The sequence below is a fragment of the Camellia sinensis genome, chromosome 9, assembly GCF_055761805.1.
Source record: "Camellia sinensis isolate YWXY chromosome 9, ASM5576180v1, whole genome shotgun sequence".
NCBI lineage: Eukaryota > Viridiplantae > Streptophyta > Magnoliopsida > Ericales > Theaceae > Camellia > Camellia sinensis.
The window spans coordinates 34,955,903-35,027,991 of record NC_138969.1 but is presented as its reverse complement, the minus strand read 5'-3'; the positions used below and the strand labels follow the sequence as shown (position 1 = coordinate 35,027,991).

Below are 72,089 nucleotides of genomic sequence, written 5' to 3'. Positions count from 1 at the left end.
TGAAAAGTGATACAATGAATGTGTTAAGAGATGTGTTAAGGTGTATGTTAAGAATATATATATATATATATATATATATATATATATATATATATATATATATGTGTGTGTGTATATATAATAAATAAAATAAATAAATAATTTTATTTAATCAAAAACTTCAAGTCCAAAATTAAATTTTAAACCAAAAAAAAAATCCCAATAAGTAAAAAAAAAAAAAATTCAGTTGACCGCTAGTTAACCGCCCGGACGTCCCATCGGTCAACTGGTCATATCCAATTTTTTTTTCCCCCTTTTCTTGAAGGATCCGAACGTCTGGGGTGGACTTCCGGCGGGATGTCCGAGGGAACTTCCAACCAGATGTCTATGAGGACTTCTCCAGGCACACAATTCTCTCTCTTTCCCACGTCCCTCCTCTCTCTTGCTGACTAAAACGCTAGTCACAGTTAACAAAGAAGTTAACAGCTGACACTAACACACTCTACTAATACACTCCTTAATACTTTCATTGTGAACCCAAAAATTACCGTATCTTCCCTAAATTTTGGCCACCGACACTAACACCCTCACTAACACGTCCATTGTGGATGCTCTTAGTCACAACCACATGATGCAAAAATACTTAGGTTTCGTATGAAAAAAGGGTTGGATTGAGTTTGAGATTATTTTAGTCATAAAAAGACAAAATAAACTTTTTCGTCCAATAAGACAAAATATCACATCTAACCCATAATCATTATATTCTTTCTCTCACAAAAAATCAAAAAAGTCAAAAATCATTTCTAAACGAGATTTTTTAATCCCAAACTAAAGTAGCCAAAAAGTCAAAAAATCAAAAAGTTAACCCACTTTCCAAACGAACCAACTTCCAAAGTTAGGGACTCCTATGGCTTTTAAAATAATGTAGATTAATGTAAATTACACTGACACCCCCTGAGGTTCATGTTTGTTATAGTTCCTCCCTTACCTTTTGGAAATTACATCACCTTCACTAAGATTTAAAATTTCATTACAGATTCCTCCCTCAGCAATTTAATTTTTTTAAATACCAATTTTGCCTTCATTGGGTAAATTACATTAACACCCCTCACATTTTAGAAATTACAATCCATTCCCTAAGGTTTAAAGTAGCATTACCAATTGCCCCCTCGATTAGTATTAGTTGAAAAAAAAATTATTGGAAAACAAATTATTTGAAAACAAAAATTAATTGAAAAAAAAATTGTTAGTAAAATTTTTAAATTTCTGTTTAAAAACCAACATAAACTCATTTTTTGAATTTACGTTTTTTCCTCAAATTTGCAAATTGAGACAACAATTTATAAACCAAAAAAATTATCAAACAAGTTTTTATGATAGTTTTTAAAATTTTTGTAAATATAAATTGAAAACTGAAAATGAAATAGTTACCAAACATGCATCAAGTGGTAAAAATGTCGCGAATTAACAAATAATTAAATAAGTTACCAACGTAAGAAATAACTTATCCAAAGATTCTTAGGGTACGTATGGTTTGATTTTAAGATATTTTTTTTAAATTAAAAATTAATTTTGTTAAGAAATAAAAAATAAAAAATAATTATCATTTTAACTTTTGAGCAAATTATATACATACATATGACTATTTCAATTTAATTTGTAAAAAACTATTTCTAACCATTCGAAAGATAAAAATTATATAAAAGTGATAATTATTTTTTATTTCTTATTTCTTAACCAAATTAATTTTTAATTTTTTTTAAAAAAAATCTAAAAATCAAATCATAGATAGCCTAAGAATATTTTGATAAGTCATTTCTTACGTTGGTAACTTATTTAATTATTTGTTAATTTACGATATTTTTACCACCTGAAGCCTGTTTGGTAACCATTTTGTTTTCAGTTTTCAATTTATATTTACAAAAATTTAAGAAACTGTAATTAAAACTTATTTGATAATTTTTTTGGTTTATAAATGATTGTCTCAGTTTATAAATTTGAGGAAAAAATGTAAATTTAAAAAATGAGTTTACGTTGATTTTTAAACAGAAATTTAAAAATTTTACTAACAATTTTTTTTTTCGATTAATTTTTTTTCAATGAATTTTTTTTCCAACTAATATTAACCGAGAGGGCAATTGGTAATGCCACTTTAAACCTTAGGGAGGGGATTGTAATTTCTAAAATGTGAGGGGTGTCAATATAATTTACCCAGTGAGGGAAAAATTGGTATTTAAAAAATTAAATTGCTGAGGGGGGAATCTGTAATGAAACTTTAAACCTCAAGGAGGGAATGTAATTTTCAAGAGGTGAAGAGAGGAACTGTAATAAACATAAACCTCAGGAGTGTCAGTGTAATTTACCCTAAAGCTATTACCATTATACCTAACAGCAACATGAGTGGCAAAACATTAAAAATGACTAGGAATAAGGCCTCGTTTGGGAACAGGTTATTTTAGTAATTTTTTGACTTTTTGACTAAAATATGAAGTAAAAAAAAACTAATCACCTTGCTTGTTTCCACTTTTCAAAAAATACTACTTTCTTATTTTCCGTGTTTTTTTGTTTTTACTGAATTTTTTTAATATTTTAAGCAATTTTTTTACTTTTTAGACACACCTAACATAAATACACCTAAAAAGTAAAAAAATTGTAAAAAAAAATCTTTTAAAAATTCACAAAATACCAAAAATATAAAAAAAAATACAAGAATTCAGTACATTTTTTTTTTCTATTTTTATGTATTTATTAATTTTTTAAAATATTTTTTCACAAATTTTTTACTTTTTAGATACATTTAAGCAAGGTGCATCTAAAAAAGTAAAAAATATGTTTAAAATTTAAAAAATATTCACTAAAAACAAAAAAAACACGAAAACCAAAAAAGTCAGTTTTCAAAAAACTTAATCCACAAAACTCAAACCAAATACACTGAATATGTTTGTGATGAATTTTTGGCTTTTTACGAAAATATGTGCAAAAAGTAGAGAGAAAATAAATTTTTTGACTTTTTGGTATAGGTTATAGACTTTTAAATTTTTTTAGTAACTTTTTGACTTTTAGACTAAAATAGCTACTTGCTAACCGAGGCCTAAGTGAGAACTGACAGCATGAGAATGATAATAATATGGTTAAAAATTACTTTTTGATTTTTTTTTGACTTTTGTGTGAGAGAAAAAAGTGGGTTAAAAACTAAATAGTAACTTTTAACCCACTTTCCAAAATAGGCCACGGAAAGGCTAGTTGGTGATCTACCTCCACCTTGTCTTCTCTAAGTTACCTTTTATTATGACTTAGAGCATCATAGTGAAATGGCTAAAAAGTATGTTAAGATGTATTATAACAAAAGTAAAAAGTGGAGCTAAAAAATGTGTGTTAAGATGTGTTAAGAGTTTGTTAATTTTAAAAAGTGAGAGGTGTTATAATGAATGTGTTAAGAGATGTGTTAAGGTGTGTGTTAAGAATATATATGTGTATATATAATAAATAAAATAAATAAATAAATAATTTTATTTAATCAAAAATTTCAAACCCAAAATTAAATTTCAAACCAAAAAAAAAATCCCAATAAGTAAAAAAAAAAAAAAATTCAGTTGACCGCCCGGACGTCCTGTCGGTCAACTGGTCATACCCAATTTTTCCCCCCCTTTTCTTGAAGGATCCGAACGTCTGGGGTGGACTTCCGGCGGGATGTTCGGAGGAACTTCCAACCAAATGTCTATGAGGACTTCTCCAGGCACACAATTCTCTCTCTTTCCCATGTCCCTCCTCTCTCTCGCTGGCTAAAACGCTAGCCACAGTTAACAAAAACTTTAACAGCTGACACTAACACACTCTACTAATACACTCGTTAATACTTTCACTGTGAATCCAAAAATTACCGTATCTTTCCTAAATTTTGGCCACCGACACTAACACCCTCACTAACACGTCCATTGTGGATGCTCTTAGTCACCACCACATGATGCAAAAATACTTAGCTTTCGTATGAAAAGAAGGGTTGGATTGAGTTGGGGATTATTTTAGTCACAAAAAGACAAAATAAACTTTTCGTCCAATAAGACAAAACATCACATCTAACCCATAATCATTATATTCTTTTTTCACAAAAAATCAAAAAAGTCAAAAATCCTTTATAAACAAGACTTTTTAATCCCTGACTAAAGTAGCAAAAAAGTCAAAAAATAAAAAAGTTAACCCACTTTCCAAATGAACCAACTTCCAAAGTTAGGGACTCCTGTGGCTTTTAAAATAATGTAGATTAATCATGTATTTTTTATTTTGTTTTTGTTTTTGTTTTTCAACAATAATTCATCCCACTAAAAACACCACCACTAATAGCACTAATGCATTAAAAAAGTAAAAAAAAAAAAAAAAAAACACAACTCCAAGACCAAAACATCACATCATTAATGGCGGGACCCACTGCCACCTAATTAATGGGAGCACTAATTAATGCTCCCAAGCATTTTTCTTTATTTTTTATCTTCTTTTCTTCTTACACCAATCACAAGTAAATAAAAATTATAGAGATTTGTTTTTTCGGAGATGTGTAGCATTGTTGAATTTTTCTCTCTAGTGCTCGGAGGGTTAGGGCAAACAATCCTCAGCGCCCAAATTTCTATCTCTAGGGCCCGTTTGTTTTGGGAGATAGAATGGAGGGGATTGATAGTGAGGGGATTAATAGTGAGGGGATTGTTAGTGAGGGGATTGATAGTGAGGGGATTAATAGTGAGGAAATTGATAGTGAGGGGATTAATAATGGGGAATTGTTAAATTATTTTTATATAAAATAATAAAACAAATAAAAAAATATAAAAAATTAAACATTATATTTAAAAAAAAATTCCCAATATATAAAAAATAAAAAAATTTCTAATCCCCTCACTATTTTCTAATACCATCTCTACCTCCTCCTTACCAATCCCCCTTCCAAGGGTATTAGCAATACCAAGGGACTAATAGTCCCAACCCTTTCTCTGCAAACAAACAGGGACTTTAGTAATACCTTGGTATTACTAGTCCTAATACCCTCCCTATAGCCCAAAACAAACGGGGCCCTATGTTCTAAAATATTTGCAGTCATTATATTACAAATTATATGTAATTATTTAAAAATTATTATTACACAAATTTGAATTCCAACTACAAAATTAAGCATAATTAACACCACCAAATTCCACCTTAAAGTTACTATAAAATAACAAACCAAAAGTAAAGGAAAGCACATACGAAAAAGACATGAACACAGGGAGAGGCTGAAATTAAGAAAAACAGAAGCACATATACATAGTATATAACAAATCAAGTTACCACATGAAATCAAAACACTTTTCTCCTCCACAGCAGCTAATCATACACCCCCACAAACAAGTGGAAAACAGAGAGCTTTCTTCCCCCACCAAAACATCAAAAAAGAGCTTGGAAAAAAAAAAAAAAAACACCAATCACAACAATTTTCTCTCCTCTCTCTCCCCCTTCAATTACTCTTCTTCATGATTAAAATGTATAATAAATTAAAAGAAATTCAATTCAACTTTCCAGTTAACAATTTTACTCTAATCTAAAATGAACCAACAATCCTTTTTTTTTCTTCTTCATCTGCAACATTTTGAGATTAGCACCAAGAAAATAATGAGAAAGACTACTGAAGAAAGCCCAATTGCTACACCAAGAACAACCTTACTTGGTCCATGAGTGTGTTGCTTGCTCTTACTATTACTTTCATCACCAAGACTGTAATCATCCACCGGACTATTACCGCCAATACTATCACCACCACCACCACCACCACCACCGGAGTCCTTGGACGGCGGCGGAGAGAGAGGCAGCCCATGCTTGTCACAAGGTGCAATCCCAAGCTTCACTTTGGGAGAGATTGTTGAATGATTGTAACAGAGATTGATATTGCTACCAATCTTGAACACAACCAATCTCTTTATGAACGAGGCATTGAATGGCATTACACCATTGAAATTGTTCTTCTCAAGATTCAAGTATTTCAAATCTCTCATATCTGCAATGAATTTTGGGATTGTCCCATTGAGTTGATTCGAACCCAGATCGAGATTAACCAATCCAGGTATAGCCGCCATTGAATCTGGAATCGAACCAGAGAGAGAATTCGATGAGAGAGAAACGTTTTGGAGAGACAACAAGTCCCCAATTGAACTGGGTATCTCTCCATTGAGCCCATTTGAAGATAGATTCAAGGATTGAAGGTTTTCGAGGAGAGTTAACGAACTGGGAATTTTTCCTCTGAGCAAATTAGCAGACAAATCAATGTGGGTAAGGTTCAAATGCCAGTGTTTTGGCAAAAACCCAGTTAGATTTGCTCGAGAAATAGTCAAAGATTCGAGCTTTTTCATGTTTCCGAGTATGATTGATGGTCCACTGGCGTTGATTGTGACTCCAGAGACGGTTAAATCGGTGAGATTTGGGAAGCGGCTGAGCCAAACGCCGGTGAGTTTGCGGAGGCTGTTGAGGCAGGTGAAGGAGCGGAGGTTGGTGGAGAGAGAGGAGGGGAAGCGGACGGGGGCGGTGGGGCAGTTGATGAATTGGAAGGAGGTGAGGGAGGAGAGAGAAGAGAGGGCGGTGATGGAGAGAGTGAGGTCGGCGGAGCAGTTGGAGAGCCGGAGGGAGAGGAGGTGGCGGAACGGTTTGGCGGCGTCGCAGACGGTGGCGCTGTGGAGGGAGGGTGGTTGAGAGCAGGGGTCGGTGGAGGTGGGGACGTTGAGGGATTGGAGGGCTCTGAGTTGTTTTGGGTCAAGGGTTGAGGAGGAGGAGGATGAGGGGGTGGAGGGTGGGGATGGAGATGAGGAGGGGGATTGGGTTGGGGAGATAGTGGTGCTGGTGGTGCTGGTGGGAGGAGAGAGAGAGGAGGTGGGGGAGGAGAGAAGGAGGAGGAGGAGAGAGAGTAAGGGGGGCCATCGTGCCATTGGTGAGCTAGAGAGAGAGGGAGAGAAGGGAGAGTGCAGTGGGAAGAGTGTGAAAAGTGAAGTGAGGAGACATAACTAAAATTGAAATGTGAACTGAACTGAGATCATGGAGGGTATGTTTGTCAAGTTCCTAAAATTGCATTATTGCCCTTTGATTTGGATACAACTACAAAACTAGTTTTTCCTTTTTTGCTCAGCCCACGGCTTTTCTTCGGTCCGAAATTGGACAGAAATGGTCCTATTGGACTGTGGTTGGCCCGCTTTTGGATTAATCCCGATTATTTTAAATGTTTAATATATAAAATTTCTTGAGTACATTATTATTAAAAAAAATTACATTAAATCGATATCGGTATCGATAGTTAGTTGATTCGATTATATTAGTTTCAACGTCAATTATGATTTTAAAAATAAATTACAAAAATCAATGAAATCTAATTAAGTGATTATTAATATCTGATTAATTTTATTTTTTATAAGAATGATATACTTGACGAGTTTTACACATTGAACGATTTAAATCATTTTAATAGGCCTAGAGTCAAGCCTACCACGGCCAACAGCACCGTCCAATTTGTTTCCGGACGTGCTGAACCTTTTTACACAATAGGCCATGTGTACGAGCACGAAATAATGTTCTCGTATAATCCTGTTGATCAAGTCCGCGCTCCTCCGAACGTCGTCGCTTTACTCCCTGAAAACACAAACGTGAGCTAGCCGGCAGGTGCGTGCCGGATACCTCTCTGATGCCTAAGTCAGCAAAATAGACAAATAGACAAAAGCCTTTTGTATTCGGGAATCCAAGTTGCAATACCTCTGCAAAGGTTCTGTTATGAGCTTTTGTAGGTTTTACCTGGCACAATCCTAGTAGGACTCTTATTCTGCAATGCAGAGTCCTCTTAGGAATCACATTTGTAAATGATGATGCTTATCCCTTAACACCATTATCACTGCTTTAACCAAGTGAAGTGATTTTACTTCGGTAGTATGACAAAACGACTGAGGTAACACATTTAAGAGGTTAGTTCGGTATGACAAACGACCGAGCTAAAGTTATTATGTTAAGTGGTAGATTCGACCGAGCTTTACCTAGCTCGGCTCTTCCCTTCAGCTTCCTGCACCTCGGTTCGGCATACTCCAGCTGGGCTCTGGGTTATTTAAGATCGAGCTAACTAAGCCCAATGGTGAAGCCTACTTTACTTAGCCCATAGCTCGGCCCACCATTAGTTGGTCCTAGCTCGGCCCAGATTTATGCTTTTTACTCTCACAATTGCCCTTAATGCCATCTGCAACGCATGATTTGGGATTATTCTTCTCTAGCCGAGCTAGAAACATTCAAGCCAACCGAAGTCACCCTCTACCGGGCTACCGATTAGTCCGGTTCATAAACGTCCTTTCACTCTATACATTTGAATCGTTTCCTATTCGTGTGGACACGTGGCTGGCTCCCACTAGTCAAGTACAACTGTCGCCGCCGCCCTCGTACTCCGAAAATTTGAACAGTCCTGCCTTTTCTTTGCATTATACGAAAATCCTAGTTTTTGAACTCGACACTCTACTGTTCACCTTCTTACTCTTCCCCTCTCAGCTTTTATTTTCACAACCATTGTGCCTGTAACGCTCGTGTTCTAACCTGGCATCTTCACCGTTTTGATCTTCGTCCCTTTATCTTAAACTATAAGTGCTCTAATCTTGTTTCCTTTTTGTTTATTTTGCATAGTGTAGCAATACATAGGGGTGTTTGGTGGAGCTTTTTTGAACCAGCTTATGACTTTTGGTTTTTAAAAAGTTATTTTGGACTGTTTGGTTAAACTTATTTCAAACAGCTTCTGATTCTAACAACGTATTTTAAGTCAAAAAAGCTTATTCTAAGAAGCTGCTCACCTCTTGCTTCTGATTATCAGCTTCTGCTGTGGACATGTTAATTCACGGTTATATTCTTAGATTTTTTTATTTTTTATTTTTTTAAAAATAGAAAAAGACCCAAATGGACTATAAAATATTATTACCATTTTTTATAAAAAAATGTAGACAAATAGTGAATAATAAAAAATAAAAATTAATTAAAAAAGTTACTTCACAGTTTATTTAACAAACACTACTCAGCAACTTAAATTTATAATCCAACAGCTATACCAAACAGATAAACAGCTTCTGATTAAAGTCATAATCTATAATCTGTTAAGTTACAATCTATAATCTGTTTTAACAGCTACACCAAACAGCACCATAGCATAATACATATATGTTTTTCAAAACACATATTAGTATAGTTTTTCATAGCAATGGGAAAGAACCTCCTGGTCCCAGAAACCATGTGATAGATCTTTCACCAAATTCACAATCTGTTATGAAAATCATTTTGATCCAAAATAATACTTCAACCGAACTAGGAACTTGTTTGTATTTAGGTATGTACCCAGTTAAACTAGATAACTCCCCAATAGCCGAACTTAAACTTCACGCCACACCTTAAGTTTCATTTAGCCGAACTAAAGTCCTTTGCTCCAACCGAACTAAGAACGGATAATATCCCACGTAGCCGTGCTAGGCCTACATTTATTTTGCCTTTGTACTTAGCACGGTCCAACGATCTGGGCTTAACACTTTTCGTCTCCACTTTGCAGACTCTGACTAGGTTGGCCAGGCACTTCTTTGCACACTCAACCGAGATACTCAACGTCGTTTCAACACTGAGCTAGTACACCGAGCTAATTTATACATAATTTAAGTCCACATGGGCAAATATCAATTTTTAGTAAATTCTCCAGGGGCCATAGCCAAGTTCCGAAAGGATTACCAAATTCTAGACGACATCCATCTTTTCCTCGCTGAGAAGATACCACGCCTTGGGAAAAACAAGGCTTCGTTCCATTTACCGTACTATCCATTATTGAAGCTGGTCTCCGATTCCCAAGCTAGCCACTCATTTGTGAATTCCTTAGGCAAACAAGACTCTGCCCCACTCAGCTCTCCACAAACTCATATAGAATAATAAATGGCATCACCGAGCTAAACCGCCGGCTTGGCCTCAACCTCGGTTTAGCCGAGCTATTTCATCAATACTCTCTTGGCCAAAACGAAGACGGCTGGGTATATTATTTAAGAATAAGAAGACGCTGAGAGAAAATAATTAAAAACACACCGGACAAAGACGTAAATGACGACGATTTTTTTTAGATTTCTGGTAATTTTGAAGACCAAGAAGCCCTAATACCGGAATATGGAATAAACTGGAATAAAGAAGTAGTCGGTATGAATACCTTGGCTTAGCTTGTGCGTTCTTTACTTTTTACTGTTTATAAGATTTGCACCGTGCTAACCGTTTGCCTGTTTCTTTATGCAGATTTGAACCAACTAAAGTCATAGAGCGGGGTCAGTCACGAAGCAAGTGGAGTTTTGGGTGCTTAAAGTCCCATCAATCTACAACTTAATTTTGGACAGGGGTTGGTTGCACGCCATGCAAGCAGTAGTGTCGACCTACCACCAGGTTCTGCGCTTCCCAGCACCAACCGGGAAGGTGGAAGAGGTTTGAAGAGACCAGGTAATGGCAAAACAGTGCTTCATTGCGGTAAACGGTAGCCGAGCCGCCAAGGGCTTCGTTCAAATGATAGAGGGCCCAGAGAGAAAGGAAGTCCTGGAAGACGTAAGAAGAAAGGCCAAGGAAAAATCAGTTGAAGATTTGGTGGAGGTACACGTAGACGAGAATGACCCAAACAAGTTCTTTCTTTTGGGCTCATCCCTGTCCAGCGTCGAGCGACTTGAGTACGTTGACTTTCTGATTTCTAATATGGAAGCCTTCGCATGGACGCCTTACAATATGCTTGGCGTCGACCCTAGTTTCATTTGCCACCAGTTACACGTCTTTCCAAATGCACGGCCAGTCATCCAGAGGACACGTCACTCGGCCTTGCACCATCCTGAGGTAGTGACGGAAGAAGTCAAGAACTTGTTGGAAGTAGGGGCAATAGAAGAAGTGAAATTCCCTCGGTGGATATCCAACACGGTGGTGGTTCCGAAAAAGAACGGCAAGTGGGGGGTGTGCGTTGATTATAAGACGGTCAACTGTGCGTGCCCAAAAGATAGCTTCCCTCTCTCACGAATCGACCAGCTGGTGGACTTGACCGTTGGCTATCAGAGGTTTAGCTTCCTGGATGCATATCGTGGTTACCACCAGATAGCCATGCATAACCAGACCGAGAAATCACTTCATTCACCACTCCAAGAGGCCTGTATTGTTACAAAGTCATGCCGTTCAGACTGAAAAACACCGGGGCAACTTTTCAAAGGATGGTAACCAAGATGTTCGCTTCTCTTCTGGGCCGCACCATGGAAGCCTACATCGACGATATGGTAGTAAAGAGCAGGGAAAAGTCTCAACACCTCGCCGACTTAGCAGAGATGTTTGTTACATTTAAACATCACAAGCTTCGTTTAAATGCCTCCAAGTGCGCCTTCGGAGTCGGCATCGAAATTTTTTTGGGTTTCTTGGTCACGAATCAAAGAATTGAAGCCGACCCTTCCCAAATCAAGGCAATACAAGAGTTGGAGCGCCCAAACTCCACGAAGGACGTGCAACATCTTGCCGGGATGGCAGTCGTGCTGAACAGATTTATAAGCCAGTCTTTAGATCGTTGCAGGCCCTTCTTCAAATCTTTAAAGGCCAAGTTCTTCTGGGACGACGAATGCAACCGTGCATTGGCAGATCTAAAAGTATACCTTTGCTCTGCCCCTATCCTAGTTACACCAAAGCTGGGCGAAGAACTGTATCTCTACTTGGCAGTCTCTCAACATGCGGTGAGCGCGATTTTAGTCCGTGCTGAGGGTACTCAGCACCTTCCCATCTTCTACGTAGGCAAGACCTTGCTCTTGGCTGAATCAAGATATCTGCTGCTAGAAAAATTAGCCCTGGCCCTGATGATGGCTTCTAGAAAACTGGCACACTATTTTCATGCCCACACAATAGTTGTGTTGACCAAGTTTCCACTTAAGGCGCTCTTTGAAAATGCAGACTTTACCGGGAGAATTTTGAAGTGGGCCGTAGAATTGGGGCAGTACGATATCAAGTTCCAACCGCATACCACGATCAAGGCTCAAGCTCTTGCAGACTTTGTGGCAGAGTTTGCCCCTGGAATTCATCCTATTTGCCCGGTTGATGTGGCTGGCGTGGATTTGGCACAGCCCACGGTTCAAGCAATAGGCACGAGTGGTGGATCACAAATGGAAGAAGGGAAAATGCAAGCCAAAGTGGAAAATCCGGATAATTCATCGAAAGACAAGCCCGATCAAGACATGGAAAGAGACCAGAATAAACCAACCAGTATCTTAGAGCTAAGAAGCTCCCAAAACCCATCAGACTGCTGGAAGTTGTTTATTGGCGAGATGTGGAAGCTCTTCGTCGATGGGGCCTCCAACAGACATGGCGCTAGGCTGGGTATCGTGCTGACTTCCCCAGACAGGCTGGTTATCGAGCAAGCAATTATGCTCGGCTTCCCAGCATCCAACAATGAGGCGAAATATGAGGCCTTCCTTGCTATATTGAGAAGTGCATTAAGAATGAAAGTATCGGCTCTTATGGTATTCAGCAACTCCAAGCTGGTGGTCAATCAGGTCTTTGGGGAGTATGAAGCCAGGGATGAAAGAATGGCCAAATATCAGGCACTGGTGCGCGCAGAAATCAAAAAGTTCGCCGCAATAAGAGTGGAACAAATCAACCGCGAAGAAAACAACACAGCTGACGAACTGGCCGGCCTTGCATCCACGCAAACAGCTTTCCCCAATCCTTTGATGATAGAATTCCTACCTCGGCCAAGCATTGAGGAACCAGAAGTGTCCGAAGTACTTTGCGCTAACTTGGGACCATCCTGGATGGACCCCATCATCGCCTTCCTAAAAGACAAGAATTCTACCAGAAGAAAAGAAGGCGGCCAACAAAATCTGGGCCAAATCAGAACGGTTTTGACTCTCTCCATCTGGAGCCTTATACAAGAAGTCTTTCACTGGCCCGTATCTGAAGTGCGTCCACCCCGACAAGGTGGAAGCTTTCCTTTCTGAGGTTCATGAAGGCATCTGCGGGACTCATATTGGGGGCAGGTCTTTGGCTTACCGAGCAATTTTCCAGGGTTATTGGTGGTCGTGCATGCAGGCGGACGCACAAAAATACGTTCGCAGGTGTGAAAAATGTCAAAAATTTGCTCACCAAATCCACTAGCCGGCCAGAGAATTGCTCCCCCTTACAAGTCCTTGGCCGTTTGCGCTTTGGGGGTTGGATATTGTGGGACCACTCCCAGCAGCTCCGGGCAACCGCAAGTTCTTCATCGCTGCTACCGACTACTTCACCAAGTGGGTTGAGGCCGAGCCATTGGTGACCATAAAGGAAAAAGATGTGAAGAAGTTCGTTTGGCAAAATGTTATCACTCGCTTCGGTATACCAAAGGCCCTCATATCGGATAATGGCACTCAGTTCGATAGGAAACTCTTTCGCGAATTTTGCGAGGAGTTAAAGATCAAGTTCTACAACTCAACACCGGCCTACCCTCAATCAAATGGTCAAGCAGAAGCCTCAAACAAGACCATCCTGGATAGGCTGAAGAAGCGGCTAGAGAAAGCCAAAGGGAAGTGGGCTGAAGAACTCCCCAATGTGCTCTGGGCATACCGCACTACACCAAGACGCTCGACTGGGGAAACACCATTCGCCTTGGCCTATGGCATGGAGGCCGTCATGCCACTAGAAATCGGCATGCCAACCATCCGGTCTGAAAGTTTTCAGCCAGACCTGAACAATGAAGCAGTGGCCTTGGAACTTGACCTAGCTGAAGAAAGAAGGGAATGGGCTCTGATCCACATAGCAGCCTATCAGCAAGAGCTCTCCAGAAAATACAACAAGGTCGTGCATCCGAGACTGTTTAAGATCGGAGACTGGGTATTGAGAAAGGTAATGGGCAACACGGTGATCTCTGGCGAAGGCAAACTCGGTGCAAATTGGGAAGGGCCGTATAAGGTGACTGGCCTTGCAAGCAAAGGGGCATACCATCTGGAAGACTTGGATGGTAAAGCTATCCCCAGACCATGGAATGCAGCTAATCTTAAGATTTTTTACTTTTGAAATGTAATCATTTTTGTTACTTAGCCTTTTGAACCTTTAGCCTTTTGACATTTGATGTAAATCGCTAACATGTAATAAAAGATAGCCCTACTTTTTTCTTATGTTATGTGTTTCTGTACAATGACATCACAAGGATATTGGGCCACTATGGATGCCAGGGGCAAGAAGACTAACTTACACTGGGCCAAGCTGACTTTTCCTCGCCGGTGTAGAGACATGCCGCACAAACAGTTGGTGTTCTGCCTAACTTGCCTAAGGGCCGAGCTAATTTTTGCTCGCCTAAAATGAAATGTTGGCGCTTTATCCAACTTTCTTATGGGCCAAGCTGATTTTGCTCGCCCGAGTGAAATGTTGGCGTTTTGCCCAAATTGCAAATGGCTGAGCTGACTTTGCTCGCCCGTGTAAAATGTTGGCGTTCTGACCAACTTGTAAGGGCTGAGTTGATTTTGTTCGCCCGAGTGAAATGTTGGCGTTTTGCCCAAATTACAAAGGGCCGAGCTGACTTTGCTCGCCCGTGTAAAATGTTGGCATTCTGACCAACTTGTAAGGGCTGATTTTGCTCGCCTAAGTGAAATGTTGGCATTTTTCCCAAATTGCAAAGGGCCGAGCTGACTTTGCTCGCCCGTGTAAAATGTTAGTGTTCTGACCAACTTGTAAAGGTGTAGACACGCCCGTGGGCCTCATGCTACAGTTCGGGCTCGATTCGTGTCACGGTTCTTAATCTGAACCAAAGAGTCTAAATCTGGTAAATCGTTTTGAGAAACAGATTTTTGAAAAGAAGTGCCAAACATGGACTGCTTTGCCAGATACAGAGTCGCCACCTAAATATTTTATTTTGGGGGAATTTAGGAAACCCTGACTCGGTGCCAAAGGCCACGTGTCCGTTTTCACCAAAGTTGCCTCGACTCGGGAGCTTGGATACGATTGGGGAAGGTCAGCTATGAGCACCCCCTCTCGCTCGATCCAAAGATCGGCCTCTACTAACCATGATATCCGTTTTTGAAAACGTTATGTGTTCTTATTCCATTTATTAGCCTAGAATTACTATGTTATGCGCGCAGCAAACAAGTATAGACTAGATTGCCTAATTTGGAAATAAGCATTGCATATCCGTTTGTTTTGGAAAAATGTTTTGAAATTTGCTACTCGCAAGTAGGCTAAAACACGGATTTCAATGAGCTATTCCAACTCAGACAATCCAACCTTCACCCACAGGCACTCAAGCAGTTATATCACACAAGCAGCTAGCCTCATGGTAATCATGCTATCATGGTAACACTCACACGCATGCAAGGATGCTAAAGCGTAAATACTTACATCGTACTCCGTACCAAAACAAAGAATTCGTTAGCAATCAATGCATGATCCAAGTCCATGTTTAAATGTCTAATGCAACGCATACGGAATGTCACTAGAGTAGGCTCGGCTATTCTATGAATGACATGTGAAAATGCACAAGTAGCATGTATTCAAGTTAGATTTGAAATACTAATGCAGTTAGCATGATGCGCCGAGCCCGGTGCATGCAAGACAAATGTGTGGATGCATGCATGCATAGCATAAGGTATGCTAAATTAAACATGACCTATTACTAACCATCAAAGCAGGTAAGTAAAAGGGAGAAAGAAGTGGGGGTTGGAAGACATGCACACACTCACCCACACTTATTACAAATTCGCCCTCGCTCGGAAGGACCAAAAGAATAATACAATACGAATAATGAATTAACTAACCTAGCTAATTAATTATTACAGACCAACTAAATTAATTAAACAAGTTAATCAACGTAAGAAAGCAAGGAAAAAGGGCCTCGGGAAGAGGGCTTAATGCATGCGTGCTCGGGTCTCGCTCGGAAGTCCATTGCCATGCGCAAGCTGCCTCTGTTTTCCCTGCTCTGCCCCTCTGAAAACTTCTAAAGTCTCAAAATTGCTTCCCTGGACATTGGGGGACACCACCGGCTGAGGAGAATAGCCACCAGCAGTAAGATGTGATCATCGGCTGTTGATGAAGCTATCGGCCGCGGATAGATTGCTGGTCGGCACTATGTGTAGTCGATCGGCAGAAAGTTCCTGCAGAATCTGTTTGACAGCAGCAGAGAACAGAGCTTCGCATGGCAATGCAATTCATGCAATGTATGCACCAACCATATCCCTTATCATGTTTATTACTCAAAGGGACATGGTCCTTGGTTCTCGGACCATCCATCGCGCATTTCAATGCGTGATGGCCCAAGAGACCAAATTATGCATTTTGATTTCAAATGACATGCAAATCAATTAAACACATAAAGCCCAACCTCTATCATACTCAATTCAAAAGGCAAAGCATGCATGCTCTATGCAATGCAACCTAGGCATGGAGGCTAAGTATGCAAAATGAACATGAGGACAAGTATGCAAGTTAGCAAACATGCAAAGTGTAATCTTAACCATGCACACATGCAAGGCATGTAACATGTTAGGAAACTTAGCAAGAAATGCATGCCAAATGCAACACCATTTAAACATGCAACAAAATGTCATGAGCCAAGTACCTAAGCATGCAAACATGCATGCAAACATGGTTGAATACCTAAGCATATAGAAGTAACTTTCAAGCACACTTAAAAGGGGCAAACATTGAGCATAAGATACCAACCTCTTAAAGCATTAAAGGAGCATCAAATGCAAGCATACAAGCATGTTATAAGGACTGAAATGACATGATAAGTGGTTCCAAACCACTAAAACAAAGCAAGTAAAGCATGCTAGAAGAGTCAACACTCAAGGCCTACAAGGGAGATTGCATGGTAGCTATACAAAGCAAAGCATGGATGACCCAAATGACCAAAAACAGACCTCAAGCTAAAACATGCATAAAAGCTTCACAAAGCTAAGCCAAAACAAGTAAACATGGTGGTCTAAATGCTAAGCACATGTTAAGGCAATTCATGGCATTACAAGACAAGTATGCATAGCAAGCATGGTGTGTCTAAACCAAATTAAAACAATGCCATTCCATGGCAAAATAAGCATAAATAACAGCTAAGGCATGGTCAACAAGAGCCTAAGCTAGGTGCTCCCTCAAGAGGCAAAAAGTGCCCTTTTCAAGGACAACAAGGAGAGGGGGTGGCCCTCTCCTTCTTGGGACCTCAAGGCACCATCCTCACCTCTGAAATCCCTCAAGATTTCAGTGGTGAGGAGGCCCAAACACCAAGGTCTCGGAGCTCACCCAAAATGGCACAAAATGGAGCCTTACAAGGCTTAAGAAGGGTCAAACAACTCCAAAGCTTGAAACAACCTCAAACAAATATTTAGAGGACCTAAAAATAGAACTTTTTTATGTTATACACAAAGCTCAAATACAGTTTCAAGGTAAGCTAAAAGGCTATACAAGAAAGGGGTAAAAAGGGAGAAAGTTGTTACCCTTGAAGACTTCCTTCACAAATGAAGCTCCAGCAGCTTCTTTAGCTCCAAACTGGCTCCAAGAACTCCAAGAACACTCCTTTGGCCCTCAATAACCAAGAAAAGGTGTAATGGTGGGTGTTTGTGTGCAAAAGTAAGACCAAACACACACTAAACTAACAAGAAAGGAAAATATAGAGATGGAATAGATACAAATTCCTAACCCTAATGTCAAAGCTCTCTAAAAATGTTGTCTAACCCTAATGCCAAGAGAGGAGCCCTCTTCTTATAGGCAACTCCCTCTTGTAAGGCTTCCAAAACAAGCCATCCAAGAGGAAAATCCCTCAATACACGTGTATGGAGGGGAACAGAGTGGGTGCCAGTTATCACAGCTGGCACAAAATATCTACTAAAAGTAGATAAACAGTGGTCGGCCATCCAAAATTTCCATTTTGGCAAAATAAATGGCCGATCGGCAACAAAGAGTGCCGACCGGCAATATATATTGCCGATGGCATAGAATCACTGGCCGGTGGACTCAAGCCATGGCCGGTGATGTGTGAGGATGCCTCACAAGGCACTCCTTGCCCCTCCAAGGCAAAACACAAGTGTTTGGTGCAAAATCAGACACAAACACAGTCGAGTCGAGAGATCTTGAGACAAGGCGCGCAACCGAGACCTCCGGGAACTCAAGACGAACACAAACAAGGGTAATCACCAAGTGTTCCAATGGTGACGTCCAAGTATTGAGGACGGTCAAAAATGGGGTGTCTACAAAGGGCTGAGCTGATTTTGCTCGCCCGAGTGAAATTTTCCCAAATTGCAAAGGGCCGAGCTGACTTTGCTCGCCCGTGTAAAATGTTGGCGTTCTAACCAACTTGAAAGGGCCGAGCTGATTTCGCTCGCCCATGTAAAATGTTGGCGTTTTGCCCAACTTCCTACGGGCCGAGCTGATTTTGTTCGCTCGACGAAAAAGTTTGCGTTTTTTCCAATTGGTGTAAGGGCTAAGCTGATTTTGCTCACCCGAGCTAGAACTTGTATTCGACAGACATTTCATAGACATTTCAAGTCAAAGAAAATTTGCTCATTATCACTGAGATATTAACGATCGCACAGAAATAGATACAAGGCGGGCAAAAAGTTGAAGTTTTCATTAATTGAGCAAGTTAGATTACAAAAGTGGGGCCAAGCCCGGTTACATAAAAAATAAAAAAAAAGAGAGAAAAAAGAATGGAAGATCAGTCCAAATCTACGTGAGTAGACTACTCGGCCAATCCCTCCTCGGCCTCGTCTGCCACAGCATCCACCACCGCGACAACCTCCTGCTTGGTCTCTCGCTCTTCGGCCCCCTCAGAAGCTTCAGGAGGATTTTGCTCGGTTAGTTGCACGGTGGCAGCTTCCGCTGCGGCTGCCTGCTTAGCCTCTTCGATGAGCCTCTTTTGCATGGCGCTGGCATAAGCTTGCATGTAGGTTGGGATGAAGGCAGCAGGCGGCTTTGAAACACCTCGGCGTCTTGACCAAGGCCAAGTTTTTCCACGGCGGCTTTCCAACCGCACTAAAAAAAGATGTCCTTGGTCCCCTGAACATGCCGCTCATATGCTCTTTCACCTTCTGCATAACCTCGATCCTCAGCTTCGTCGACCTCCTTGTCTAGCGCGGCCTTGTGGGCGTCACGGAGTTTGTGGAGCTTGGCGATGTATCGAGCCTTGGTCATCTGAAGGGCCCTCTGCTTCTCTTCATTTGCCCGGGCTAACCATTCAAAAAGCTTGTCGCGCTCAAGTGCTGTTTCTTCTTGCGCAGCCTTCAGTTTCGCCAGCTCGGCCGTCTTGGCCTTGTTGTCAGTTATGGCCTCCCGTAAACTTTTTCGCATGGCAATCATTCGATCGTGGGCCAGATAATTCTTTTGCGCGGCCTGCACAACGAATGAAAATGTTAGAACTTTGCAACCGAGCAGACATTTGACAACAAGAGAACTTACAAACTTACCAATACTATTGACTTTGCTGTCGAGCAGAGCACCTTTAGGTCAGATAGCTCCTCGTGCTTCTTCATGTCGGCGGGAAGGAGCAGCCCCTTGGTAATGTTGAAACCGAGAGAGTAATCCTTGTCTGCGTAGACTAAGTCCGCAGTGGAGACAGCCCGACCTTTGTATGTTAACTCGGGCAACCAAACCGAGGAGGCACCGGATCGTGCGGATGGCCCGGTGATCGGTTGTTCGGTCTGGTCACCCAAGTCGGTAGAAGCATGTTCGGTTGAATCTTCATCGGCTAGATGTTATTCGGTCTGACTTTTTCTCGGTCTCTTTTTCGATCGACCCGCAGCTTGTTCGCTGGCCAGAGCCAGCACAACCCCCTTCTCTTGCACGACCGGCGTGAAAGAAGTTCCCCCAGATGCCTCCGGTGGCTGGGAGTCGATCGCCTCACCGGTGATCATTGACTTGATAGCTCGGATCTTGGCCATTTCTTGCTCGGCAGTCAAAGGGACTAGTTTGATCTGTGGAAGGCTAAGATCTGGTTTTGAAGAAGATGCACGCAGAAAGTCGGTCACCCTGCGCTTGCGCGGCGCCGTGTAGCGGTAGCTTGGTTCGAAGCCGAGCAGCTTGGGTGATTCTCGCTCCTCAACCGGATAGCGCAACAAAACCCTTATAGCCTCTTGGTTAGTGCGGGAGTAATCCTCTGCCAAGAGTTTATAATCTGTAACAAGAAGACAAGTGTTAGATCGACGGTAAAAAGATCAAATCAGAAAGAAAACAATACATATTCGCCGAGACACTCACCGGCGCTCCCAAAATCTTTTCTAATGTGCCAGCCCAGTATTGGCGCCTCGGTGTCCTCATAACGACCGGACACCCACAGGAAGTCATCATCGTTTGTTTCTTTGTCCGGATTACCTTCGATGAGTTTTGCTCGGCCTTTTCTGACCTTCAGATACCAGCAAAGCCCACCTTTATTTTTGCTAAGACTATATTGGTGAAATATCTCAGCGAAGCTGAGATTTAGACCGAGTATTCTATTTAGCTCGATCACACCGTTTATTATTTTGTATGTATTTTTGGAGACTTGGGTCGGGCACAGCCTTGTCTGTCTTAAAAACTCGCAGATCAGCAGTTGGACCGGGAAGCGCAGGCCTCCTTCTACTATGGACACCACCATGAAGGGGCATTTGTCCAGCTCGCCCCAGGGAGTGTCTCATTTCTTGGCGAGCTCCAAGTGGACATCATCTGGAATGTTGTACTCTCTATGGAACTCGGCCAGTGCCCCGGGAGAATTCACCATGAACCGATACTTCCCCATTTATCTCGATTTTATTTATTGGGGTATTTTAGGTCGTATCCCGGTGAAAAGTTTTTGAGTGTTTGCTCGGACTTTGAGCTTCACTGGTGGTAACGCTGGATGGGCCTGGTCAGTCCTAGTTTGTTCTGCATTATTAAGAAATAAGTCCAAGGATTAGCGCGGCATAAATTGTACAGCTCCAACAGGGAAGTGTCTAGCTCGGTTTAGGATCTTGGGGCGTTTGATCGGTTTACTTTTCCTATCTCAACTTCACTAACTGGCCGACCTGGCCTTCCTAGATCGGTTCTGGGCCCCTAGTTGCAGCTCGGTCTCATCCTCAAAACAAGACCACAAACAGGTTTTTGCCCTGCTAAATCCTATTTATAGATCAAAAGGTTGAGTTTTGCTCGGTCTCGCTCGCAGTTCAGGATGTTTATCCTAAATTTGGAATTTATGCATTGAAACTTGGGGAAACAAGGGGCATGGGAGCCCCATCTACTTCTCCGATTCTAGTTTTCCCTAGGGTGTACCAGTGTTACCCCAAACAGGGGGCACTGGTAAGATTCTAACAGTCCAGTTAAAAACTAGGAAAACAGAGATGAAGAACTTGAAGAACGTAAACAGAAATACGAGGGAAGGGTAGAGAAACTTACTGATATCGGGTGCCAAGCAAAGATCAGTCGACAACAAGCTTGATTGCAGCTTCTGAAGGAACAGAAATGGACGAAGATGAGGCGAAGAGCAGTAGTGTCTGTGATGGTAGAAGCTTGGAGATTTGGAGGCTAGGGTTTTGGCTCGAGAGAGAAGGTGAACAGTAAGGGCGTGTGTGACCCCTCGTGTGCGTATATAAAGGAAGGGGGAAGCCAAAGGGCGGCAACTGTTTGAATTTTGCGTGTGAGGAAGACAGTTGTGGGGCTGCACGGGCCCAATGATGTGAAGCCATGTGGCGGCGAAAAGACAGTTCTGTCAGTACGGCTGTATGATCGATGACAAGACTACTGGCGCAATTTAGAAGACCAACCAAATAAGATAGCTCGGTCATGGCGTTAATCCCAATCACGCTCAGCTCAGATGGGATTAAGGAGCAATTGAGAGGGAGATTTGCGCCGGACAAGTACGACCGAGCTACGGTAACGCGAGTTATAACGGACCTTGTGAGAGCCGGACTATTTGCTCGGTCGGAGTGGTTCCTCGGCCCATCACGCTGGGCCGAGCTAGATTTGTCGACCGGAGCATGAAGTCATGCGTGTGCCAGACCGAGCTGTGATTAGGCTAGGCATTCGGTTGGATCCACAATGGTGCGTCTGGACCGAGCCAAGCACAGTCCGGAAAGAATATAGGTCGGGGCGAAGGCCGGTACGCCTCACGGCTAATCAGTCCGGAAGGACTATCTTCTTACAGCCCGGCCGTGAAGATCATGGTTGTGTTTCTTCCCAAGGGATAGGTCGGTTGTGATATTCCGGTTGAGTGTGCCACCTGGACCAATGATGTGATGGAGGAGAAATCCACTCCTGGCACGCGTCAATACCATTCGGCAGTTCCACACATGCTGTTTGGAGGTTTTAGCCTTTACACGCGTAAGGTAGTGAGAAGCAAGCACTGCCATCTGTCCAGGGAAGGACAACAGAGGTAGTGTGAGCACAATCCCTGAGGCTGCATGGCGAGCCTAGAAAAATGAGAAATGGGGGACGTTGAAGGTAAGCAATCTGAACAACTCTCTCTCTCTCAAGAAAGTGCTTTCTTCTTCCTCTTCAAGTGGTCTGGCTTGATCGTCGGAGGGTCTATTCGGCAACACACCGCCGGGCAGCTCATCGTTTTTCTGTTTCCAGGTCAGGCGTCGTTACGTGAGGCTTGAGTTCAAGGAGTACGGAAAGCAAAGGATATTTCACCCCCGTACAGTACCAATACCCTAATTTAGATGCACTCCGTGCTGCGCTTCGGTATCGCGATCGAGGTTGGGCCCAGCTACTTAATTTTGAACCGACATACAGATACAACAGTAAGAGGAAGACCAGGATGACAAATTTCCTTTTGGAACCTTCACCAGAACCAGATCCAACCCTTCCACAAATCAACCTTATTCCACTAACCGAAGAACAAGAGATGGCAAAGCGCCGAGCTGTGCGAGCCCTAATCACTGAGACAACTTCAATTCCACATGGTGGGTTTCAAACTGAGACAACTCCAACTGGTCAAACAGTTGATGCAGTGGTGGCCTTCCCAACAGCCCAAGTCTCGTCAACCCGGTCGAGGAAGCGCGCTCGCACTCCGTCAACCAAACCACAACACCTTGTGAACGACGATGACACCTTGCTCCCTCAGTCTTTGCGACCGAGCCCAGAGCCCGTAGGTTCTGACCAGGCTAGCCCTTCTGAATGGGCACCAAAAATAACTTTCAAGAATCGAGCCATCACGAACACAGACTCAGTGGTGGCTGACAAAGACAACACACTTGCTTTCAACTTGGCCAAGAGCGTATGTCTGCCACCCGACATGGAACACCATGACCATCTTACCGAGCTTAAGGCCATCTGCTCGGCTACTAAGTCGATGGTGCTGGTAAGTGCTTAACTCTATTTGTTTCTCCATTTCCATTTTTCCCAGCAGTTTGCTCGGTTTTTGTCCTGATCTCACATTCCCTCTGTAGGCTATGCAAAAGAACTACGTTGCTCATAAGCGCATGCTAGAGCTACGTAAGACAGCTCAGTTGGCCATGGTAGATGTCAATACTAAAACAGCTGAGCTGAAAGAAGATAAGGAAAAAATGACCGGGCTCGAATCTGAAGTAGCCCGTCTTACTGAACTAGTTAACTTGGTAGAGGCAAACAAACAGAAGGCTCTGGCAGAGCGGAAAGACCGCTATCTACGTGAGTTGGCCAAGCTCGAGAGAAAGAAAGACGCCGAGATTGCCGAACTAAACAAGAAAATGGAGGACGCTGAAGACAAGGGCTTCAAGGAAGGTAAGGCCACTTACATCCTGCAATGTGAAGCTGCAAAAGATATATTCTTCAAATACGGATGGAAGGCGGCTGTAACAAAGCTCGGTTATGGTGAAAAAACCAAGGTCTTCTAGAACCCTCCTCCCCATTTCATTCCAACCTATATGGTGAACTATGCTAACGCAGTCCAACAAAAGTTCCTTCAAGAAGGGGAGGAGGACGAGGTCCCTATTCCTAAAAACAACACCCAGCTCGGCCGCCAGTCTATCTCTCCCACTCCAGTGGACTCCATCCCACCTTTGCTTGTTGTGACTAACGTGGTGCCTTCGACCAAGCTCAACCAAGGTGCGCTTTCCACAACCGAGCTACCTTTGGGTGAAGCCCGGGTTGATTTGGACGTCGATTTGGAAGATCTTTTCTCCTGATTGTTCTTTTTCTCTTTTTTTTTTTTCCTATTATCAATAGAGTTTGTAACCGGGCTATAGCCCCACCTTTGTAATGCACTTTGGAATGAAATCTTCAATTTCTTCATCTTTTGGTTCGGTTATGCTTTGTCTTGTAATTTATCTTCTTTTTGTGGCCGAGATAAGAGCTTTGACAACTGCTTGCTGTGTTGGTTATACCTGCCTACTTTTTCCAGCCAACCACCCTTCAGCCCAGATCCTTATCTCGGCTGAAGAGTACTCAAAGTTGGTTTTTTCAGCCAACCTCTCTTCAGCCGAGATCCTTATCGCGGCTAAAGAGTACCCAAAGTTAGTTATTCCAGCCAACCACTATTCAACCTAGATCCTTATCCTGCCCGAAGAGTACTCAAAGTTGGTTATTCCTGCCAACCTCTATCTAGCCTAGATCCTTATCCCGGCTGAAGAGTACTCAAAGTTGGTTATTCCAGCCAACCACTCTTCAGCCTAGATCCTTATCTCGGCTGAAGAGTACTCAGAGTTGGTTATTCCTGCCAACCTCTCTTCAGCCTAGATCCTTATCCTGGCTGAAGAGTACTCAAAGTTGGTTATTCCAGCCAACCACTCTTCAGCCTAGATCCTTATCCCGGCTGAAGAGTACTCAAAGTTGGTTATTCCAGTCAACCTCTCTTCAGCTTAGATCCTTATCTCGGCTGAAGAGTACTCAAAATTGGTTATTCCAGCCAACCTCTCTTCAGCCTAGATCCTTATCCTGGCTGAAGAGTACTCAAAGTTGGTTATTCCAGCCAAACCTCTCTTCGACCTAGATCCTTATCCTGGCTGAAGAGTACTCAAAGTTGGTTATTCTAGCTAACCTCTCTTCAGCCTAGATCCTTATCCTGGCTAAAGAGTACTCATAGTTGGTTATTCCAGCCAACCACTCTTCTGTTGCCCCTAGCTAATACTGTCTAAGAACAACTTTACAATAAAAAGAGAAACTACTTGTTTTACAGTGAGAAGATTTATGCTGAAAGAGAAATTACTTGTTTTATTAGAGAAAGAAAAATTACAAGTATTTCAAGGAAAGCTAAAAATAAAATAGTTTGAGATTGACAGTGTTCCATAGCCTGGGTACAGCCTTGCTGTCTCTATCTTCCAAGTGATATGCCTATTTTCCTGCTAAACCAAGCACTTTGTATGGTCCTTCCCAATTAGGCTCTAACTTGCCATCTCCGGGTACCAAAGTGTTTCTCATTACTTTGCGTAGCACCCAATCTCCAATCTTGAATTGCCTCGGATGTACCGTCTTGTTATATTTTCTGGATAACTCTTGCTGGTATGAGATAATGTGAACCAGTGCTCTTTCTCTTCTCTCTTCTCTCTTCTCTCTTCTACTAGGTTAAGTTCCAGGGTTATGGCTTCTCCATTCAAGTCCGGGTCAAAATTTTCACTTCTAATGGTGGGGAGGCCTACTTCCAGTGGGATTACTGCCTCCATGCCATAGGCCAAAGAAAATGGCGTTTCACCAGTTGACAGCCGAGGGTGGTGCGGTAAGCCCATAGAACATGAGGAAGCTCCTCAACCCACTTGCCTTTTTCCCTTTCCAACCTTTTCTTCAAACCATCCAAGACAACTTTGTTTGATGCTTCTGCCTGGTCATTTGCTTGAGGGTATGTTAGTGTAGAGTTGTAGAATTCTATCTTGTATTCCTCGCAGAAGCCCCTAAAGACCTTGCCGTCGAACTGAGTGCCATTATCGGATATCAGAGCCTTTGGAATGCCGAATCAGGTTATGATATTCTGCCAGACGAAATTTTTAACATATTTCTCCTTTATTGATGCGAGCGCTTCAGCCTCTACCCACTTCGTGAAGTAATCCGTTGCTGCGAGAAAGAACTTTCTGCTGCCGGGTGCTGTTGGAAGTGGTCCTACTATGTCCAAGCCCCACATTGCAAAAAGCCATGGGCTAGTTAATGGTAGAAGCTCTTTGGCTAGTTGATGTATTTGGTGTGCGAACTTCTGACATTTCTCGCACTTCTTGACATACTTCTCTGAATCTGCTTGCATGTAAGGCCACCAATATCCTTGTGAAATTGCTTTGTAGGCCAATGATCTTCCCCCTTTGTGGCTTCTACATTCGCCTTCGTGTATCTCGAATAAGAATGCCTCGACCTTGCTAGGATGGACACATTTCAAGTAAGGTCTTGTGAAGGATTTTTTGTATAACACCAAGGATAGAGAGAGCCAAAATCACTGCGACTTTGCTCTGATCTTGTTGGCCTCTTTCTTCTCTTCAGGTAAGATGCCGTCTTTTAAGAATACAATAATGGAATCCATCCATGAAAGGCCTAGTTCGGCACAGCATACCTCTGTTACTTCGGGTTCTTCAATACTTGGTCTGGGTAAGAAGTCAATCAGTAATGGATGTGGAATAGATGTGTCTGCCATGGAGGCAAAACCTGCAAGTTCGTCTGCTCTGCTGTTTTCGTCTCGATTGATCTGCTCTATTTGCACTACTTCGAACTGCATGATCTCCTTTCTGACTAACTCTTGGTACTTAGCCATCCTCTCATCTTTTGCCTCGTAGTCATCTGAAATCTGGTTTACTACCAGCTGGGAGTCACTGTAAACCATTAGCTCGGTGGCCTTCATGAAGAGTGCTGATTTTAGGCCTGTTAGAAGTGCTTCGTACTCTGCTTCATTGTTTGATACTAGGAAACCAAGGTTGACTGCTTGTTCCACTATCAGGCCATCTGGTGAGACGAGGACTATGCCAAGTCCTGCACCGTGCCTATTGGATGCTCCATCTACGAAGAGCTTCCACATCTCTCCAATAAATAGCTTTCAGCAAGTGGAGGGATCCGATGATGTCTTGGGGTTATGAGTGTTGCTGATGTTTTCTTTCAAGTCCATGCCTACTGGTGGGGTTTGCTCTTCATTATCTGACTGTACCAAGTTTTTACTTGTTGATGAGTCTTTGCTAGGTATAGCACGATTTGCCTCTTTCTCCCTTTTTTCAATCCAATATGACTTGGGATGTGGCCGGGTGCCTTGTTTGGGGGGTTGCGCAATTCCTGCGGCACTTTCCATCCCTTTTTCGGTTATATCAGTTAAGTCAACTGGGTAGATGTAATGGCTTCCTGGTGTGAACTCAGCCACAAAGTCTGCCAGAGCTTGGGCTTTTATTGCGGTTCTAGGTTGAAACTTGATATCGAACTGTCCTAACTTCATCACCCATTTCAAGATTCGTTCAGAAAAGTCCACCCTCTCAAACAAAGTTTTTAAGGGAAAAATTGTCAAGACGATTATGGTGTGGGCGTGGAAGTAATGTGATAACTTCCTTGAGGTCATCATCAAAGCTAAGGCCAGCTTTTCCAATGGTAGGTACTTGGTTTCTGCCCCCAGTAAGGTCTTGCTAACATAAAAGATAGGCAGGTGTTGGATTCCTTCCGCTCTGACCAACACTGCGCTGATCGCATGCTGTGAAACTGCTAAGTACAAGAAGAGTTCTTCTCCAGGTACTAGGGTTACTAGCAATGGAAGAGAGGTCATGTACTCTTTCAAGCTCTCTAGGGTGCGGTCGCATTCTTCATCCCATTCAAACTTGGCCTTCAATGCTTGGAAAAATGGTCGACATCTGTCTGATGACTGACTTATGAACTGGTTGAGTGCGGCAGCTAGGCCAGTGAGATGCTATACCTCTTTTACTGTGTTGGGCCTCTCTAGATCCTGGATTGCTTTGATCTGAGAGGGGTCTGCTTCTATACCTCGGTTGGTCACCAGGAAGCTTAGGAATTTGCCTAATCCTACGCCGAATGCACACTTAGATGCATTTAGACGCAACTTGTTCTTCTTTAGTATTTGGAACATTTCGTCTAGGTCCCTGAGATGGTCTTTCTCATCCTTGCTTTTGACCACCATGTCATCTATGTAAGCCTCCATTGTTTTGCCTAACAATGGTTCAAACATTTTGATGACCATCCGTTGGAATGTGGCCTCTGTATTTTTTAGGCCAAAGGGCATGACCTTGTAACAATACAATCCTCTGGGCGTTGTAAAAGATATGACCTCATAGTCTGGCTTATACATAGCGATCTGATGGTAACCTCTATACGCATGAAGGAAGCTAAGTCGACTGTGCTCTGCTGTCAAGTCTACCAGTTAGTCTATCCTGGGTAAGGGAAAGCTATCCTTTGGGTATGCCTTGTTGACTGCTTTGTAGTCCACGCAAACACGCCATTTTCCATTCTTCTTTGGCACTACTACAGTATTGGATATCCACCTGGGATAATGCACCTCTCTGATGGCTCCTGCCTTCAGCAAGTTTCTCACTTCCTCCGCCACTATCTTCGCGTAGTTGAGTGCTGATCTGCGAGCGCGCTGTATGATTGGTCTGCTGTTTGGGTGGACATTAAGTTGGTGGCAGATGAAGGTAGGGTCTATGCCAGGCATGTCATATGGCGTCCAGGCGAACACTTCGATATTTGAGATTAAGAATTCCATTAACTCAGTTCTCTCAGTGCTAGACAAAGATGAACCTAGCAAAAAGAACCTTTCTAGGTTCTTTTCATCTACCCTTACCTCAACCAAGTCCTCCACTACCTTCTGTTCTGCTGCCTTGCCAACGTTCGCAAATAGTTCATTGCTCTCAGGCTCTTCTACCATCTGTACATATCCTTTTGTAGCCCGGCTGCCATTTACTGTGACGAAGCACTGTTTTGACATGATTTGGTCTCCCAAGACCTCTTTAATTACTCTGGCTTTGTTGGGGAACTACAGTGCTTGATGGTAGGTTGATGCTACTGATCGCATGGCGTGCAACCATGTTCTTCCCAGGATTATGTTGTAAGTGGAAGGGACTTTCAATACCCAGAATTCCACATGTTTAGTCATGGTCCCAGCTTTGACTGGGAGGATTATCTTGCCTACTGGCCGTTCTGGTATTGAGTTGAAGCCAACTAGGGGGGATGTTGCAGGGGCCAAGTCTTTGTCCGCTAGTTTCAGCTGTTTGAAAGTTTCATAATACATTATCTCGCACGAACTTCCTTAGTCAATCAGGATTCGCTTGATGTCGAAGTTCTTGACGCGCTAAGTTACTACCAGTGCGTCATTGTGAGGGCAATGTAGCCTTGCTAGGTCCTTGTTTGAGAAGGATATGACGTTCGTAGCCTCTATTTTGCCCTTTTTGATGGCGGGTTGTGCACTTAGTACCTCTTTCAGGTGCTCTGCCTTCTTTATCATCCCCCTGAGTTCACATACCTGCTCAGGTTCAATGATCCCATGAATAACATTGATTACGCCTTGGGGTGGTTCGTCCACCGGCATCCTGTTTGGCCCGTTGAGGTCCTGGGGGGCTGGCTGTGTTCCTCCTTTAATATACTGGTCTAGGTGACTAGCAGCTACTAATTCTTCCAGATATTGCCTCAGGGGTGTGCAGTTTTCAGTTAGGTGCCCTTTCTCATCATGGAAGGTGCAGTGGGACCTCTCGTCGTAGCCCTTTTGTGTTACTCCCAACTTGGCTGGCCGCCAAACGAAGGGTTCATTCTTTATCTCGCTGAGAATTCGATAGATGGGTTTATTGAACACGGTGGTGATGGTAGTGCGAACTCTTAACCTTCTTTTTTCTAGGTCCTCCCTATTGGCTCGCCTGCCTCGCCCATTCCTGTTTGGTTGTTCTACCGTGTTGACTTTTACTGCAGTCTTTTTGTTTGGCATTATTGTGAAGCCAGATTTTACTTTAGCCTAGGCGCTATCTTCCTCCATGCGGATATGTTGGTGCACCCTCTCTATTAGGGCCTCCATCGTAAGGGGTGGCATCATTGTAATTGAGTCCTTCAATTTGTTTCCAACTGGTAGACCCCTTTTGTATTGCGCGATGGCGAGATTTGTTGGGCAATCTCTTTTCTGGTTGAAAGTCTCCCAATATCGACTGTTGTAGGATCTCAACGTCTCCTTGTCGCTCATGTCAAATGAAGAGTAGCTGATCGATCTCCACTGGTGTCTTGGTGTTCGTTCTGAACTTAGTCACGAACGCCTCTGCCAATTGTGCCCATGAGGCGATGCTGCCTTCTGGTAGCCTTTCGAACCAGGTTAGACCTAGGTTGCCAAGGCTGGATGGGAACAAGATACACATCAGGGCCTCATTCTGTCGGTACACTGCTATAACCTGGCGAAAGTGGCTCAAGTGTATGTAGGGGTTTGTCTTCCCCTCATAAGTGGTAAATTTGGGCTGGTGGAAGCCCGAAGGTAGTGGTGCGTTCTCTATCGCTGCAATGAACAGCGAGCTCTGTAACCTTGCTAATACCTTATCCGTTAGTTCATAAGCAAGGCGCGGTATTGGCATCCCTACCTCGATGCTCCCGTGTGTCCTAGGGGCCAATCGCTGTAGGACTGAAACTCTGCGAAGGTCACGAGCCCTTGTGTCTTCTTTTCATCGGGCCCTCTCCTCCAGTACCGTTCGTAGGTCCGTAGACCTAGGAAATTCTGAGTGCCTTGATGTCGTCCGATGCGTGTACGAGGGCCAATAAGTGCTTCTCGATGTATACTGTAACAACCCTCACTCTGTCGTAGTCATGCTCATATGCATTTATATGATTTTGCCTAGTTAAGTTTGTACGTGCAGACTTTGACTTGTTTCGCCTAAGTAAAGGTCCCTGTCTTGTTTTGTGCTTATGTGACTTGCCTAAGTGTTGATTGCATGCTTTGTTTCCTCCCTTGCTGTCTCAAGTCTAGGTCATGTTAAGCCTAGGTCATGCCAAGCCTAGGTCATGCTAAGCCTAAGTCATGCCAAGCCTAGGTCATGTTAAGCCTAGGTCACACCTTTGAGCCTCTTACACCTAGACCTTCAAGCGCCAACACCTAGAACTATCTTGGAACCACTTTGGTTGACCTCCACCTTCACCCTGGCATATTGGCCGAGATGTCATCATCTAGGCCGAGGTGTGCATCACCTAGGCCGAGATGTTATCATCTAGGTGTCCTAGATCTTTGATCCTTGCACCTAGTGATCTTGTTCCTAGACTGGTATGACCTAGACCGAGGTGTGGCACATCTAGGCTGAGGTGTGGCACAGCTAGGTCAAGTGTTATCCTTCCTAGCCGAGATCATTGAAACCTTCTTACCGATGCCTATGTCCTAATCTGAGATCATTATCTGCCGGAGTGCCCATGCCACCTTGCTTGTTATACACACTTTGTCATACCCTTGTCTTGTCATTCTGTCACCTTTTGAGGAGACCCAATCTGGCGTTGCCACGTGTCCCAGCAGAGGGTTAAGTCAGCTAGCAGTGGGAAACCCACATCATTTGTCATATCTTTACCCTAGAAGAGATAGAAGCTCTAGGAAGTGAGGAAAAGGAGTTCTTGAGAGAGAAGTAGATTTCCAAGTTTAATCTTCACACCTTGAACCGTTATATCCGTGTTTTGAGATTAGATTCTTGATCTACTCTTGTTATTCTTTATGTTGATCCGATCACATTGCATGATCTAGCATGATTCATGAGCCATGCATTGATTTAAAGTTGTTTTAGAAAGAGAAAATGATATTCATGTGTTCTTGAAATAAAACCATGTTTTGATCCGAAAGTTTGTATCAAGATCCATGTTTTTGTGTTTGTTTTCATGAAATCTTCAAGTATGGGTACCCAGGTCCATGTTTTCGAACTCATCTCATGAAATCTCAAGTTTTGAATAAAGAAGTTATGATTTTAGTATTCATGTTCTTCATGTTCTTATCCTTCATGTTCTTCAAGGGAAGAAACCTAGATTTCCAGACCTCATTTCCTTAGGTGTGGTCACAGAGACCACTCTTGCCTAGATCTCACACCTAGGCCAAGCATCGTATCTCACCTTGGCTTACCTTGCATGATCACTTGCACCTTAGCCTATTTTGCATGCACACCTAGGCTAACCACTGCACACCTAGGCCGACCATGGTACACCATTGCCGGCACCTTGCAACACCTCGGCAAACAGCAGCACACCGAAGCCTAGGTAACCACACCTCGGCCAAGAGGTGTGGGACCTCGGCCAAGACCTCCTGAGTTCACCCAGCTAGGTCATTTTGCCTAGATCATTTTTGTGCATCCATTCCAGGACCTGGTTGGTACCCAGCATGTTTTCCCTAGATGAAAAACAGTGATTTAACTCCCAACATGCTTTACTTTGTCTTGACTTGGTTTTGGAAAGAAATGCCGGGATCATTTTCATTCATGTAAAGCTTGTTTTAAGAATGCATTTCATATCCATCTTTGAGCATCTCTTCTTGTCTTCTTGAAGTGCATTCAGTAGACTTTATTATGTATTTGTAGGTCTTGGATCCTTGCCTTAATCCCTTCACCCGAAGAGCTATGTGAGTGGTATTTTTAATAAAGCTATGTCATAAAGTTTTGATAAAGCTTTGCTTCGTTTTGGAAAAGGATTTGTTCAAGTATGAATGATTATCCCTAGTTTTGTATCAAATATTATCTTGTTTTGATACCATTCTTGGAAAGTCTTTTTATGCTAGGGGACTATAAGCCCATGTAGCACCATGTTTGAGAGATCTTTGTCATCGACGGTCTTGTACGGATGGCCCCACCGACGGCCTTGTGCGGGTGGATTTGTCTAATCGATTCTGGGTCGATTATTCCCTTGTTTTGTCTGGAATGTCATCCCCCATGTATTATATAGATATTATTAAACATCCCAAGAAGATTTGAAAGATTTGATTGATGAACTCGATTCATCCCATGTTTTGTTACAAGTTATGATATGTATTGTTTTGATAAAGATCTCGGATATCATTCATTCAAACCTTTATTAATTATATCATTCACTGAGTATCCAAGCTCACCCTCCCCTTTATATATATGTAGGTGGCGAGCAAGAAGACGGTGACGCCTAAGATGTTATGTGCAAGATGTTTTGATTCATATTTTGTATCATATTGAAGATTATGTTTCTTAGTTTTAATTCACTTCTTTTGTATATGTCGGCTTGAGAAGCCTTTTGATCAAGATGTAATATGTACTTTATTTTATTTGTATCCAAGTTGTAAACCATATTAAAATGTATGTCATTTCATTTGATCTATGCACAGCTCTTATGGACTACCTAGATTTAAATTTATTGCTTCCGCACATGAAAGCCCCATATGTATACTTTGATTGTGTGTGAATCTTTGTAAGTTGGCCTTTGGTAATCTCGGATTACTGGCCATCACGGCACCATTCTACTAAGGGCGGAATGGGGTCGTGACATATATGACCTCTCAGTCCTCGTTCTCTCAGACCTGGAGTAACGAGTCCTGGAAGTCCTTGATTGCGTATCGCCTGTTCTAAGGCTCTTGCCTCTTGCTTTCTGCTTGTGATGGTGTGACCTGCCTGTCACGATCTTCTGAGTGGCGAGAAGGCATGTTGCCTTTGCGCCTCTCTTCTGTCGCCACCCCTTTTCCTTTTATCTAGCGTTTCATTGACTGCATGTTTGCCGCCATCCTCCTTATTAACTCGTCTTGTTCCCTAACCCGATCCTCCAGAACCTGGGGGTCCAACCTCCACCTCTTTATTAACCCGTCTTCCCCCTTGCATCCCTCCGGGGGTTCTATCGCTGGGGTTCTAGATCCGCCATAAGTGGGATAGAAGGTAAACCTTCGCGCCTTCCATCCCCCTCCGGGGTTTGTCCGTCGATAGCAGACTGCGGCAAATCTTCATTGTGCGCCATTGGTTTTATCTAGAGAGAAAAACTCGATCAAAAGGTTTTGTTCTTTCTGTAATTCCCACAGACGGCGCCAATTGTACGAGCACGAAATAATATTCTCGTATAATCCTGTTGATCAAGTCTGCGCTCCTACAAACGTCATCACTTTACTCCCTGAAAACACAAACGTGAGCTAGCCGGCGGGTGTGTGCCGTATACCTTTCCGATGCCTAAGTCAGCAAAATAGACAAATAAACAAAAACTCTATGTATTCGGGAATCCAAGTTGCAATACCTCTGCAAAGGTTCTGTTATGAGCTTTTGTAGGTTTTACCTGTCACAATCCTAGTAGGACTCTTATTCTGCAATGCAGAGTCCTCCTAGGAATCACATTTGTAAAGGATGATGCTTATCCCTTAATACCCTTATCACTGTTTTAACCAAGTGAAATGGTTTTACCTCGGTAGTATGACAAAAAGACCGAGGTAACACATTTAAGAGGTTAGCTCGGTATGACAAATGACCGAGCTAAAGTTGCTATGCTAAGTGGTAGATTCGACCAAGCTTTACCTAGCTCGGCTCTTCCTTTCAGCTTCCTACACCTTGGTTCGACATACTCCAGCTGGGCTCTGGGTTATTTAAGACTGAGCTAACTAAGCCCAATGGTGAAGCCTACTTTACTTAGCCCACAACTCAGCCCACCTTTACTTAGTCCTAGCTCAGTCCAGATTTATGCTTTTTACCCTCTCACCATGGATTTGGATTACTTAGAGGCCATGACAAATAGGATAAATTATAAATTAGTAGGATAGTAAAAAAATATTTAGATTTTCATAATGTATACATTTCTGGTTTGAATGGTGCAAGTTTTTATTGTGTTTGGTACAAATTTTTTATGTGTGTCAGAAACAAAAAAAAATTCATCTATAATGTAATTATTATTTTTTACTTAATCACTGATTTGTAATTTTCCCCTAAAAATACATGATAAATTCAATATGAAACTAACCCATTAATCTCATTATGGGTTTGTCTGCGAATAATTTTTCTAGTTTGATTTTTTTTTGTTTTTTAAGTAATTTAGCCTGGTTAAATTAGTTTCGTTAAAAAAAAAAAAAAAAAAAAAATTGACTTTTTTTTGATATTTTTGTTTTTGTAAAAAAAAAAAATAATGATTTAAATATAATATAATATTTTATTTTATTAATTTATTTAATTAATTTTTTTTTTATATATTTTTTAATCTCGACTCACTTGTGAAACGATAACCATATATAAAAAATGAGTTAGTTTGTTGGTTAAAGAGTCTTCGCATACTACTACAAGATCACAGATACAATTTTTCTACCAACGTGAATCTTTTCCATTTTATTCATTTGTGGTCTTTCTTTTGTTTTCGTACATTCGTTGAAATTGTTAAATGTTTGTCACCATGTGTTTATATTTTTTCTTTTATAATTAAATATTTAATTTGATATAATTTTTATAATATATGTAATTTATAGGATTGATCAAAAGAAAAGGAAATTACATACAACAAACACTGAAAGTATCAAATTCTCTTAAAAAAAATTAAGAATTCTAATTGCTTTTGTTTACAGATTTGGGTCCTAACATGCAATTGACAAAATAAAAAAACTCACAAGTGATCATGGTGAACATCACATGGATATATGTCAGATTCATGGGCAATGTGTTGATTTTTGCTTGTGTAAAAAATCACACATGTGGTTCAAAAGTCAAGGGGCCAAACATCATCAACCTTTTAAGGGGTTAACAATGCAACTGACATATAAAGAAAAAAGGGCATTAATGAAAATGAATTATCAATACTTTCTTCTTAACAACTCATATGGTAAATGTTGCATGGAAATGAAGTCATGACCTACAAAGGTCAAATGGCCAACCCCTAATTTCAGTAAGTTCCTTCTTATTCCAACAATTTTAATTTTATTTTGAGAAGTACTTATGCATTATTAATTTTATTTTATCATTTTATTTTACGTTTCAAGTGTCTTGATGCAATAAAAGTAATGTATTTGTGTAAAATTTATCATATTTAAAGACTTACCATGCTACATAAGAATCACCGTGACAGCTATTTTCTACTTTTTAATTTTGATTTATGATGACTTATTCAGCCCTCATTTGGTAATGGGTTAAAATGAGTTTGGTGGCTTTTTTATTTTTAAAAAGATAAAATAAATTAAAAAGTCAATAAGATAAAATGTCATATCTAAATCATAACCATTTCACTTTTTTTTTTTTTTTTTTTTAATTCAAAAAAGCCAATCCAAACAAACTTTTTTAACCTTACGTTAAAATAGTCAAAAAACTAAAAAGTCAATACACTTTCCAAACGAAACCTCAATAATGTTGCAGCTACCATATTTTTCACCACATAAATTATAATCTCTCATAAAGACATGTTTCATATCATGATGTGGGAATTGATATGTGTTGGCTCTATATTTTATTTAATTTTTTTTTTTTTTTTGGAGGAGTGAAGTATAAGATATATATAACTTACTCTTAAAATGATGAAAGGGAGCCACTAAACAATGAGAACATGTGAGCTTATAACAATTGAGTGATGGTTCAAATAAAAACCATCATGAAGCTTATATATCTTTAATCTTTGCTTTGGACTCTCAACTTAACGTCCACTTATAACTCTTACTCGTCGTGTTTTTGAAGAATTATTTAATATTAAAATTTGTATAAAAATCTTTTAGAAACAATGAAAAATTAGAAAAACAAATGAAATCATTGAAAATGTTTTGAAATAAATGATGTCTTGTTTCTTTTTTCTTTTTTTTTCATATACATGAATCATGATCACTTGTTAGCAATTTACCTTTGTAGATAAGCAAAAGGGTAATGTAATATAATTGTTATAGAAATCATTGAAAATATTTTGAAATAAATGACGTCTTGTCTTTTTTTTTTTTCTTTTTTTTTTTTTTTCATATAGATGATCCCTTGTTAGCAATTTACCTTTGTATATCACCGAAAGGGTAATGTAATATAATTGTTAGAAAGGGGATTTAACAGTAATTGTGTAAAGGTGTAAAATCCAATGTGTTGACCATGTGTTGAGTGCCAGCTATAAACTCCCTGTTGGATTGGGAACCCCTTCAAATTATTCCTGTGGACCACTAAATTATTCCTTTGGAGCAGTTATTCGTTAGTCTTGTAATATTGTTTTACATTATTTATTATTTGATGGGTGTTAAATTGTCTCTCAAAACATAATACAAGTAGAATGGTATTATTACCATCCTATTTATTATTTTGGATCTTTTATATTTTTAGGTTCTTATAAATTTTGAAAAGTTTTAAATTTTTTTCTCTCTTCAAATAATACCAAAATTATTATTGTGAAAACATTCTACCCATTCAATTGAATGTGCACTCCTACATTCTAAAAAAATCTCTCTTCCAAAAACTCCATCAAAACTAATGAAGAAGAACAAGAAGAGTCAAATGTGATTACTGTCTCTGCTCTCTCTCTCTCTTTCTCTCTTTGCCGCCTCATTCTTTTCTTCCGTGATTAATGTTCGGTTACCAGTTTCCGAACAAATAATAAATGTTGGTTGCTGGGTCTTGAACAAATAAACAATGTTTGGGCCCGTGTTTCTAAATTTCCATCATATGTTCAGGAGTTCAGTTTCAAAAAAATGACAAATAGATTTTATTATTTTTGCCATTTTCTTAATAAACTTATCCTTATAAGGTCAATCTCCTCTGAGTTAAGAACACCATAAAAGTTATGAATTCCTCTAAACTTTTATTGTTGTACTCTCCTCGTCTTATAGAGTTGTGGTTGTCAAAAAAACTTTCACTCATTGTTATTGCTGGAGAAGTTTAAGTAATCAAATGGTTGCTACCGTTATCGCCGGAATATTGCCATCAAAGAGTTTTCAAGATTTTAAGGGTGGGTAAGTTTTGAATGTGAGATTTGGAAAAGATGGATGGGTGATGATGAAAGTGGGTGCTTTCATAAATCCTAATTCATGATGTAGTTATGTGTGAATCTAATTGTGAGATGGAGTGTTTCAAAATTAATGATATCTTTTTTAGTAATTTTATTTGAGATTATTATTGTAATAAAAAAAAGACTAAAAATTAAAGATTCAAAATAATTCATGAAATGCTAATAATAATTATTTTAACCAACAATTTTTAAGTTAAAATACCAAAATGAATTTACCTCCGGCGGACCACTAAATATATTTTTTTTGTAATCCAAAAATCTGCACATGCATACATATAATGAAGTACATTTTATAAAATTGCATCCCAAGGAGCGATATTGGTCTCTCCATTTCTACGTTTCCCAAAAATTTATTATTCAAATCATACCAATATATATATATATATAACAATAATGATAGGAAGTTTTAATTTTTAAATTTTAAAGAAAACTCTACTTATGTGGTAAGTTTAAAAAATATATATATATATATATAGCATAAGCACACATATCACATCACAAATGAATCCCACCATTTAGAGCTCATTTAGAACTCTAAAATTAGAATTCTCAATCTTTATTCTATATTTATATAGGACAAAATTTACTTTATTCATTGTACTTTTATCTATGTACACATTTTCCTTTCTTATTTGGAAATAATTACTGAACCTCTTTATAATTTGTGAATTGGAATACACTGTTAAACATTTCGATAAGTGTAAAGCATGTGATAAACATAAGAGAATTATATGTTTATATTCAAATTTTAAAGGGTAAATTGTACATGGAATGAAGCATATGCGGTTAAGTGCATTTTGCCTTCTAAATAAACAATAAAAATATTGGTAATTCACACATACAGGTTACTTATATATATGACTAGTATTTTATTTTTTTATTAAATCATTAATTAGTCTAATTGTGCACTTCAATCCACAAATTACAAAGAGGTTATGTGCTTATTTTTAAATGAGATGGGGATAATCTGCACATGGACTAAACCACAGGAGTAAATTGAAATTTGCCAAAAAAATAAAAATAAAAAATAATAATAAAAGGAGAAAATTACAAATATGTGAGATAGTTAAAAATAATTGTATTACAAATATGCGTATTTTTTAGTGCAATTTTGACACAAAAAAGAGTTGCATTAGGCACATGATTGAATTTTCACTACACACAAAAGAGTTATACCATCATAAAAATATAGGTAACGCATGGTAGAGTTTTCTAAATATGATTTGAGAATAGGAATTGTATTTTGAGTTTGTGAATTTTAGAATTATGATTTTAGTGTGAAAAATTTGTTTGGTGAATGAGTTTTGAAAAGAGTTTTGAACTGATTGGAGAATTTTTGATGTGACATATGATATTTGATGCAAAAACTTACAACTCATAACTAAACACACAACTCATAATTTTATTCAAAACTCATAAAAATTTTAAAAAAATTCCGAATCTTTTTTATTTAAAATATAAAAAATAACAGGTGGCAATTGTAAAAAAAAAAAAAAAAATGCACTATTCCGGTTAACTGGCCAGACGTCTGGGAGGACAACCGGTTAGTCCAAATTTTCTCGCCTTGGATTGAATTTTCAAAAGTGAGTGTAGAATTAAGTTTTGAAAATTGTAGACAAATATCACGTGCAAACCAAAGCGTGAAACTAAAGTCCCAAAATTCTACCAAATAGAGCAGTGATCTTTTTGTCACTGTTCCACCAAAATGCCATTTTCCCAACTAATCTTTTAGCAAGCCCAACCCTTCCCTTGGGCGAGTCTCAGTCTCCAATTTTCTCGAGGTCTATATTTCCCCCCTCTTTTATCTTTGTCAAAATGCACCATAAACAAAGAAAAAAGAAAAAGAAAAAGAAGAGCTGTTTGTCCAAAGGCCTGTTAAAAAAAAGACAAAAAAATCCGTCTCTAATGATTCAGTAAAATAAAACTCTCATTGTATATAGGCCCTCAATAATAAAGGCTAAATGAAATTCAGTAAATGTTGACTTAATTTACAAGAATAGATATGCAAAGAAGGTGAAACATAAATTTAAAAAAAAAAAAATTACAACGCCCAAAATTTAATAAATATTATTTAAATTAAGATTTAAATATAAACAAGCCCCTTTTTAAGATTTTGCCGAAGGACCAAGAGTATTGGACCAAGCCCGCCCGGGTCTTGGCACCAAAATGTGGCTGAAATTTCTTATTGGTAATTCAACAATCAATGGAAATGCAACTTGGCACCATGGTTGCACTACTATCATCTTTGGTCACAAATGGATTTATCTTGACCCAAACGAGAGAGAAAACAGAAGCCAAAAGCACCGACCAAAGAACAACAATGGTGGGAGTCCGGCTTTGTCGACCCGTTAGACCCTTGAGGAATGGATACAAGTGAAGGATCACCCAAAAGGCAAAGAAGACCTTGCCAAGAAGAGGACCCCAAGCATCATACCCTCTGTTCAATGCATCTGAAAATCCAGCAATGACACTAACCATGTTGAGAGCAAGAAGTGATATTGGAGGGATCAAAATTGTTGTCCACTCAGCTGCGGTGAAGTTTGCATTGAGGCCGGTAACCATCTTGAAAAGACCTTGGAAAACAGCAAAGAGATGGGCTGAAACACCTCCAATCACCCAGTATTGCTCGTTGAGCCACAAATCTTCAATGCCGATACCACTCCATCTTAGTTCGAGCACGTTGGTCACGATGATGAGGATGAAGAGGCCAAGAAACCATATGCTTGCTAGGTCTGAGAGCTGCATCAAGGTAATAAGAATGATATTTGGAGTAAGTTTAATGGATAATTCATGTTTTTGGAAACAAAAATTTTACGAAAACTTTGAAAATACATATCCTTTTTCATATCATTTTCAAATTTGTGCAAAAAAAAACACAGATTTTTTAAAATTTGAAAATAGACAGTTTTTTGTCTCAAAAGTTCAAGTTAAACAAGAGAATGTTTCATACATGTTCGTATTTCAAATAGTTAGATGGATGTCCATATATATATATATATATATATTTAATCTGCATAAGTTTTATCTGTTTTGTTTTCTTTGCTTTTGGATACAAAAACAATGAAAAAACTTAAAATACCTATCGTTTTTCATATCATTTTCATATTAGTGAAAAAAACAAGACAGTTTTCGAAAATTTGAAAACATTTCAAAACCAATTTCCAAGAACTGTTTGCCAAACAAGTTTGGTTTTTTTCACAAACTAAGAGCGAAAAAATCAAAATACAACCAAAACATGCTTTTGAAATGTTTGAAAGTGCAAAGGAATAATTACCGTGGGAATGATGGATTTTCCAGTGAGAAGGCATATCGCTGGCAGAGTGCAGTAAGTGAGGAGAGGGAAAGATGTAAACGGGTAAACAATGGTGTTAATATATGCCATCCTCTGAAGCCAGTGAAGGCGGCCTCCTCCATATCCATACCAGAGAGGGCAGTGTCTACCCAAGAAAATCTCGACAGATCCAAGGGCCCATCTGAGAGCCTGGTGGAGCCGATCAGGCACGTTGATTGGTGCCAAACCTTTGAATGCAGTCCTCGATGGCACACAGTAAATAGACCTCCATCCGCGGCAGTGCATCTTGAAACCCGTCAAAATGTCCTCAGCCACTGACCCATATATCCAGCCAATCTAGGAAGACAAAATGGTACAAATACATTCAAAAAGTTTTCTGAATCATAAATGGTGAAAGTCTAAAAGACGTGAAGGTTGATGCGGTGAAACTAACAACAAAAAGATCATAACAATGAAAAATATAAGCAAATGCTAATCAGTGGTCCCAGGGCATTGGTTTGCATCGAGATTGTGATGAAAATTGTTTACTAAATAGTGTTATGAAATCGGTGAAAAGTGCCTTGTGTTTTTCTCTTTTCTGCTGTACCTGGGACACTTGTTCACAAAAGAGAAAAAAGAAAAAAAGATCAAGGCAGTTAGGGAGTAAAACCAAAATGCCACATTGTACCAAGCCTGCAAGAAAATTGACTGGAAGAGAAATACGAAAGGTAGATGAAGATTGTAATCTGAATCCGATTTGCTGATGCTGTGTTTGTATGAAGGATTTGTGGATGGAAATGAAATGGGAAGGGAAAAGTGACTGAAACAAAAAATCCCACCTAAAATCCTTTCCCTCCTCAAATCCTAAATCCAAACACAGCCTAAATGTAGGAAAGCTAGAATCTATATGACACTCTAATTCTACAACATGGATACAAAGTCCCACCTCTTTTCCCCATGCAGTCTTCACCTCATACCCACAGCTAATGACCTGAATTGCTTCCTTGATCAGTGTCGCTGGGTTGGCAGATTCAGCCACTCCTCCATTCTCCATCAGTGTCGACTGAATAAATGCAGATGACATGCCAAAAGTCTTCTCCAAGCTCATCTTGGAGATGAGTAGTGACCTCTCAAACTCATCATAAGCTGCAAAAGACAGCCGAAAGTATGTCATGTTAGGGGAAAAATGTTGCTGAGTACTCGCCAAGTGTCTTAAGACTTACTGTTGATATCCTTGAGGTTATAAATGGCTGCATTTAGATCATCCCTTTTCGAATCTTGATAAACCTCTGAGAGATCTTTGGTGGGTTTCTTGGGCCGGCAACAACAACAGCTTCCGGACAATGAGCAAGATGAAGAAGACTTGGGTAAGCCGGGCAAAAAAGGAGGTGCATAGCCATAAAGTGCTTGCCTATTGAAAACACAACCTGTCCCCACATGAAGTGGTCCTTGAATGCCATCCAATCCTTTCATGTTAACCTGAAACCAAAAACAAAGAATTCTTGAATTCCACAACAACTCATGATCTTTATAATGTCTTAATGTGTAACTTTCGTTGTCACATCAACCACAGAGAAACACAATAGCATCTGTTTTTAAAGAATGATACTACACCCCTTAATTTTGCCCTCTCAATTCCACCCCAATGACATGCCGTGTCCTATGGGAAACGGTTTCACACTTGTGTCTCTCTCTTTCATTTTAGCCTCCTTAATTTCACATCGTTAATGTTGTGTTCAGTTGGAAAATTTAGAGAGGGATTTGAAAAATGAAAGGGAAAAGGTGTGTAAATCTAGGTGAAATATAAGTATATTTTATTCATATTTCACCTAATTTTTCTCTTTTCCTTTTCAAATTTCTTCTCAAATCCTCCAATCAAACACAACGTAAGGGTGAAATTGGGAGAGCAAAATTAGAGATTTGATAGTGGGATTAACGATTGCATTTTCAACAATTTTTTTGTTGACTTTTTTCTTTTTTTTTTTTTTTTTTTTTTTTAAATTTTAAAAGAAAATTTTTACTTTTAAGTCCTACTAGACTAGACTAGAAGAACTGAAAATTAAAATATATATATATATATATCCTTTTAAAAAGTTCATTAAAGACGACGACGACGACGACGACGACAACAACAAAAAAAAAAAAAAAAAAAAGCTCTAAAAAATGGACTTATTTTGGCTTTTTGTTGTCTATAGTGATTTTTTTTTTTTTATAGATTTTTTCAAAAGCAAATTGCATTTTAGATTCTTTTAGACTAGACAAACTTAAAAAATTGAATTTTTGGACAAATAAAAGAAAAAGAAAAAGAAATCACCAAATATAAAGAAGTTTGAAAAAAAGAAAATAAGTTGGACCCTCTCAATGAGACATCCCTTTTGACCCTCTCTCTCTTTGATTGGCCAGTTTTTCTTTTTTCTTTTTCTTTTTTTCCTTCTCCTCCAGTCACCACCCGCCACGTGTGTGTGGGGTAGTGGGGGTGGTGATTGGAGGGAGTCTCGATCACTTCTCTTGAAAAAAATGTGACTTTTTACACTGTAGCCAAACAAAGATAGTCGCATCATTATTTTACCAACACTAAAACATTCACTACAAAAAATTAAAGTTTTAGAGATTAAAACAAAATTATTTTTTAGGGACCAAATATTTTTATTGCAAAAAGTGTCGTCATTAGATTTTTAGCAACGAAAATTGGACATTAGTTATGAATTATTATCATTTTGAGACCAAATTTTTTGTTTAAAAAAATAAACTATTTTTAGACCAAATTATTTTGTCCCTAAAAGTGTATTTATTAGTAATATTTTCAAAATTTTGTCGCTAAAAGCTTTGTTTTTGACTTTTCGGGGCGACCCTAACTATTTTTACGATGATAGAAATTGGTCCTTAAATATTTTTTGCAACAAAATTTTCACTATTAGAAATCAAAAAATTTGATTTTTAAAATTCTTATATGTTGTAGTGATTTTTAATGGCCAAAATTTGTGAAATATTGACCACTAAATGAATAATAGCTTACAACAGTTTTAGGCCTATTTTGGGAACTTGGCTAACCCACTTTTTGACTTTTGACCTATTTTTGGTCATATCATCTCTTTACTTTTTTACACATTTTTTCAAAAAAAATTAAAAAAAACTAAAAAGTCAACTTTTAACCTATTTTCCAAAACAAACCTAATTTCAGATGCAGTATTTTTATGCAACATTGTTGTGTTGGTTTGTGTATTTTTTTACTGAAATCCTTGGTGCCTCAAATTGAGCTCTCTCGAATGGCTTGAATTTGTGTTTACCGGTCGACTGGTCGGACGACCACCCGGATGGCCGGGTGAAACACTTGTCTACCGCGGTTGTCACTTTGTCGACCGCAGCTATCAGCATTTTTGTCGGATGACCGGCCAGACGATCGGCAAAATGAAATTTAAGCCATTCGAGTCAAGCTCAAATTCGAGATACGTAGTATTGCTCATTTTTTTATCATCTGCTATAAGGTGCTATAAGCTGTAACATTATCATTATTGAGATTTACAAAACTACTATGCCATCTTAAACTTACATAAAAGAAGACTGTATTGCGACTTGTGTATCTGTCATAGCAATCGATAGCATCAAACCTCTGAGGGAACTGCACATAGCATACGTTTTGACCAACTTGTGGATCCAAAAAGAAACACATTGCCTCCCGAATTGCCTTGCTATTGTTAACATAGTGATCGCAATCAAGGGTGACGATGTAAGGTGCATTTGTTAGAATTGCAGACACCCTTACCTGTAAGACACCAATTATCATCGAGTATTAATGAGATGAAGCACTTAGAAATTTTGTATGAAAAGAAAAAAAAGACTTCTCTTGAATAATTTATGAAGATATATACCAAAGCATTTTCGGCACCAGCTTTTTTGTGAGGGTTGTAGCCAGGTCTCTTCTCTCTTGAGACATAAACCAGTCGAGGAACTTCATTTCCTTCTACGTCATGGGCACCGCTGTGTCCAAGAAAAACCTGGAAGATGAAAAACAAGTTATATGTTTGAAATTCAAAATATTAACTTTATGGATTACTTAGTAGGAAGATCGGTACTAAGAATGTAAAGTAAATGCATCTTGACAAAGCTATTGATTCATTGAAGCAATTGATTAAAGGAAAACAAGAAACGTGATATGCCAAAATATCCAAATATATATATGTGAATTTATTCATATTTACACTAAGCACTTCCATATATATTCAAAATCTAGATACACTTTGGAATAAAAATCTTCCCGAAGTTGTACAAAAAGCTGAAGAAGCCTACATGGAATTAACTATTATTAGTCAAGTTTAATAAAATTTCAAACTCACTAAATGCATAAACTAAAACATAATAATTGACCAACTGATTTAACCTGAATCATGCCAGGGTGGTGTGCTGTGTCGTTTCCTGGCCAAGGTGTTCCATCTTGCATGGTCCAGCCCTCTTCTGGTGTCCTCTGAGCCTTGGCTACAAAAGCATTTATCCGCACTTTGTATTCTTCATAATCCCTCTGCAATAATAAATAAAGCCAATGGCGAAATTTATGATTTTAGATAATTAATAGTATATAAATACTTGACACCATAAGTTTAGATTAATGATTTATCCACACACAATTTGTTCCGTTCGAATGCACACAATTAAGACTCTTACTGGTCAGAGTCTCAATTGTGTGCATTCAAGCTGAGCAAATTGTGTGTGGATGTAGCGGTGTTAATAAGTTTAACATGTTGTAGCATCCAAATGATTAGATATTAAATGGATATGATTTGGATGCTTACTTTCATTGCTCTACGTTCCTTCACAAAAGAGGCTTGCACTTTATCTTTCAAGTAATCAAACTTTTGTGAAAAGTAAAACTCGGGTGCACGTGGTTCAATTGAAAATTTCTTGCAAAATGGGACCCACTTCCTTGCAAATTCAGCGGTTTCAGCAAGAGACTCATATGTAAGCATGGATGCACCATCATCAGATACATAGCAGGAGACTTTATCAACAGGGTAGTCCACGGCAAGGATTGAAAGAACAGTATTTGCCGTTATCAAAGGTGGTTCTTTCGTTGGATCTACTGTAGTGACAAAGAAATCCACAGCAGCCAGCTCTGAGGGTTCACCTTTTCTTTCAAATCTGGATTGAAAGTGAGAAAATCATCATATGTTCACAGTACCAAGGTCCTAATGTTGAGATTTATGGTTGAGTTTTCAATTAGATTATTAGAGCCACTAAAAAAATAAAAAAATAAAACCAACCGGTGAAGAAATATTCTAATTGGAACAAATTATTTTATGTGAAAAGCATAAGTAAAAGTTGCAACCAGTGCAGAAGGCTCCCACTTTACAGGTACTTACCTTGCTGAGGCGAATGGGCACGTGCAATCTCCCTAGGAGGTTGTGTTCAACTTATAAGCCAAAAGATAAATTTACCAGCAATGCTAGGTGTCATGAAAAATCTTTCATGAAAATAATCATGAAAGTTTTATAACTTTTGGATTACACGTAGAATAAAATACCACACATTAATCAAGGTAATCCAAGGATCATAACTCTTTCATGATTACTTTCATGAAAAAATTTTCATAATTCCTAACTTTTCTCTAAATTTACATATAGAGCTAAAACTTAAGTGGGGTTTGGCAACTGTTGTTTTAATTAGCATCTAAAATAACTCATGCCCTATGGTAATTACTAATTTGTTTTGTTTTTTTTTTGGGGGGGTGGGGGGCGGGGGTTCTTTTCAAATTTATTTTTTGGTGAGAAATCACCATATTACCCTTATAGTATTGTGAAGCCCTTGCAGAGATACGTGGAATTATTTTAAGTATTGAGGGTAAAATATTCTTTTTCACAAGCAGCCTTACTTGCTTTTGGCTTTTTATCCCCAAAACAGCTTATTTACGAGATCCCAAACAGAGCTTTAGATACAAAGAAATCAATTATTTTCAGAGAGCTAGATCTTTTACCGTTAACCCTATCTTTGAAGTTTGGCAGCTGTAAATGTATACCTTTCAGATAGCCAGTCAATGTATGTTTCCCTATTAACGGGACACCACTTAGGGAATTGATCTAACACCCAGGTAATGGCAAACCAGACCTCACAAATGACAGCAGTGAGCCACAAACCAAATGCATTATCAACGGGATGTGTTAATCTGTATTCGAAGAAAAGGACCAGAATAATCGACCGCATAATGATCACAGCTCTGTATGACGAGAGTTGGCCCTTTGAGATTGGAATTACTTTCGAAAGTGTCTGTGCCGCATCTCCTGACCTGCACAAGCAATCATTACATCTCAATAAGACATGTATATTACTAAAATCAAATCAAGTTGATTCCATAAATTTGGAGCATATTGTACAAACAATTTCTCTAATGGGTAAAGGACAGGACTTCATTCTATTTGGAATTTTAATGGAATGGTGGTATTCGACGATTTTTTTCCCCTTTCAGCTAAAATGTAAGCTAATAACACGTTAAAAACAATAACCATCCAAGCAAATACCTATCTCACTAACCTCCAACATCATAAACAGCTTGATGTAATGCATGAAATACAAAAGCATGTTGGAAAAAATTTAAACCATTGCCTAAAGTAATATTTTCCATTCCTAAACCAACTTATGTTTTTTGAAAAAATAAAATAAATGGGCTTACAAAAAAATTGTTTTAAATTCAAAATGCTTTTAGCTATTTGAAATTACTCTAATTTTCCATGCACTTACTGCTGCTGGTTTTCTTCCATCTCCTGTGTAGGTGGAACTTGAGATTCTTCAACAACTTTACTAGCAGCCTTTTTCTTCTTGTTCTTCTTGTCCTTCCAACTTTCCACTCTATTCTTCCATATCGGGTTCCCAGATTCATCATGTAGTTCTTCACAAGGGAAAATGATTACACCAGAGAGGTAAATTAGAAACTGTTCTCGATAAACAAAAATGGAGAGGCCAAATCAATCACAAGATGCTTTCAATTCACTCACCACTGTCCACCGTAGACACACTACTGTGTCTAGCATGAAGATTAACATCCTGTACCAAGTATTGTACAGAAACACGTTAAATTCTTAACCAATACTTTTAAAGCAAAAAAAAGGGAAGCGGGGAAGGGATTAAATAATTCCTCGGAAAGCAATTGTTATTAATATTCATCTCTTAACACATATGGAAATGTCAGAGGATCGTACAAAAACTAGTACCTGCATGTCATTGAGGTGAGTAGCCATTGTAGAATGATTTCCAGATACCTCTGTTTCAACATCAGCCATTGTGGATTTCTCTGTACAATTCAACCATGCATTCAGTCTATAGTATTAACTCATGAGAAACACAATTATAACAGTTATAAAAGGAAAATAATATATATATATATATATATAGTATAAGAGAATATGCATACTTGTTTAGAAAAATAATTTGACACCCTCACATTAGTTGGAAAAAAAAAATTGAAATTAACAAGTAATCGGTATGCAAAGTACTCAATAAACAGAATAGACAGCATAATTTGACACTGTCACGGTAGTTGGAAAAAGAATTGAAATTTTTTGGGCAGTACATCAAAAAACAACTGACAGCATGATTAACGAGAGTATTGAGCGCTACGTATCATGAATCAGGTTTTTAAAATATAAACTGCAAAAAAAAAAAAAAAAGGCTTTTTGATAATCCAAACCGGCCCATCACTACAACATTTTCTTAGTTTAGTGACATTTGAAAGTGCCACAAAATTATTCTTCTAATGACATTTTTTGGTCTTGTGGCATTTTGAACAAGTGCCACTTCTATCGGTGCCACGGTAGATACGAGTGCCACAGTAGATACTTGCAAGTGCCACTGCACCATCATGGTTGAAAACTTTCAATGTCATTTTAATGTCACGGTAGATATTATTTGTGGCACTATCAAGCGCCATTAAAAAAAGAGTTAGTGACACTTGTAAGTGTCATTACACCATCAAGACTAAAACCTTTCAGTGACACTTTAATGTCATATTAGGCACTATTCGTGACGCTATCAAGTGCCACTCATGACGATAATTCGTTGTAGAACAATTTGATCCGCTCTTGCAGAGACCCGAACTGCCAACCTTCCGCACCATAAACCTTATACACCACACTCTTCCCACTACACCTTTATAGCACCACATGATTATAGTACATTAATCCATATTAATATAAAAAGTATATGTATAAATATAATTATTTTATTGAACACAATTTATGTAAAATAAACTATTTACTACCAAAATAAAAAAAGACCACTTTTGGCGACTAAAAATATTTTTTAGTCGCCGATTCTATACTTTTGGCTACTAATTATTTTTTAGTTGCTAAAAAACTTAACTTTTGTCGACCAAAATCGGATTTTGTCGCCGAAGATGCACTTTCAACTACCAAAATTTTGGTCACGAAAAATTTTTATTCCCGCCTTAGGATTTAACTTCTCCCGCACTAAAAATGACCACTTTTGGCGACTAAACTTATTTTTTAGTCGCCAATTGTAGACTTTTGGCTATTAAAATTTTTTTTGGCACTAAAAAGCTTTACTTTTGGCTACTAAAATTTTTTTAGTCGGTAAAACCCATATAATCAGCGACCAAACTTATTTTTAGTCGCCAATTGTAGACTTTTGGCTACTAAATTTTTTAGTCACCAAAAAGCTTTACTTTGGGCTACTAAAACTTTTTTAGTCACTAAAACCCATATAATCAGCGACCAAACTTAGTTTTAGTCGCCAATTGTAGACTTTTGGCTACTAAAATTGTTTAGTCGCCAAAAAGCATTACTTTTGGCAACTAATACTGTTTTGGTCGCTGAAAGTTATACTTTCAGCGACCAAATTTTTTTGGTCAGGAAATTTAGTCGCCGAATATGCTTTTTCCTGTAGTGTATATTGAGTTTAATTTATTTATTTTTAATCATTTACTGCATTTTAAAAATTTAGAAAATATATTGGCATTTTTTGTTTTTTCAAAAATGTCATTATAAGCTTGAAAAGTTTTTGGTTTAGTGGCATTTCTCAAAATACTATAAAATATTTGTTTATGACACTTTTCACCTAAGTGCCATAAAAAGTAATTTGCACCTACCTAGTGTCCTAACATTTTTTAAAAAATGCCATTGCAACTAAAGTTTAGTGGCATCTGTTGGTAAATGTCACGAACATAATTTTTTGTGTCATTATTTTATAAAATGTCATAAAATTGATGTGACATTTCTTTATTGAAATGCCACTAGAGCCTTATATGTTTTGTGGTTCTGTGGCATTTTTCTAAAACATTTAATGCCAATTTTTATTTTTGTGACATTTTCTAAAAACATGCTACTCGTGTAGTGTCACTAAAGTGTAAATTTGTTGTAGTGACATTTTTGTTGTAGTGAAGTGACACTTTTTTTAATTGAAATGCCACTAGAGCCTTGTATGTTTGTGGCTCTATGACATTTTTCTAAAAAATGCCACCAAATATTCTTTTTGTGACATTTTTTAAGAACATGCCACTAGTATGGTGTCACTAAAATATGTTTTTGTTGTAGTGTTGTGACATTTGTTCATGGAAATGTGACTAGAGCCTTTTATGTTTGTCGTTTTGTGGCATTTTTCAAAAACGTGCCACTAAATATCATTTTTTGTGACATTTTTTAAAAATATGCCACTAGTATAGTGCCACTAAAGTTTGTTTTTGTTGTAGTGCATGTACAACTGATTTTCATTTCCATCAGTATACTGGATCATTAAAAATAAAGTTGATAAAAATATCGGCCGATACACAAACTTGACCATAATTCAACTTAAAAGGAGATTGAAATCTGAGAGACAAACCATGAAATGGAGCCCCACACCGCAAGCACGAAGAACGACCTTCTTTGATCTCATAGTGAAAGCAGGACTTGCAAATGGGGAAATTGCACTCATGACAACCCACAAACACTTCCCCATTCGAATTCAACCCTACCTCTTCACCACATGTGTTGCAAATAGGTATCCCCCCAGATTCCATCACTCCCCTCCTCTCTAAAACCCCTTAAAAACCCCGACCCCAACCCCAACTTGGGTTTCCTTCTTCTTCTTGTCCTCACTAGGATGGAAAACAGTGACCCAAATTCGGAAATGTTGGTTGCAATGCAATGATAGTGGTGGTGGTGGTGCACCCATTTTTGTAGTGGTGAGAGGGGTGGAGGGTGGAGGTTGATGTCATGATGTGTTGAGAGAGAGAGAGAGAGAGAGAGAGAGAGAGAGTGTGTGTGTGTGTAACGGCTTTATTTGGAAGATTTAAAAAATTGCGGGAGTTTGAAGAAAGGAGTAAAAGGTTGGGCTTGGTACATCCTAGCCATACATACCATATTTGAGCCTGACCCCCTTCAAAAAAGACTCAACCTGAGCCTGCACCACCTTACTGTCTGTGTCAACAAACCTTACATAGATACATATCTGTATAAATTATTATTATCATTATCTAAAATTTGAAAACTATTCTATAATTTTGGAGTATTATGTGGTTTTGTTTATGTCCTAATAAATGAGAAATTGTAAAATATATTAAATGAGCCATTCTTAATCTCTCAATATTCTCTTATTTGAATTTTTTTCGCAATATAAGAACTATGTACATGTGACATGATACTTTGTGATGATTAAATTTAAGTCGTGTCACACTTGCAAAAATCAAGAAACAAACATTAGTTTAGTGAGATTTATTTGTAAATCTCATTTAGAGGACTTATAGCCCACCAAATCTATAAAGTATTCTTATGTTTATCCTTATAAATTTTTATGATAATATATATTATAGCATACATTTAGGAGAGAGAAAATTATTATTAGATATATTTCATTTATGATATCTATAAAATACTATATATAAACATAGAAGATTATTATTCTTAATATTTTTTTTTTGCCTCAATGTAAGGAATTCACTTTATCAAAGATCTTCCTTCACTATTATTTTACAATCAGGTCTTGCCAAGGAAAAACATTTGGAAGAGAAGATTAGTTGTACATGTAGATCAATGATAGAGATTTGATGGTTCTAGTTGTTTCATATGGATCCTAAGTGGCGAACAAAATATATTTGCCTGGATACTTAATTCCAAATATGCGAAATTTGTTCGGATACTCAGTGTTGAACATAAAAAAAAATTGGTTTTAGTTCTTTCATATGGATGCTCAATACCAAACAAAATATATTTGTCTGGATTAATTCCAAACATGTGAAATTTGTTCAGATATTCAATGCCGAATCAATTAGGGAAAACCAACTTACAAAAAATGATAAACAACAATTAAAAACTTATTTTCTTTATAGAAAATTTTTTGGAAACATCTTCTTTATTATCCATTATTGATTTCAATATAAAATAGAATGATGGATTAAAGCAAATAAAGTTGAGTATGAAGATGCAAAGTAACGAAAGTAGGAAGAGAAGGGAGAAAATGAATATTGAGACTGATGATGAATGGGATGTCCAAAATACTTTTATTTACACTTTTTTCAAAGTCAAGTACTTTTTGGTCATTTTAAATAGAGACTTAATAGTAATAAAAAAAAAAAATACATCATTAAATTGAGGTGCTTAACCTATTTTTTGGGGTGCAAATAGAAAGTCCCATAATTCTTCATATGCAAGAGGATAAAGGGGTAGCATCATAAATTTTTACGTCTCAGGTCAATTTAGTGCTACCAAACATGGTATTATCTGCGAATTAAACACCGCTATGGGGTCCTGATCTTGTGATTGTAGGACAATGCAAAAGATATGGTTACACACATTGTATAGAATTCAAGCACCAAATTCACGTTGTGTGTATCTAGTACTATGAATATTGTATATTGAACTATGGATATTGAATCTAGTACTATGAATATTGTTTCTTGAACTATGGATATTGAATCGGCTACAGAATCAATCACTGAACAATCATTACATAGATTTCACATCTATGGTTGCAAATCATTTTATACTGATTTATGATACAATATCCTCACAAAATCAGTGTCAATCAATGGGATATGGCATGTTTCTTCTCCAACATGCTTCAATCACTCTCAAACAATTGGATATAGATCTTCCCCAATATTCATCCAGATTCTGACCTTTCAGGCCATCTTATCAATCCAATTGAAAATGAATATTACATTTCTAGTGCGATTTTAACATTGAATGATTCACTCTCCCCAGTAAAACAAAAATATTGTGAACAGTCTAAATTGACCCCATACCATTATCCCAATTGTAGCTCACCCACCACCACCACCACTCTTTTACAGGGATACAACATCTGCAAAGTGAAAGATGGCTATGCCCAGAAGTTTATTCCTGACCATAGATCAATGTCCATTTCATCTATTCCCTCGGTTTAGGTTTCAGGGGGATGAATACTTCTTGGTGACTCCCTGTCTTACCTCATCCTCGTGATTGTAAGTGGTAGTAGGCATCCAAGAGGTAGCAAGTGATTGTAAGTGGTAATACACAACTGTATATTGGGCCTGTTTAGTACAGATTCAGAAAGAAGAAGTTAAAAGTACCTCCTCCTACTTATTTAAACTATTCCAACTTAACAAATTGTACGCAAGAGTTGCATCAACGACTATGCAGAGCCCCATTAACTGCACCAAACAGCCCCATTATGTATAAAACATAGGCAGGTCAATTCAAGTGAATCTCAGAAATATCTTACCAAGAACATGAAAGTTGCATTTAGGGTTATTGTGAGTGTCTTTTTTTTAAAGATTGAACAAAATTAAAACTAGATAATTTCAATTGTAATATACAAACCCGGATCATTTAGATATATGTTTGGTTGCAATCACTAAGATACAAAAATTTAGACTATCCAATAAGGTTCCATCCCTTCCATCATACAGCACTCTCCACTTGTAAAATGTTTAAACCATGATTTGACTTCACGGTTCCAAATTTATGATTCAGAAACATTACAGATACCTAGATCGTTTGAATGTACGTTCTGCTCAGATTAAAAGAGCCAACCCATTTCAGTCAACTCTGATAGGCCTACAGGCATCGTCGTCCTGAGGGTCCTCCATGTGCCTGAAAAAAAAGGTTGCCCGATTATGTTTCTCAAGAACAGTTATCCCAGTTGAGAAATTATATACATAGCCCAGATGTGCTCAAATTCCAAACTCCCAAATGCAAAGAAATAAAAAAACATTCTTCACAACCTTACAAAAAAATAATGTTCTAGTATACCCGGATAGGCGTTGCTTTATGGTTAAACAAATCCAGAGTCAACAACTGTGCAATTATCTAAGCAATGGTATAAACCTTCACCACTTTTGATGTGTCGCAGACAATAAGGTTGCCTGAGTCCGCTGGAGTGGTACAGAGCCAATTGACCTGACCAGGTATACAAGGTGAATGGTAAGAAGCTTAAACAGTAAATAAGAATACATAATTAACAAACCGACAACCAAGACAGTGAAAAAAAAATGCAGGGTAAACTCACTTTCTTGCTCAAACTAATGCTCAAATGTAACAGATCACTGTTGCTGCCAGTTTGAGAAGCATCAAAATATCTGGCCCAATCCCAAACCTTCACCAATTTATCGTTTCCACCAGAAATTATATACTTTCCTTTCTCCCCAAACATTGAAAATGCCCTAATTGAATTACACGAACATTAATGAGCAATCAAATTTTGGTAATTGATCTATTAAAATTACTTACACGCACGATGCTGCAGAAGTGTGCCCTCCCAAACTGTAATCGAAACGCAATTTCTTTCGCCCATTCTGATCTTGGGTTTCAGTATTTGCAGATGAGACATTCCCTTTTGCTTTTGATTGAGTGCCTTTCCGAGGTTTTAAAGAACTTTTCGACTTAATAACAGTAAGTTCTGATTCAATATCGATCACATCAACAACACCATCGCCCCTAGCTACGACACATACCTTGCCTAATCTATCTACCATATCAACTTCAGGAACGGCAATTGCATGGACAAATGCAGGATTCAAGCATTGTCCTGCACTACCTCCGCTGTCCGCGTCAGGCACACCTAAATGAAAGGAAAGATGACAAGAGTACTTAAATCAATCTATCTGACCATTAGGACCATATTAATACCCTATTTGTTTCCATAGAAAATAAAACAAACACCAAGCCAAGTCTATTGAAGATGTTGAATGAGGCGTAATACTTCATCATTAATGAAGTTATACTATTGTGATCGTGAGTAATGCATTACGCAAAATCCTAGACTGCCATCCACCACCCAAAAGACCTAATTGTTGTGTCACTTCATATCCTTTTGATATACTACAAACTGAATTTCTGACTTGGAAGATTTTAGATAACAACTACGAACTTTCTATAAAGATATATACTAACCACGAAACTTTCATGACCAATATATTCTGTTGATCAGGATCCTTTGGATAGAGAAACACAATTTTGTAATATTGACAAGAATTTAAACAGAACAAATTGACACAAAATTGGGCAATGTCTTTCCAGAGCTGGAAGCACAAAAAGATCATATCCATGCTAGCATTTCGAACCTAAATTTTTCTGAAGGCCACTAATTCTGTGGAAGCAAACCTAAATGTAATTAGTTCACACAAAGAGTAACAAGGAGCACACAAGGAGACAAAAGGATTAAGACTTATACCAAAGTCAACAATTTTTTGTGGGCGTCCTTTGGAGAAATCCCACATCACAAGCTTTGAATCAAGTCCACCGGTAATGACTGCAACACAACACCACACACAAAATGCTAATCAATAAAAATAAATTCACGCACATATTTTAAGATATCTGAAACTCATCGCATTTGCAATTATGACATAAAATTAGCATGTAAATAATTTTTACTTTTGATTGTTTAATTGACAAAAAAACAATAACTTTGCATGCAAGGAAGTATGTAATGTATTATTTTTCCTTCATATTGCACATAGATTGGAAAAAAATCTTTTACATGACACCTTTTTTAACAATAATGAGATAATATATCCGATACTCAAAGCTTTTTCCCATGATATCCCAACAGAGGTACAAAACAAAATCCTAAAAGAAAGTTAAAAACTTGAATATATTACTAATACAGATTTTCCTTTCCTTTCTTATGTGAATAAAAAACCCTCAGGATTGACCAACCTTAGGCATGCTGTCAATGTCATCCCCATTGGCTTTCCCCTAAAATTCCCTGTTGGGGAGTATGTGGCCAGCCACATTCATGATCCCATTATGCTTAGAATAATAATCTGTGTTTGTGGTAGTATACTAGTATTGTTAAGAACGAATTCAAGATGAAAAGGCAGACAAACCAGGCTGACTAGACCTTTTTTTTTTTTTTTTTTTTTGAGTGCAGTGTTGAGTTACCTGTTGACTTATAATTTGCAAGTAGATGAAGATAGTGCAAGTAGGCATGACATTGCACGCACACACTAGAGAAAGGGGGAGAGAGAAGAAAATTTACGCATTTGAAAGAGTTACAAAAACAAGCAAGAAATACCTTCCCAAGGTCTCCAGGGAAGGAATTGGACACTGCTACAGATCTAAAGAGCACGGTTGAGACAATTACCATAAGTTGGAAAGGTTTGAGATACAATAAAGGAGATTCAGGAATTTTGCCAACAACTAAATAGAAGAGTCAGCGAAAGAAAAGAAGAGACAATCAGTATACCAGACACACTGCATTCTTCAGACAAACCAATTGTATATTACTTGGAAACCGACTAAAGATGGAAAAATAATTAAAATTAAAAAATAAAAATAAAAAGGGTTAAATGAGTGAGAAAGGATACACTTGTATGGCCAGCTCTTAATGTTTTGTAGAGGCCTTGTTGGCGAATGTCGATGATCTGCCAGAGTCAATAAATGAATCATGGAAACAATTTTGCCAAACATTAACCCTGTTTCTTCTAGTTTGATAAGTATCTTAAAATATATGTTGAAATTTTGAGAGAGAGAGAGAGAGAGAGAGAGAGAGACTGAACAAATGTAATATATATACCAAGGCAGGGGTAGGGGGGAGGCCTAAGAATATGATTTTTTTGGGTAGGGGGAATGTCTAAGAATAAGATTTTTTTGAAAGCTCTATTCACAGACTAAATAGTGGCAATCTTCCCCCTAGCCCACTGATGGCCTATATGGTTTGAACTTTAAAAGAATTCTCCCGATCCTTTCTAACTCCTTTCCACAAATGCACCTCACTGGAGGTCCTCATCAATCAGTCGTACCACTCTTATACTTCATAGTGACCTCCCTCATCCTCATACTTTTCCTCCCAGAGCATATCTCTGTAAAATCTTATCCAATAAAGCCTAAAAGACACACTTGGTCTTTTATGACCCAACTCTCACTTGTTTTGAGTTGTACTTCCATGAAAGTGCAATTATTTTGATTTGTTCCCACTTAAATGCAGTTTTTCCAAAATTAAACAGAACTAGAGGGAAAAAATTTCTATCTCCCATCCATTAGACTTTTTTTCTTTACTATCAAATATGAATTTCTTCTTCAAACATCACAAAACATTAGAGAATCAAAATATTTAAGTCAGAGTATGGAGGTTAGGAACATATCACATACCCTCCTTAACCTTCCATATCTAGTGAACATGGTGCACAGGGGCAATAGAAGAGTCCATGTAACACTGTGCATAATGGTAGACAAACTAAACCAAACTAAGCCTCATGTTGCAATCAAATGGGTTTGATTACTTGAATTCTTTTATGTCATTACGCTCTGTCCAGGGCTATATGTTGCATAATGAAAGAAAAGAAAAACAAGTACAACTGAAGAAGAAAAAGAAAAGAAACTACAAAAGAAAAAAGAAGGAAAAACAAGGTTGCATGTCCTTCATAAAGCACTACAACTGTGACATACTGTAAATAACTCAATAAAAATACATTACTGACGATTGAAGACAAACATTTAATTATCGTACCTTCACATCACCACCATCATCTGCAGCAGCAAGAAAACATGACCTAGAGTTGCATGCAATCTGCAAGACACAAATGTGTAAGCGTAATGACATCATATTTCTTTCTAATGGAATTTCTCAACATGAATTGTATTATATAAAGATTGGTTGTGAAGTGATGACACAAAAAATCATGCTTACATTAATTTAGAAGAAGAAAGATACACTTTTGATCAATCAATAAGAATCCATGAAGTTAGTAAAATTTATTTGCATTAGTTCAGCTTGTCTAAAACAAACGAAAAATACAGCTACCTTGACCAATAATCATAATGAGAAACAATGGACAACAAAAAAAAAAAAGGGCTATTAAAATATTTCGGAATCAAGAATTATATAGAAAGTGCACCTGATTTATCTCCTCTTTATTATAGTTGTAACTCTCTAAACACTTCAATGAGGCAGCCTTCAAGATAGAAATTGATAATATATATAAGTAACCAAAACTACGCATTTCAATATTAAATCAACACTAAAAAGGAAAGCACAGCCTGTACTAATACAAACCGAGAGAGAGAGAGAGAGAGAGAGAGAGAGAGAGAGAGGGAAAAAACTACACAAAAGATAAGTATGTAACTTGTGCCGCATAACTATATCTTGCCTAGAGAAATGAGCATGAAAACAAAAAGATGGCAATCATTATGCAAAGGAAGGAAGAACAGAGAGAGGGAGTCGGGTTGAAGAATATAAAACACTTGTATCAAAAAAATCGTGATTTCCAATTGTAGCACACACAGAACCAAATAAGGCGTCCTCGTGATAAAAAACAGAATGAAAAGATAATCATCTTTATCTAGGGAGTGAATTGTTGAATATTCTGGAAGCTAGGATTATGTTATTCAATGGGTACATATGAAATTCAAGGGAAGATTAATTATAAATATGTGAGTTGCACTGGCAGCTTTCGTTTACCATGAAGGCATACATTATCCAATCCTACATTCCGAGGGATGTTTGAGCATGATTTGTACCACAATTGGAACATTGGAACATGTGACCCATTGGACTGAATACTGGTCCACTGTAGACAACCCTTTAAAAAAAAATAAAAAACCTTTTTTGAAAGCTGGTCTCTGATTTTAGTTGGTTATATTTGGTGGGAAAATCAACCTCTTGTTTATCTGAGAAGAAATTTTAGCCTTGCTACCTGGGTTTTCACCCTTTGGTCGTTCTTTTTAATCAATAAGTTTTTGCCTCCCAACTAAAAAAATCCAGAATGAAAGGAGTTTGAATATGGAGAAATATAGGATTGATGAAATGTTTATATCTTACAATCACTAAAATTAAAAGCACTTGATAAAGAAAAAAGGAAGACAAAAGAGGAACGCTAGGACTGTGGTGTTTCAGACACCAAGTTGAAGAAAAATAAGATTACCCATAGGCTATATCAGTTAGGCGCTTACAGAATAAAACCCCTTGAGATCAAACAAATTAAACAAAATAATAAGTAGAAACTTTAGGAGATTTAATGATTCGATGGTGAATGCTGTTTCTACGACTACAATAATTGCTTCAATTACTATTTAAAAAATAATAATAATTCTATGCAGAATGTCCAACTAGTTAGGACACGGCTTTCTTTCATTGAGCAGAGAATGCAGAATGCTTATTGAGACTATAAGAAAACAACAGTGTTATGCTTATAATATATAAAACACGTACTGGTTTGAGAAAAATCAACTGAAACTATAAATAGAAGACCATCAATACAAGATAAAATAATACCGTGTGATGTGCATAACATATTCCATGTGTCCATCATACTAAATTTGTTTAGCAAAGTGCTATAAATAAACTTAGTGAATTAGAGATGCCTCAAATAAAAGATTTACCAAATGTACATCAAACCCCTTGACTTCAGTTCCTGAGGAAACATAAATGATGTCTTCATTTCCTGCATCATGCAACAATCATTTCACAGAAATAAGCTAAAGTCTTAACTAATTATTAAGTATTTGAACTACAAAATATATTTACAAGAGATACATATCACTTAAAAATTAACCGAATATATATTTGGTAATTTCACACCTAAAATAAATGTTTTACTTAACTATTATTCTAATGGCTCATGAGAAAGAGACTTTAAATGTCAAAAAATCTGAGCTCAAAATTTTAACTCTTGTAGGCATCAAGTTACGCATAAGGAAAGAAGGAAAAGAAATGAAGGTAAAACCAGTTTCCCCTATCTAGCTATTATCCTATTATATTTTACCTCCATTTTTTTTTTCTAAATACAGGTGCATGCTCTCTGTTGCCACTTAAGGATTTATTATGTTACCAAAAAAAAAAAAAAATTACTCAAAAAAAACTATCAATAGTGTCAGCTAAAAAGTGCTTGACAATCATATTCATTGCAATGGGAGGTTATCATTTAAAAAGGCTTTTTTTTTTTTTTTTTTCTTCTTTGTTTGAAGATGAATGAACCTCCCTAAAATAGGCCCCTTTGGACCCATCCAATACCTACAATTAACCACAAACCAAAGCTATCGGTTAAGCTTGGGTGACATCAATGAGGGTTAAACAAAGACGTCCAAGTTTATGGCTCGGCCCTAGACTCCACCCCCTTAACTGTTGGCCTATCCATGCAGGTTTTTCAAAATGGTATCTATCTTGTATTTGGATAATTACATTGTTTGTCTCGCACAAAACAATAAAACCATTTTGGATCCTTGAGTTGAGCCATAAAAGGACAGTTCACAGACCTGGTTCTCCAAGATGAACTTGATATAAACAATCAGTATAAATTGGGAGATTATTATGCAGGTGCTTAAGAGTTCACAGGCCAAGACATAGAAGGTAAGTTAAATTTAGTACAGTAACAATGATGAACACAAGCAAATTAATAAAAAAATAAATTATAAATAAATAAAAAATCACCTGGCTTGAAACAGAGTGATGATATAGGATTACCCCCAACATTCATGACAAATAACACATCTTTACACCGCATATCGAACCAGCAAACACACCCATCCTGATTTTCCATTAAATAATAAAAAAAATATATCAAAATTACTTGATTCCAGAAAAAACCCATTTTCATTCAAAACCCTCCTCAAAGTTCAAAGACACCAAGACTGACTATTATATTTACTTCTTCTTTTTCTTTTTCTTTTTCTTTTTTTTCCCCTTTTCTTTCAAGGGTAGTGGCAAAGAATAACATCAATCTAAATGGTAAAAACAAATTGAGCAATCAAGTGACCATATATCTATGAATACTGATATAAATATATGTGTATATGTTTAGAGAGAGAGAGAGAGAGTACGTCGCCGGAAGTGGCGACGAGGCCAGGACGGTCACGGGCGGCGATACAGCTGGTGGCGGTGGCCTTGTGACCTCTCAGTCGTCTTGGCTCCGTCATTGATTCCCCTCTCTCTCTCTCTCTCTCTCTGTGTCCGACCCGATTTCAAGTACTTGGCCATGGGTTTGTGCTGTTCAGGGATAAACTGGTACTGGGTCGGGTTGGCCCTGAAATTGGTTTTTCTTTTTTCATTTTCTAATTGAAAAGTTAGGTAACCACAAAAATAAAATAAAATCCTAAATGTATGTTGGAATGAGGTGTATGAAATAAAGTGTTGTTTGGAAGCGCTAAATAAGTACTTCCTCAGTTTCAAAATAATGGTCTCTTTTAGAGAATTTAACTTTTTTTGGTAGTACAATTATTATACTTTAAAAAATTGATTTTTCAAAATTATTCTTTGATCGTATTTTTTTTAAGAATATTAATGTCATAATTGTATTTTTTATGTTGTTAAAAGAATGGCAAAATGAAAATTTTATATTATTTTTATACTTGATTTTTGAAAAGAGACTAATATTTTGAGATAATGAAAAATAAAATAAGGGACTAATATTTTGAAACGAATGAAGTATATCTTTTAATTTTTTATAAAAAAATGTGTAAAAAAATAGAGAAATAATACGATCTAAAAGATAAAAAGGTGAAAATGTATGTTATTTTAGTTCATGCCAAATAACCTCTAAGTTTATTTTTAGTGTAGGGTAGGTCACATCAATATTAAATTTAGTTCAAAAATTGGATTTTTTTTTTTCAAAAAAAAAAAAAGAACTTTTGAAGAATATGTAAAATGGAATTGTGATTTGTTTGTATGACTAAAAAATATCAAGACAAATTCCAAATAATTTCACAAAAAAATTAGATAAGAATTTGAGCATGAGTATGCGAATAGGTTATTGTGATTTTTACTTACATGTGAGGAAGAAAAATAAAAATAACAATGACTTGAGTTGAGTTGACGAACTGATCAGTAGATAAACTCTTAAGGTTGTTTTGAAAAAATACTTAAAAGTGATTTTTTTATATTTTTATTTTTTTTTAAAAAAAATAAAAAATATATATATATAAAATAAGGGGTATTTTTTTTAAGGTCCCTGATATTATGATTTCATAGTATAAAGGACATCAAATATTTTCATGATGTCTAAGGTCCTTAATATCAATCCAGAGAAAATTGGTCCAGAGAAAATTGGTCCAGAGAAATTTCAGTCCCAGAGAAATTCTCTCCAGAAAAAATTGAACTTCTCTCCAGAGAAAATTGAACTTCTCTCCAGAGAAATTCTCTGGATTCAAACCAGAGAAATTCTCTCACTGCACAAATTTCTCTGGCTCTTTTCTAATTTTTACATGCCATTTACACTTCACAATTAGTGATTAGTATTTCTGATCCACAGCTAATTAGTATAACAATTCAAGAACATGTATAACCACTTAGAATAGTAAATTAGTATAACAATTCAAGAACATGTATTTCTTTTCTAATCTACAGACAGCCTCTGAATCTCCAGAGAAAATTGGTTCAGAGAAATTTCAGTCCCATAGAAATTCTCTCCAGAGAAAATTAAACTTCTCTCCAGAGAAATTCTCTGGATTCAAACCAGAGAAATTCTCTCACTGCACAAATTTCTCTGGCTCTTTTCTAATTTTTACATGCCATTTACACTTCACAATTAGTGATTAGTATTTTTGATCCACAGCTAATTAGTATAACAATTCAAGAACATGTATAACCACTTAGAATAGTAAATTAGTATAACAATTCAAGAACATGTATTTCTTTTCTAATCTACAGGCAGCCTCTGAATCTCCATCCATTTATTTGATACAGAATCATAAATTTCCCCAGAATCCAAAGGTTCATCCCAGGATCCCAGCCCTCCTACCGCGATCAGTATAAACCTTTTACAACCTTTGGTGTTTGAATGGTCACTTTTTTGTCTGACAAACTTGTATGGTTTTATATTGGGCAACAATGAAACATCATTTTCATCAATAGAATTTCTGAAGTGACGCCTCACTGAAAGCTTGTGGGGATCATATATGCCACTGTAAAGCAACAAATCTAAGATACAAGACAACAAAAACCACTCCAAAGAAGATTTACCTGACATCGTGTATCATTTAGACCATACACAATTTTTAGATGCCTCTTTAGTTTCGAAAGTAGCTGTAGCGTAATAGCCGAGAGTCTCTCGATTTTCTCTGGCACACCTTCTTTCAGGTTCGTGTTTCTTCTCTCTCTCATCTGTTATTATATATATATATATATGCTAGCAGGGTTTGCAAATGCAACAATCTATAAAGCTCGGCTACGAGCAGAGAAGGGTCGAAGATGGAATTGGCATCTTTAATCTGATCGGCGGAGACGAGACCGGCGTAAATGGTGTCGGCGATGGAAGAGAGCGTGTCAGAAGGACGGGTTTTGTACTGGGTAGATCGCGGATCCGGGCGAGAGAGTAGAGTAAAGATATTTAGGGACCTTAGACATCAAAAAATAATTTTGTAGATCTCTTCCATCACCAAGGATCCTCTAGAGTATTTTTTTCCTAAAGTTTCCTAGAGTGGTGCATTGTGTGGTTGAGATTTAATGTTGAAAAATTGATGTGACTTGTCATTAAATCTCAACCACACAATGCACTACTCTAGGAAACTTTAGGAAAAAAATACTCTAGAGGATCCTTGCTCCTCTTCCATTACGAAAAGTGGGAGAGGGACCCTAAACCAATTTTCCCATAAAATAACATGATCTAAAATAAATTAAAAGCTCACCATCTTTTCAAAATATCCTTACACACCCAAGTTTAATACCCTTATTCATTACTCATAGGTTAGACTATATTATGTTCTTACATAGCGAATCTTTCTTGTGCATTTTCTTTTTTTTTAAAAAATCAAAATTGTCATATGTCAGTTAATAAGATTAAATTAAAACTAAAGGGATTGTCACAATTCCATCAGTTTCAAACCCTTGACCACATGTCCTAACCACATGCAATGAACAACTTAGCATTGGTTTGGCATGATGGATTAGGATGGATTGGGGTTAAAATAGTCAGAAAAAGATAATATAGGCTTTTTAGTCTCATGTGAAAAAATATCACATCTAAATTATAATCATTTTATTTTTACAGAAGTTAGAAAAATTAAAAAGTTCATCTCAAACGAAACTTTTTAGCTCCAAAGTACAAATAGTAAAAAAGTCAAAAAATCAACCCACATCCCAAACGATATCTTAAATGGAAAAACTATAAAGCATTTTAAAAATCTTTGTTTAATGGTAAATCAAATGTCTTTTAAAAAAAATTATATAGTCAAATTAAATTTAATTTGGAGTTTAGGCTATATTTGGCATAAATTTTTAGATTAAAATAGTTAAAAAAAAGACAAAAAAAAACTATAAAAATCAATAAGACAAAATATCACATCTAAATTATAATTATTTTATTTTTTTTTTATAAAAATAAAAAAATAAAAAAAACTCATCCGAAATGAAAAATTTTAACTTTAGACTAAAATAAGTAAAAAATTAAAAAATCAAAAAACAAACCTACATACCAAATGTAGACTGTAAAATTATTGTTACCACATTAATCGAATTAACTAACACTTTTTTACTTGTCCCAAACCCATCCACTGGGTTGCCGCACCTGTTATCCTCATTAAGTGGGAACTTCCAATGTCCAAACATGTAAAATCACTTTTTAAGCACGATGTGACATCTCAGAAACCAGAGTATCTCTAATGATAAATATTATAATAATAGTGTCATTGTTAAATTATGACAATAAATAATAAAAAATGAATGAAAAATAGCAATAGTGCTCAAAAGATTCAATTGTCATTTATTTTATTTTAGCACAGAAATTGGTGTGTTCAGCCGTCTAGTCGAACGACCTCCCAGTTAACCAGGCGGACATTCGGCCGGTCGTCTAAACACACTAATTTCTGTATTTCTTCTGCAAAAAAGACGGACGAGAGGGCGAGAGTAAGGAATGTTTTGCTTGGTGAATGGAGAGAAGAAGATATGTGTTTTTTTTGATGATTTGAAACAAATAGCAGTTACCAAATCTTGTATCAAATTTGACATAAATTTTGACATTTCTTAAATATATCTATTTTTTACTATTAAAGCACACTACTTTGCTGAAACTGTCAAATTATGACAATAACAACTCTAATAAACAGCCATTGGAGCTACTCTAATGCTCAATAAATCATATGATTGATTCAATCACTGTTGTGTCTTATTATTCTAAGCTGTAAAATCTGTAACGTCCACTTCGATCTTTTGAATTAACATTCCATGTGACAAAGCATAATTACATGACAACTCTATGCAAAGAAAAAGAATGGTTCTCATGTTCCCCGGTCACTGGCCCAGTTTGCTTTCCCATTCATAACACAATGCCACGTAACCAGTCTAGAGCTGTCCAGGCTACTTATAGTGATATATATATATATATATATATATTAACAGTAATGATTCAAACTCTCACAAAATATCACATCTACAACCTCTACTCACTTGTAATTGGTTCAAATAAAAAAAAAAGAAAAAAAAATAAATAATACAAATACATCATTGGTCCATATCACTGTAGGGGTAGTGGAGGTCTCCCTAAAAGGGAGTCCCTAACATTTTTCATTTTTTAATAAGAGAAAATGAAAAGAGAATCATCCCAGCGCCTCATGTGAGGCTCGAGTTCATAACTTTCATTATGAGAATTAGAGAGTATACACTACAAGAAAACATAGCAAAAAACACGGAGTTTTAGCGATGCCGCGCCCCCCGTCGCAAAAAATGGTTTTTTTGCGACGGTAACTGCACCTGTCGCAAATAATACCCTTTAGCGACGGTACTGACCCGTCGGTAATGAAACCAAGCGGAGGGGTCGGAAATGCGGAAGTATTAGTGACGGTAAATAAAACCGTCGCAAAAAACCTTTTTTTGGAGACGGCACATATCATTTGCGACGGAAATTTGCCGTCGCAAAAAAGGATTAATGCAAACGGCGCCGTTTTGCCTTATATTTGCGACGGTCTACATCATACCGTCGCAAAAAGTCCAAAAAAAAAACCCCTCCTTTTTCCTCTTGGCTGCCGCTCGATCCTCCTCCCCAAATCCCTAACTTCACCCCCAAATTCCCCAAACGGCCTACGAGGAAGACATCGGTGGTGCGGCGGCGACGGCTCCGGCGACAAGAGTGGTGCTCCGGCGACGACTCTCTCTTCCTCTGCGTATGCTCTCTCTCTCTCTCTCTCTCTCTCTCTCTCTCGGTCTGTGTATATATATATAAATCTGTGTATATATATATATATGCAATGTGTATAAATCTATATATATATATATATATATAAATCTGAAAAATCTCTATATATATGTATATATAAATTTGTTTATCCGAAATCTATATATATAAATCTGTCTATATATATATGCAATGTATATAAATCTATATGTATATATATAAATCTGAAATCTGTCTTTGTCTCATGGTTATTAATAAATCTGTCTATATATATGTATATATATATATATATATATATATAAAACTGTTTATTTTTTAATTATTATCAACATTTATCAATTATTATCAATTATTATCAATTAGTGTTTTTAAGTTTTTTTAATTATTTTTATGGTTGTTTTCATTTATATCTCTTCAACTATTATCATTTTTTTTTTCTATTTCATCCATAAATTATCAATTTTACCATTCAATCCTTCAAGTTTTTTATTTTTTTATTTTTTCCAAATCATATGCTCTAATTAGAAATAGTTTGTCAAAATCAGTAAAAATTATATGCATATATATATAGTTTGTCTAATTAGAAATAGTTTGTCAAAATCATATGCTCTAATTAGAAATAGTTTGTCAAAATCATATGCTCTAATCATATGCTCTAATCCTTTAAGTTTAAATTATCAATTTTTTTTTTTTCTATTTCATCCATAAATTATCAATTTTACCATTCAATCCTTCAAGTTTTTTATTTTTTTATTTTTTCCAAATCATATGCTCTTAAATAGGAATTTTAGACATTTCGTTAATTTGCCAAATAGGATGTCGAGTGAATATTTATGTGTAGGTATTATATTTAGAGTTACTTTGGTGAGATATTCTTGTGGATGTGTACAGATGATGGATAAGAGTTGGATTGATTTGCCAAATAGGATGTCGAGTGAATACATTAATGGGATTGATGAATTCCTTGTGTTTGCCTACACCAATAGGGTTGAAGGTTCGATGATCAGTTGTCCGTGTAGGAAGTGTGAGAATCGATACTATTTTGTACGAGATGGTGTACGGGAGCATCTGATTTTGAATGGTTTTTTTAAAAAATACAAACATTGGATTAATCATGGGGAATCTTACATATCTCTGCATAGTAATCGAGAGAATGAAACATTAGCTAATTTAGACATTGGAGATGATATGATTGGAATGATACAAGGGGCTATGGGAAATCCACATGTCGGTACAAGTGTTGAGGGTGATGAACCACAGGGGCCTGATCCCCGTGCATCTGAACCCCAGCTCGGTCCAAATGCAGAGACTGCAAAGTATTTCAAACTTCTTCAAGATGCACAAAGTGAATTGTATCCGGGTTGTCAGAAGTTCACATCTTTGTCATTCATTGTTCGACTTCTACATTTGAAGGTGCTTAATCAGTGGACGGACAAGTCTGTTGACATGTTGCTTGAGTTATTGAATGAGGCGTTTCCGTTGGGTGTGAAACTCCCGGACTCATATTATAAAGCTCAAAAGGTCACAACAGATTTGGGCTTCACGTATGAGACGTGGGATGCATGTCCCAACAGTTGCATGTTGTTCCGAAACGAGGACGCCAATCTTGATAAATGTGTCATATGCAACAGTTCTAGATGGAAATCAAATGGTGATGGTGGTTCAAATGGTCCTAACACAGGTGGCAAACAAGTAGCTGCAAAACAGATGAGGTATTTTCCTTTAAAGTCAAGGTTGCAGAGGTTGTTTATGTCATCCAAGACGGCCAAGTTAATGAGATGGCATGCAGAGGAACGAACTGATGATGGTGTCTTCAGGCATCCTGCTGACTCCCTTGCATGGAAAGATTTTGACCGTCGGAATATTGACTTTAGTAATGATTGCCGAAGTGTAAGGCTTGGCTTAGCATCTGATGGTTTTAACCCATTCAGGACGATGAACATAGTTCATAGCACTTGGCCTGTTGTGCTCATTCCATACAACTTGCCGCCATGGATGTGCATGAAGCAACCATTTCTAATTTTATCTGTGCTTATTGACGGCCCGAAAGGACCTGGTGACAAGATTGATGTTTATATGCAACCGTTGATTGAGGAGTTGAAAGAACTATGGAATGAGGGTGTGTCAACATTTGATGCATCAACAAATCAAATGTTTCAAATGCATGCAGCTTTACTGTGGACAATTAGTGATTTTCCTGCATACGCAAACTTGTCAGGATGGAGCACTAAAGGAGAATATGCATGTCCTTGTTGCAATAAGGAAACTACATCGTGTTGGTTGAAGCATAGTAGGAAACAATCATACTTGGGTCATCGCAGATTTTTACCTACTGGCCATAAATTCCGGAAGGATAAAGTATCATTTGATGGTAGTCGGGAAGTCAGACTCAAACCAAAATTGTTGTCTGGAACTGAGATGTTGCTACAATTAGAATCTGAGGGTATTTTAACCCAATACAATAGGGATGACCTTAAGGAGAGGCATAGGAGACAGGTAGAGAAGGAGAAAGCTGGACATCGCACCCATAGTTGGAAGAAAAAGAGTATCTTTTATGAATTGCCATATTGGGAGCACAATCTAATAAGACACAACCTCGATGTGATGCATATAGAGAAGAATGTTTGTGACAATGTGTTGTGGACAATATTAGGGGTTGCAGGAAAATCGAAGGATGGTGTTAATGCTCGGCGTGATTTACAAGATATGAATATTAGAAAACCCCTACATTTGCAGTTAAGAGGGTCGAATAAAGCCTATTTACCACCAGCACAATTCACGATGACCAAGGATGAGAAAGATTTGTTCTTGAAAGTGTTGAAGGAAGTAAGAGTTCCCGACGGGTATTCATCCAATATATCACGTCGTGTGCGCTTACATGATACATTTATTTACACATACATTTATTTATGCTCATTATATATAACTTGTTTATTCTCATTGTATTTTGCAGACCCTTCGACTTCTTCACAGCCCACATCAGGTTTATTTGATATGATTTGTATTCACATTATTTAAATTTGCATTTGGTTGTTACCATTGCATATTGTTTATTATTATTGTATATCGCAGGTCATGTTAGTTCTTCATCGACCTCGACTAGGCGTGGTAGAGGATGTGCCAAGGGCATTAAAGAGTGGGGTACTGGTAAAAAGCTGCACATACAATTTGATGGAAATTACTGCCCAATAGGAGATAACGTGGCCAAGTTAACTACTCAACTTGGCATTATTGTCCGGAATGGTAACATTGTTCCTCTTACTTTTGTTGACTGGAACAGTGTGCCTGATGATATTGTTGATGCTATCTGGAAGGATGTGAAGGTAAAAGTATATTTTTGTCCACAAATTCGAATTCCAAATTTGTGTTATACTTAGCCTTAAACTTTGTGTTTTATAGGACAATTTGAATATATGTCCAGAGGAGTACAAGCCAATCTGCATGAAAAACTGCAACAGCATATGGAAGGATCACAAGAACAAGCTTAAGGCTAAGTATTTCAAGCCTAGAAGCTCTGATCCTAATCTGAAGGATGATGTTCCTATGAACGTTGTGCCAAGCCAGTGGGAACAACTTGTAGAGTATTGGCGTACTTCCGATGCTGAGGTATACAATTACGTTATATTTATGATATGTAAACATACAAATCATATTTACATACTTACATTTGTTGAACTTGTTATAGAAAATTGCAAGTAGGAACGCTAAAAATCGGCGAGCTCACGGCATAGCTCATACCACAGGGCGTACTACTTTCTCTCAGATACGGCATGAGGTTTACATTTTATTGTTTTATTTTTCTATATAAATAAACATTGTATATTTGCAAATTATTTGGATTCTAATTTTCATATTTCTAAAAAAAAATTTAGATGACCAGTAAGGGGGAGTCTACTGATAAGATGAATGTTTGGCTTATGACACGTAGAGTAGATGACCCAGAGGTTATCCAGACCTTGGTAGTTTCCAAACACCTTTGATTGTATTTAAAGTTTATTTTTTGTGTGTCAACCATCTTAATTTCGCGTATACTTGTGTGTCTTATTCAATACAGGATGAGTTTAATCGTCAACTCTCTATGCTACCTGAGGATGGTCGGACTTTGGAGGCTAGGAATGCCATTTTCCATGAGTTGATAGGTCATGACAGACATGGATATTGTCGCACATACGGGAGAATCGTGCCTCGGAGAGTGGTGTATAAGGATGGTGCTGGGCCATCACAGTCAACACCCCATCCATCGACTATTGATCAGATCACGCAGCAGGTTCGTGCTGAGCTAAGGGATGAGTTGAGGGAGGAGCTGCGAGCAGAGTTCTCTACACATTTGCAGCAGATGAGAGCTGAGATGATGGCCCTTGTGTCACAGGGGGCGAGTGTGGATCCCAACAGACAGGTTCCATATAAACATCACAATTGTTTGATAGTTCAATTTTCACTCAAGATTATGTATGGAATTCGAATATGATTAACACATTATGCACTGACTAACATAGGTTCCTGATGCATCGAGTGGCCACCGGGCATTTAGGGAATCTGCAGAAGACGAGAATCCATATACACCACCACCAGAAGATCAGGTATAAAATTTATCTTTGCATTCTAAACTAAAATACATCTTTGTGTTTCAGAAACTTGAATTCGAGGCGTTAACGCCCCAAAATCAGCAAACGGCGTCGGTTTAGGACAAAACTTGGCACACACGACCGCCTAGGCACGAGAGACTTGTGGGAGAAGACGGGGCTCGAATCGGGTTCCCAGTTTGGGAGTTAGAGTCGGATTTCACTTTAGGCAAACAACTTCCTTAAGAAACTTGAATTCGAGGCGTTAACGCCCCAAAATCACCAAACGGCGTCGGTTTAGCACGAAACTTGGCACACACGACCGCCTAGGCACGAGAGACTTGTGGGAGAAGACGGGGCTCGAATCGGGTTCCCGGTTTGGGAGTTAGAGTCGGATTTCACTTTAGGCAAACAACTTCCTTAAGAAACTTGAATTCGAGGCGTTAACGCCCCAAAATCACCAAACGGCGTCGGTTTAGCACGAAACTTGGCACACATGACCGCCTAGGCACGAGAGACTTGTGGGAGAAGACGGGGCTCGAATCGGGTTCCCGGTTTGGGAGTTAGAGTCGGATTTCACTTTAGGCAAACAACTGTGTTTCAGAAACTTGAATTCGAGGCGTTAACGCCCCAAAATCACCAAACGGCGTCGGTTTAGCACGAAACTTGGCACACACGACCGCCTAGGCACGAGAGACTTGTGGGAGAAGATGGGGCTCGAATCGGGTTCCCGGTTTGGGAGTTAGATTCGGATTTCACTTTAGGCAAACAACTTCCTTAAGAAACTTGAATTCGAGGCGTTAACGCCCCAAAATCACCAAACGACGTCGGTTTAGCACGAAACTTGGCACACACGACCGCCTAGGCACGAGAGACTTGTGGGAGAAGACGGGGCTCGAATCGGGTTCCCGGTTTGGGAGTTAGAGCCGGATTTCGGTCCAGTCAAAATTATTTACTAAACTATCTTTCTAATTATATAGTAATCAATTTTTTTTTATATTTTTCTATAATTAAAATATTAACACATTATATGGTTTTTAATTATTTTTATCTTGTTTTTTTCAGATATTTC

The 72,089-nt window shown here is 38.1% G+C and overlaps 5 protein-coding genes across 5 annotated transcripts; 2 read left to right on the top strand and 3 right to left on the bottom strand.

The window, feature by feature from the left end:
- Positions 1–5,243: 5,243 nt before the first annotated feature.
- On the bottom strand, positions 5,244–6,988 carry LOC114263880 (receptor-like protein 51). Its single transcript, XM_028204462.2, has one exon. It carries the CDS (start codon positions 6,915–6,917, stop codon positions 5,577–5,579), a length of 1,341 nt encoding a protein of 446 aa, XP_028060263.2. The 5' UTR covers positions 6,918–6,988; the 3' UTR covers positions 5,244–5,576.
- Positions 6,989–11,207: 4,219 nt separating this feature from the next.
- Positions 11,208–12,971, top strand: LOC145799348 (uncharacterized). The gene has a single exon (XM_082888908.1). It carries the CDS (start codon positions 11,208–11,210, stop codon positions 12,969–12,971), a length of 1,764 nt encoding a protein of 587 aa, XP_082745034.1.
- Positions 12,972–28,789: 15,818 nt separating this feature from the next.
- Positions 28,790–29,731, bottom strand: LOC145799346 (uncharacterized). The gene is made up of 2 exons (XM_082888907.1): positions 29,276–29,731; positions 28,790–29,020 (listed from the first exon to the last, which is right to left on the bottom strand). The coding sequence occupies exons 1-2, from the start codon at positions 29,729–29,731 to the stop codon at positions 28,790–28,792; spliced, it is 687 nt and encodes a 228-aa protein (XP_082745033.1).
- Positions 29,732–39,598: 9,867 nt separating this feature from the next.
- LOC114263875 (cellulose synthase A catalytic subunit 8 [UDP-forming]) lies at positions 39,599–61,426 on the bottom strand. Its single transcript, XM_082888906.1, has 26 exons — positions 61,174–61,426; positions 60,785–60,881; positions 59,737–59,798; positions 58,254–58,310; positions 57,866–57,925; positions 56,724–56,780; positions 56,432–56,474; positions 55,586–55,663; positions 54,643–54,973; positions 54,422–54,575; positions 54,241–54,312; positions 53,361–53,444; positions 51,295–51,385; positions 50,777–50,977; positions 48,154–48,233; positions 47,938–47,986; positions 47,684–47,831; positions 46,965–47,231; positions 45,745–46,090; positions 45,336–45,473; positions 44,827–44,952; positions 44,508–44,720; positions 42,181–42,436; positions 41,904–42,103; positions 40,961–41,314; positions 39,599–40,425 (listed from the first exon to the last, which is right to left on the bottom strand). Exons 1-26 carry the CDS (start codon positions 61,267–61,269, stop codon positions 39,880–39,882), a joined length of 4,206 nt encoding a protein of 1,401 aa, XP_082745032.1. The 5' UTR covers positions 61,270–61,426; the 3' UTR covers positions 39,599–39,879.
- Positions 61,427–63,492: 2,066 nt separating this feature from the next.
- On the top strand, positions 63,493–71,041 carry LOC145799345 (uncharacterized). Its single transcript, XM_082888905.1, has 8 exons — positions 63,493–63,637; positions 69,409–69,438; positions 69,528–69,778; positions 69,855–70,061; positions 70,141–70,230; positions 70,328–70,414; positions 70,510–70,851; positions 70,952–71,041. The coding sequence occupies exons 1-8, from the start codon at positions 63,493–63,495 to the stop codon at positions 71,039–71,041; spliced, it is 1,242 nt and encodes a 413-aa protein (XP_082745031.1).
- Positions 71,042–72,089: the final 1,048 nt, after the last annotated feature.

Coding starts and splice junctions, on each gene's coding strand:
- LOC114263880 (XM_028204462.2), bottom strand. CDS start 6,917: ATGGCACGATGGCCCCCCTTACTCTCTCTCCTCCTCCTCCTTCTCTCC.
- LOC145799345 (XM_082888905.1), top strand. CDS start 63,493: ATGCAACAATCTATAAAGCTCGGCTACGAGCAGAGAAGGGTCGAAGAT. Junction 69,439..69,527: donor TTCTTCACAGCCCACATCAG/GTTTATTTGATA, acceptor TGTATATCGCAG/GTCATGTTAGTTCTTCATCG. Junction 70,231..70,327: donor TCTCTCAGATACGGCATGAG/GTTTACATTTTA, acceptor AAAAAAATTTAG/ATGACCAGTAAGGGGGAGTC.
- LOC114263875 (XM_082888906.1), bottom strand. CDS start 61,269: ATGACGGAGCCAAGACGACTGAGAGGTCACAAGGCCACCGCCACCAGC. Junction 55,664..56,431: donor TCCCTGGAGACCTTGGGAAG/GTATTTCTTGCT, acceptor GTTGTGTTGCAG/TCATTACCGGTGGACTTGAT. Junction 50,978..51,294: donor GGGGGTCAGGCTCAAATATG/GTATGTATGGCT, acceptor GGGGTTTTTAAG/GGGTTTTAGAGAGGAGGGGA.
- LOC145799348 (XM_082888908.1), top strand. CDS start 11,208: ATGGTAACCAAGATGTTCGCTTCTCTTCTGGGCCGCACCATGGAAGCC.
- LOC145799346 (XM_082888907.1), bottom strand. CDS start 29,731: ATGCCAAACAAAAAGACTGCAGTAAAAGTCAACACGGTAGAACAACCA. Junction 29,021..29,275: donor GGATCATTGAACCTGAGCAG/GTATGTGAACTC, acceptor ACTTTCAAACAG/CTGAAACTAGCGGACAAAGA.